The sequence below is a fragment of the Cupressus sempervirens genome, chromosome 10, assembly GCF_028749045.1.
Source record: "Cupressus sempervirens isolate cs-2001-9-10 chromosome 10, ASM2874904v1, whole genome shotgun sequence".
Classification (NCBI taxonomy): domain Eukaryota; kingdom Viridiplantae; phylum Streptophyta; class Pinopsida; order Cupressales; family Cupressaceae; genus Cupressus; species Cupressus sempervirens.
The window spans coordinates 525,905,455-525,977,543 of NC_143127.1; the positions used below are offsets into that span (position 1 = coordinate 525,905,455).

General features: G+C 33.9%; 1 protein-coding gene across 1 annotated transcript; it reads right to left on the reverse strand.

Annotated features, from left to right (window-relative positions):
* Positions 1 to 35,834: 35,834 nt before the first annotated feature.
* On the reverse strand, positions 35,835 to 37,687 carry LHCB5 (light harvesting complex of photosystem II 5). Its single transcript, XM_089807153.1, has 5 exons — positions 37,451 to 37,687; positions 37,217 to 37,301; positions 36,970 to 37,141; positions 36,511 to 36,645; positions 35,835 to 36,242 (listed from the first exon to the last, which is right to left on the reverse strand). Exons 1-5 carry the CDS (start codon positions 37,668 to 37,670, stop codon positions 35,988 to 35,990), a joined length of 867 nt encoding a protein of 288 aa, XP_089663279.1. The 5' UTR covers positions 37,671 to 37,687; the 3' UTR covers positions 35,835 to 35,987.
* Positions 37,688 to 72,089: the final 34,402 nt, after the last annotated feature.

A 72,089-nucleotide genomic window follows, 5' to 3' on the forward strand; every position in this document is an offset into this window, starting at 1 on the left:
TGTGCATAGATCACTCAAGGCTCATTCTCCACCCTTTATTTGGTCTTTTAATCTCCACCATCCATTTTTCTTTAAAAGGAGCCTCTCTCCTCACTCTCTCGTTTGTTGTTCACTTATGCTATTGTTATGTTGTAGGTTTTCTTGGTGATTTTTTATGGTTTCTAGCACTCATCTTGCACGCACTTGGTTTACTTGCAATGTAGCTTCATGGCATTCTTAGCATAGTTTCCTTTAAGCTCTAGCATATATCACATAGCTTAATTAGAAGCATGCTTTTTAATATTTCCATTCTTGTTAGCTTTAGCTTGTATTTTCATTTATTATCTTAGCTCTTGAATCCCTCATTTAGGTTGCATTTTCATTTCATCTCATCTTTGACTCTTGGATATTATCATACTTTCTCTTGTCTTGGAATCTCTTATTCTATGGTCCACCTTGCAAGGGTTGCATACTAGGTTCATTTGAGAGCCACTCTCATACCTATTGCATGTCATATATAGGGAGCTCCAAGTTTCCATTCAAACTTCCTAATCTAGTGGATTCCTTGGATTGAATGTCTTAGAGAAGTGTACCCTATTTTTGGTATACACCATGACCTTTTGAAGTCTTGACATTTCCCTTATGGAAAACCAATAGAATCAAGTAAAAAGAGGAAAGCAAATAAAGCTCAAAGCAAACTATGGCCCTTAAATCATTACAATAGTATATGGGTTTGGAGCATATCAAATACCCACATCATAGGGGAAGCCTCTATTATATCCCATCAATAGGTTACATCTTTGTAGGTTCTATACACATCTCTTAGAGTATACCCATGTTTAAGTATAAAAGATACCAAAAAAATTAAAAAGAGAAGAAGTTACCTTTGTAAAAATATTGTAATAAGATGCCTTTGGTGATACAAAAATAGAAATACAAGATGAATAATATTTTCCTATGGTGAAAACCACATCAGCAGTGCCTTGGAAAAAGTACCATGGTGGAAACTAGGCAATTCAATAACATGTTTAGAGATCATTTCTCCATCATCTATCATAACTCCACCTAGTATCTCTTATTATTACATATTATTCTACACAATAACAATCAATTTTCATCACTATCATGGCTTGATATTTGTTTATTATCATTGTCAAAACATATTATCACATGTTGCACCAAGCATGGGTATTCCACAATAAAGTGCCAATTAAATCCTAACTAGAGGCACTTCAATGTTGTGTTTCATAAATTTCTCAAAAAATATTAAATATATAGATTTTTTTTGATAAACTACAAAAAACATAGAAAAAATCTCTAAGATGTACCAAAAATAGTGGAAGTGAACCTTCAAAAACTCAAAGACATTGTAAAAAGTCCTAAAAAAATTATCCAAAAGAACAAAAAAATATTCCAATGAATTTTCTTTGTATATAAACCAAATTCTTCATATTTAATAGGTATTTAATGACATTGAATACAACAAATTTGAGGTTCTATAGAATCAAGTCACAATACTCAATTTAGTCAGCTAGTCCTTAGTCAAACTGACCAAACTGTCTCATAACTTTGTCAAATATCATGTTATTTTAGACAAGCAAAGAAATGGTTGAAACTAGATGGATTAGTCTTAGATAAGGTACCTTTTCACTTGGAATCACATAGCATCAACAATACATCAAAAATTCAATATCCAAAATAGACACATATTCAAAATAATTGTCGCTTGTTAGGTTAGTCTTATTATGTCTTGATTTTTATATATCATGTTACTATGTATCTTTAGGATGTCCACAAGTGATTTAGAGGTGTTTTTATGGTTCATGACTTGTTTTATTTTTGTTGTCTATGGAGTGTTTGTCCTAAAGTCTTAACAGAGTATTTTTGGTGTATTTGGTAAGACAATTCACTTCTATATACACTATCCAAATGTAAAAATAAATACAAAGAGTACTATAGTCATGAATTTTTGCATATAAATCAGCCTTAAATTCTTAAACTAGATGAATTGAGCCACATTATTGTCCATTTAATGCACCTTTTACAACACATGAGGATAGTCTTACATAGATCTTTCATATCTTGGTCAGATGGTGTCCATTTTTTCTATAATAAAAGTGGCCCAGTGATGAAAAATAAAATAGATCATATCAACTAAAATTCAAGCATGGTAATTATAACTCTCTATTTATTATAATCCAATAATTTCAATCATGTATTTATCCTCATTTTTTCATCTCCTGATTCTCATCTTTGAGAAAATTTATTTGTGTTGAATTTGTCTCTGTTAGTTCTAACAAATCATACTAAAATAGTATTATCATATAATTTTTTTTGCATTTTATATAGACATATTATAACAATAAAGCACTACATTCTTCATAAACATATTAGAACATATAACATAAATTATTGGTAGATATCATAAAGCTTTCATCCATAATAAAAAGTACATACATAAATACATACACATGTAAGCATATCATAAAGAATTTTGCATCTCACAACACAACATTTCATAACCATCAACGCAAAAATAAAAGAATAGCACATATGAATGAACATCATAGAATTTAAGCATTGTGTTGGGTGCGCACAAAGAGGAGAGCTTGAAAGCTTGTAAAATATATGAAAAAAGTGTCTATGTAAATTCAAAAGGTACTACCTCCATTCTATGGTCCATGAGGCCTAGGAGGTACTGAAGTAGAAGTCCCTACCCTAGTCTTTCCATGAGGAATACATGTAACTAATGGTTATTTTCTCTGATTCTATGCTATATGGAATTACTTCCTTAATATATTTGCATACACTAATTGATGAGAGAGAGTGTAACTAGGTAACCTCCGAGAAACTAGAAAAAATTGATCACATGCTCGCTCTATTAATCAATCTGTGCATATCTTGAGCCTATCACCTAGCCTTTGTTCCTTCTTGTAGGAATCTTTTCATAAACTACTATAAAGTCAAATCATTTACACTATCAATAAAGGCCCTCATCTCATCCTGTACAACTTAATCTCTAGCCACTTTAGTTTATATCTCTATTCTTGTGATCTCCCTCTTTGTATCTATATCCCCCTACATCATCTCAATCCTCCTCTTAATAGTAGTCACCCTCCTAGGATAAATATGAATCTAAGGCTATTAGGGTTGATACTATCAATGTCAAATTGATCTCTACCTGATTAAACCTTCACTTTTGCAGGTCTTATATAGGATCATCAAAATACCCCATCACGACATCCACTAGTCCCTCATCATCTCTTCCTATGGATACATACATGATTCTCTCATCATCATATTTTTGAACAACTTCTATATCCTCATCAAAAGAGGAATTATTCTTACTTCTTCTATCTCTGAACTCCTCTAATTACTTGTCACATCCATATCTATGTCACCACCTCTACCCACTAGCTTTCTACTTGAAGGAATAAATGGGTCAACTGACTCCACCACCACCACAATTATCTCTATCTCTGGAATCTCCACCATTTTCATAACCTCCACCTCCTCTATGTTGTGATGTGGAGCCTAATCAAAATTTGATGCTAACTTCTCTCACTTTATTTAATATGGTTTCCCCCCAGATTATTACTATGGGGGTTTGGGGTAGCACCACCAAGATGGAGCCAAAGGGATAATGTACCTTGTGGGTCTTGGGTAAGAGCCCTCGGCTACTATTTTTCTATTGGATGACTTATTATAGCCCTAATTTTGTAAGTGAAAAAAGCTTATATAAAATGGCTTAGGGTTAGGTATTTCATAATGCATGATGATATTGTAGCTTCTTGTAGTTGTATTGAGTTGTAAGGGATTGCAGATTATAATCATTAGATAATAATAATATTGGATTTGTTGTTGGTGGATGTATCCTAGGGATTGGGTGAACCGCATCAAATCTTTGTGTCTTGTGTTATCTTCTATGTGATTTATTATTTTTTGATATTGGTTATATTTGCATATTTTTGTTATTTATGTTTGCAATTATTCCTAACACTCTACCACCAATATCACCTCCACCCCTACCACCTACATCACTTCCTTTTTTACCTCTAGTGTCACAACTTTCTCTCCCTACTCATCTACTACATCTTTTGGATATTTATATCTATGGTTATTTGTAACACTCTACCACCAACATCACCTCCACCCTTACCACCTGCATCACCTCCTCTTCTACCACTAGTGTCACCACTTTCTCTCCCTACTCATCATGTTACTATGTATCTTTAGGATGCCAACAAGTGATTTAAAGACATTTCTATGGTTCATGATTGATTTTATTTTTTTTGTTTGTGGAATGTTTGTCCTAAAGTCTTAAAAGATTATTTATGGTATCTTTGGTAAGAAAATTCACTTTCTATATACACTATCCAAATGTAAATATTAATGCAAAGAGTATTAGAGTCATGATGTTTTGCATATAAATTAACCTTAAATTCTTGAACTAGATGAATTGAGCCACATTATGTGCCTTTTACAATGCATGAGGATAGTCTTACCTAGATCTTTCATATCTTGATCAAATGTTGTCCATTTTTTCCATAATAAAAGTGGCCCAATAATGAAAAGTAAAATAGCTCATATCAATTGAAATTCAAGCATGGTAATTATAACTCTCTATTTATTATAATCTAAGAATTTAAATCATGTGTTTATCCTCATTCTTTCATCTTGTTACTGTCATGTTTGATAAAATTTGTCTATATTGAATTTGTCTTTGCCAATTCTAATAAATCATAATAAAATAGTATTATCATATAAAAAGAAAACATTGCATTCTATGTAGACATAATAAAAAAATAAAAAAATTCATTCTTCATAAACATATTAGAACATATAACATAAATTACTATAGATATCATAAAGCATTCATCCATAATGAAAAGTACATATATACATAAATGCATATAAAAACCACATAAATACATACACATGGAATCATATCATAAAGAATTTTGTATGGAATCGTTTCATATCATAATTTCATAACCATCAACATAAAAATAAAAGAATAGCACATATGAATCAACATTGTAGAATTTAAGCATTGTGTTGTGTGTGCACAAAGAGGAGAGCTTGAAATCTCATAAAATATATGAAAAATTGTCTATATAAATTCAACAAGTACTACCTCCATTCTATGGTCCATGAGGCCTAGGAGGTACTGAAGTAGAAGTCCCTACCCTAGTCTTTCTATGAGGAATACATGTAGCTGATGGTGATGTTCTTTGATTCTATGCTATAAGGAATTACTTCCTTAAGATATTTGCATATATTAATTGATGAGAGAGAGTGTAGCTACATAACCTGTTAGAATCTGGAACAACCTGATCACATGCTCACTTTATTAACTAATCTCTAAATATCTTGAGACTATCACCTAGCCTGTATTCCTTCTTGTAGGAGTCTTTCCATCAACCACTATAAATTCAAATCATTTACACTATCAATAAAGGCCATCATTTGATCATGTACAACTTAATATTTGGCTACTTTGGTCTATATCTTTATTCTCATGATCTCCCTCTCTGTCTCTATATCCCCCTACATCATCTCAATCCTCCTCTTAATAGTAGTCACCCGCCTAGCATAAATATGACTCTAAGGCTATTTGGGTTGATATTATCAATGTCAAATTGATCTCTACCTAATGAAACCTTCATCCTTGTAGGTCTTATATAGGCTCATCAAAATACCCCATCACGACATCCAATAGTCCCTCATCATCTCCTCCCATGGATACATACATGATTCTCTCATCATCATATTTTTGAACAACCTCCCAATCCTCATCAAAAGAGGAATCATTCTCACTTCTTCTATACCTAAAATCCTCTAATTACTTGTCACATCCATATCTATGTCACCACCCGTACCCACTAGCTTGCTACATGAAGGAATAAATGGGCCAATTGACTCCACCACCACCACAATCATCTCTAACTCTACAATCTCTACCATTTCCATGACCTCCATCTCCTCTAAGTTGTGATGTGGAGCCTAATAGAATCAAAGATAAACTTATCTCACTTTATTTGGTGTGGTTTCCCCCCAAATTATTACTATAGGGGTTTGGGGGTAGATGGAGTCAAGGGGAAGCATCCCTTGCAAGTCTTGGATAGGAGACCCAACTACTATTTTTCTATTGGATGACTTATCATATCCCTAATTTTGTGAGTGAAAAAATCTTGAATAAAATCACTTAGGGTTAGGGATTTCATAATGAACGATGATATTGTAGCTTCTTGCGATGGTGTTGAGTTGTAAGGGATTGCAGATTATAATCACTGGATAATAATAATATTGGATTTATTTTTGGTTGACATAGCCTAGGGATTGGGTGAACCATATTAAATCTTTGTGCCTTCTGTTCTCTTCTGTGTGATTTTTTTTTATTGGTTATATTTGCATGCAATTATTGTTTATGTCTATAGTTATTCCTAACACTCTACCACCAACATCACCTCCACCCCTACCACTCGCATCACCTCCTCTTCTACCATTAATATCACCACTTTGTCTCCCTACTCATCTACCACCTGTCTATCTACAAAATCCATTTCTTCCCCTATCTATCACCATTATCAACTCATCTCCCATGTCTCCTACAATGAAGTATCACTCATCAATCAATCTCCAAAGGAATTAGTACAATTGGATCCAAAGAATGAGAAGGAATGTGTATGGCCCACCAAATATCATCCTTGATTATGGTACCAATGTATTCTCTTTCTTATCTCCATTCCCATTTCAACATAAATAACCCATAAAACTCAATCATTTTGGCTGTCCTAGGAATAATTGGTCTCCAACTTCTAACATCAATGACACATCCAACAATTTGAGGTAATCCAATTGACACAACTTGTGTCTATCTATATTGTCTAAGTACTCTACGTGGTTGTTGTATCTCTATAATCCTAGAGTATTGAATAGATTAACCTTTTAAGTACCTCTCTTGTCTACATAATGTGACATTTTCATCCTTTTTCATCCTGAATGGAGCATCCAATGTAAGATCTCTAGGCTTATGCTCTAAGAATATCCAAACTCATGTCTTTAATATCTGGCATGTTTCATCTTCTTATGAGAGACAACCTAATAATAGTATACATACATTTTTATCTCACTATATCACTAGTCTATCAAAAATTGGATGAAATACATCTATGTGCTTGAAATCCCACACTTGTAAAAGTGTGACCCTACATCCAAAGCTTTGAGCTCTCTGATAAGAATCACATGTGATTGATGATAATGCATTACCAATGCATAAGTTCCCCATGCATATACCCTTCCCTAAATCCACATATCTAAAAAATCTCTCCCCAATTGATAGGAAATGCATGACCCCTCCTATTTGGGCACAAAACCCATACTACAACTCTACATAACAATAGAAAATATATGGATCATATCCCACCATATCAACCCATATAATTTCATATCTCCTATAACTTAACTCCTCTGTGGTGCAATAAAAAAGATCACACAAGGATTCTCTCCATGTCCCAATAGAGTACACAACTCTCTCCCCCTAAATTAGGATGTGAAATACCTATACACATTCTCCAAAGTGATCATATACTCTCCCTTAGGTAAGTGGAATAAATATGTCTTTGAATGATATATCTTTCAAAGAGCAGTAACTATATCTCTATTTTCCCTACTATTAGACATAAATGTAATGTTCAATAGTCATAAACTATCCAACTGTTCTGGCTCCTCATTAGCCATTCTATCTCTCTAAGCTAAAATAACACAATGATTCTCCCAAATAATAAGGATATCATCCCTAATTTGAAAAGTATAGTCCAATCATCTAGTCAAACCATTTTCATATAGGAATCACACTAACAATATTGTTTAAGTCTCTATTATTTGAAAAAAAAAACATTTTTCATGTAAGATATGTAAGAATTTGGTATAACTATAATACCATGAAGAATTTGCCTTAGGGAAAAATAACACCAAGATCAATAAGCACAAGACTAGCACAATATGGACCAAATAATGTATGATCATAACAATATGAGAAATAATAACTAATTATCTTTGGATATCAGATTATTCAATAATTGATAATTGATGTTGTATTGATGTTCAAGTACACTACAAGTGCTTGTATATAAAGGCCTTTAGAATGCTTCTAGAATGTCTAGGAGTTAGCAAAATGATAAGCCTCACAACTAAGCACATGTCCACCAAGAGTGGATTATCCTCCATTGAGCACATGAGTTAGTGTGATGATGAAAAAATAAGCCTCAATACGTGTGTCACATAAAACTATGTTGTAGACACCATGTACTTAATTAGAGTGTGAACAACTGTGTTGTCTACATGACAAATTAGTTGATTATGCAAACTCCACTGTTGTAGAAACCATGTGCTAAAATAGAGTTTCTAACTGTTGTGTTGTCTAGAAGACAACTCATATGAGTACACATACTCCTAGGTGTCTAACCTAATAAATAATAAAATAATGCATTTATCCTAAGTAAACTTAAGTAAAGTGTAAACAATAATTATTTACACTAACACCTCCCCTTAAGTGCACCTTAGGGGAATGCACTTAAGCTCACAAAAACTATGATGAAATGCATAATGGGTCTTGTCTACTAGGCCATGTTAAGTACCCAAGTACAAATGCTATGTTGTACACACAATACATGCAATATAATGCAATCTCTCTGAAAACGGAGAAAGAGGGAAAACCTCACGGGAAAAACCCTCCTCCAAAAAGAGAGATAAGTACAATAAAGAAAGATGTGTGTATGGATGGAGTAATCAAGACCCCCCCATTATGACATGCATCATGCATATACAATAGAGAATCCTTCCATGAAATCCCCCCTTAGTGAAGGATCTCTTGATGATGAGTGCTTAAAGACAAAAGAGAATCCAATGCCTACAAACAACATTTCTCCCTTTAGGAAGAAGAAACACCAAGTATAGGCAAAAATATGCTTCCCACTCTGGATAGGAAGATGGAAGAGGGATCCAGATGTAGTATGGTGTGGATGCAGCCTCTAAAGTCTACTCATATGTGGACAAGTCCTTGATGAGTGTAGATGCCACAAACCAATTGGTGGAAGCCCAAAAGAAGGTGGCAAACAAGGTAACATATCCATGTATGAAAGTGAATCAAACTCCAAAGAAAATGAATCAGCCTAATAGGAAGATATGAGAAGAGAAGCAATTTAGCCTCTCGTCAATGATGAATGCACACCCATGAAAGAAGCTCCTTGATGACTGAAGAAGTTGCACTGTGAAAGTTGAATGAAGTTCCTCCTTGTAGGAAGAAGTGGTACCATAGGTGTAATAGAGAATGCTCCCGAACTCATAGGAAGAATCTTTAAAAGATATGATGTCTAAGGAAATTGGAATACAATCTCCAAAGACTGATATGACTCCTCTATAGTGAAATAGTACTCCTCCAACTACTGTAAAGAAATGTCCACAATCAAGTCAGTCTCGAAAGAAAGATCAAGTGGTTGAGGGTCAAAGTGTTCCCTCACAATAAGTGAAGAAGAAGTCTCCTCAATAAAGAGAAGATTGATGTCATCAATGATGTCTCCCACATCTTCAATGTAAGAGTCCACAAACAACCTTGTAATGTCTGGAAGCAAGTCATCTCATGAAGTTAAAGTAGGAAGACATGTTATTTCCTGCTGCACTGAATGAGGAGCATCTATGGCTGGAACTGGATCAGTAGAAGCAATAGGACCATCAAGAGGCGGGATCTCATTTGGAGTTGAAGTTACCATAACTGGAATGACTAGAGGTAGAATGTCCTCTAGAAATGGAGGGATTGTATGATCTCCATATGATTTCCAAAGAGCCATCCAAATGTCATAAGGATCACTAACCTTCCTAATGACGCCAAAGCAGTCAGAACTGATACTGAAAAAATGACATCTAAAATTATTTTAACAGGTGTACGATCATCAAAGGGTAGTTCTTTGGAACATAGATAAGGAAATACTTCCTTATGCTCTCTTCTTAGATGATCAATTATCAAGGCACTCCATTTCTAATAGTTCCTTTTTGTCAACCTCATTCTAACACCGAATTTACATGTGAAACAAAAACTCCATGAGATCAATAAATGTATGCACCCCCCAAAATGCAAAAATAATCAATCAACCCCCCTAATATATGATTTGGCACTTTATACTTAGTGTGATCATAATAGCCACTTTCCAATTTAGGCCTAAGTGGACTTCTGATTTTGCTATTTACAACCTCCTTTTGTAGTTCAAATCTAGAATTTTACAATGTAGCTTAGAAATACAACAATTTTGAAGTTTGAACAAAACATTACATTGCAAAAAAAGGACCTATTTCTGAATGTGGTATTTCTATCCACACAAGCCTATAATCTAATTATAGATCTAGAAAGTAGATGAAAAAATTATGCACTTTCAAAAAAAAAAACCTAAAAATGTGTCCAAATGAGCTCGTACTAAGCCTTTGAAGTTGCAAAAAATGGGATTTGTGATTTGCAGAAAAATTCAAGAACAAAGATCTCAAACATCTTGCACCAATGTGTAGATCACAAAATTCTATCGCAAAACAAAAAAAAATTGCTCAAAAAAAGGAGTCTATATGAGGGAGATATCACTGTTTGAAAATCACCTCTGTAATTATTTTTCCTAAATCGCCACCGTCGCACCTCCAAAAATCAAATGCTCTTGATTTAACCTCAGATGTCTGATTTTGATGAAAGATAAATTGATATGGGGGTTCTTGACTTTTGAATATGAGGCCAATATCTGATTGCAAATTTGAAAAATCAATTGCACAGATCTGAAGAGATCATACCAATTTAGCAAATTAGGCCTTCAGGTTCTGGTTTGCAAAATTTTTTTGCCTCAATCTTGACTATTGCCCAATATAGGAAAATTTATAGTCAAAATTCATCAAATTGACACTCTGGACACAATGGAAAGGTTCTCTTTGGCTCTAGATGCTCCCAATAGCTACAGATACTCTAGATTTGAATCAAGGTCCTTAGAGAGGTGAAGCAAGAATGGTCTTCAATGGCTATGAAATGACGTCTCTATGGATCTAATACCATGTAAAAATTTGGTATAGCTTTGATACCATGTAAGAATTTGGTATAGCTATAATAACATGAAGAATTTGCCTTAGGAAAAAATGATGCCAAGATCAAGATGCACAGACTAGCACAATATGCACCAAATAATGTATGATCATAACAATATGAGAAAGAATAACTGATTATCTTTGGATATCAGATTATTTAATAATTGATAATTGATGTTGTATTGATGTTCAAGTACACTAAAAGTGTTTGTATGTAGAGGCCTCTAGAATGCTTCTGGAATGTCTAGGAGTTAGCAAAATGATAAGCCTCACAACTAAGCACATGCCCACCATGAGTGGATTATCCTCCATTGAGCACAAGAGTTAGTGTGATGATGAAAGGATAATCCTACATAGGTGTGTCATGTAAAATTATGTTGTAGACACCATGTGCTTAATTAGAGTGTGAACAACTGTGTTGTCTACATGACAACTCAGTTGATTATGCAAACTCCAATGTTGTAGACACCATGTGCTAAAATAGAGTTGCTAACTCTTGTATTTCTACAAGACAACTCATATGAGTACACATACTCCTAGGTGTCTAACCTAATAAATAATAATAAAATGCATTTATCCTAAGTAAACTTAAGTAAAGTGTAAATAATAATTATTTACACTAACAAGATAAAATGAAATACAATTCATCTATTATTACTTACCAACTATTTAACACATTCATTTAAGTAAAATTACAATTACATTCATTTAAAATTTTACTTATAATAGACAAATACATCAATTGCACACAAGTGTTTCAATTGCACATTATATATGCTATCCTACTTTCTTCTTGTGTGGCATTCACACGCTATGCACACATCACCCTATCTAACCATTTCTAGCTCAATTAAGTACTCATCTATCCAAATGATAAAACCTAAGTAAAACAATTGCACTTTTTGAGCATGCTTCTCTAATATGTATTTGTGGCTTGGTTATAAACCAAGCTCTTCTAAACCTATCTTTTTATTGTGTTGATCCAATACCTTGAGTGTGTTGACCACACCTGATATGTGCATCACTTGACCTATATTTTTTTCTAACTTATACTATGAAAAAATATGAAAATGAGAAACAATTAAAAAAAAAAAGTTCAAAACATATTGGAGTTGGGGCATCAATCAGATGTTTATAGGTCTTGACCTACTTGCTAATGTGTGTGACATCCTAATACCCTATCATCACTATGAAATTATCTAGAAGTAACTCCTTCAACTCCTAGTTCTCCAAAGCTCCCATAATAAACCCTAAAATCACCCCCAAATCTTACTTATACCCTCCCATGTCTATCTCAATGGATGTGCACCCTTTGAAATTCTATTGGACATGATGATTTCCACCTTCTTGTCCATATCTTATGTGTGTGACCTTCATTTTCTTATCTATGGGTTGCATTGTGATTATGGTCATGATGTCAACTAAATGAGCCTTTCATTGCATTTTTGCTCATTTCCTTAAAGAGGCACCCTGACACCTAGTTACAAACATTTATTCATAGGGGCACACTATGACATTATCTTATCAAAAATGTCATTGAAATAATATCTCAAAAGCATTATATAAAAGAGGATGAAATGTAGACACTTAAAAATGTCTTATTGCTCTAAATGCAATGACATTACTAATATTCCTCTTGATTTTATTTTATAATTTTAAATATTCAATAAATTGTATCTTTCTACCTTATTCTAAGGTCAAAACCATCATTTATCTTTATTTATAATTAAGTAATTTTAATTAATTACCTAGTTATTTCATCACCAAACAATCTACACAATAAGTAAGTAATTAAAGATTATTTAATTATTCCCTATCTCATTGCAATTAATTAAATAACTATGTTTAATTAATATCCCCCCTTCAAACTATTATTACATTCACATAATAATTTAATCGATTTCCCCTCTCATGATTAAATAAATTATATTTATTTATATACAACTAACAATTCCTCTCATAAATAAATAACTAGTTATCTATTTATTCATAGATCTACATCTGCATACAAATAATTTATTATTTATTTAAATTATATTTATCCTCACAAATCTTAATGTACACTCACTATGAGTTAGCTTCTTAATCACTACTCTTGACTCCACAATTCTATCTTCTAACTAATTAATTAACTTAGTCACCTATTCCACCTCATTCAGTCAATCCTCCAAACAAGGAAATCAATTTGAGTTGAAATCTCAATCCCTTGAGTTAACTTTTCCACCTCATTCAATCTATCTTTTTAACTAAGAAGTTAATTGAGTTGAACTTCTACTCACTTTAAGTTAACTCTAAAATCATGGTAAATTAACCCATCAACCAAGGAATCTTGAGTTAGATTCTTGAAAATTATTTTAAATACAGAGTTTTATATTTGATTTTGGTAACTAGACATGTGCTTTAAATTTTATGCTAGCATAATCTTTATCTCAAATTTGAGAGCCCATATTGTACAAGAAGGAAAACAACAAGGAATGATTTCACGTTGTTTGCATTATTCATTTGAATTTATTTTTGATATGGTTTCATAATTTTTCTTATCGTTTATCTTGCATCCTTTCTCTATTTATTGGCAATGCTAATTGCTTTGGCATTGTCACTTGGTGGTTGAGATTTAAGGTGTTATTTTAGGTTTATATTGATCCCCAATACCTAATTATGGTCATATAACTCACATCATGCATGACATATATTGATAAGGTTTAGTTTCAAGGAAAATTGTATAGGGTTCAAGGAATTTTAAGTGGTTTGGAAGAATCAACAAGATGAGAAGGAAATTTGATCATAGATGCATCCAAATCTTGAATTTACCAAGACAGGACCTGAGAGAGAAGTAAATTTTGTGGTTTGAGGAAAAAATAGAGGAGGATGGATAGAAATTGGATCCTTTTTTGACGTTTTCACAAGTTAGAGGGGGAAAAGTAAAGGAGGGTGCATATAGATTAACTCATAATTCAATGTTACTAATGAGAGAGGGAAATTGAATTAGATGTGAATTAAATATAATCATACAGTACTATATAATATAATTTCATAATAAAAATACACTAAGGAGGGTGCTATGCAAATGTTAAATTATAGAGCACAAAGGTGCCTACAATTTAAGATGATACAATCTATAGTTTAGAGTATTTTTTAGGTGAAGCATCCTAAGGAACCAGCCTTCTATCAAGGTCCATCTCCATTACTGGTTTCCCACAACCTGGAGGTGTTACCATGTTTCACTAGGAACCTATTACAATTATGTTAATTCCTTAACAATTAAGTCATTATCTAGTCTTTTTAGCAAGGAGGATATTAAGAAATCAAACACATTCATCATTATCTTGTATAGAAAAATAACAAAATTACTAAAAACAAAGATAGAAAAATAACAAAATTACTAAAAACAAAGATTGCAAGCCTGACTATCCCATAAGATATTTAGCCTTGTGGATTATAAAAGTTATCTTTCTTCAACAAGGTTTATAGTTTGAATGTAGCTAATTATTCATTGAAAGTACTTAATTTTTATTGAATATATATTTTTTAATTGTCTTATTTTCTTCTTATTTTTTGGAACATCTTTAATTTACAAACACATTGTTTTATCAAAAATTCATATTTAGGAAGTATGTCATAATAATTCTTAATTCATAAAATTATTTTCTTGATGATATAATAAATTCTAATTTTAATTCTTATTAATGGATTACTAAATTTGTAAACCTGTTTTGTCAAAAGATATATTTACTAAAGAAGAATATTTCTACTGAAATAATTTCAAGCAATATAATTTGATTCACCAAATAGATCATTTATGGTAGATAAATAATGAATGAGAATGAGAAATCAGAATATTTTTTAAGTTTAAAATAAGGAAAGGTTTCTAGAAATGGAGTTTCTTGAATGGATATTCCACACACAATTTGAGAGTAAGTCCCCTTATTACTTGCACTAATTGGTTAATAAGACAAAAAACATCAAACTCTTATTGTTAGCATTTTTCTATTTAAAGTTCTTACATGAAAGGAATACAAAATTAAGATTGAAGGAGTGGGGACAACATCGAGAGAAGTAAACACATAATGAGGTTTGTACATAAAGAAAATGGAAGAAGTAATAAAGGATGGGTAAATCACTTTCCACTTTCATTAATTGTATATTTTCAGAGGGAGGGTGCCCCACTAGGTTCAAGAGGAGACTTAAACACTAAGAGGGATGATGATCCTTTGCTAAAATATGTGATTGATAAAAATTTAAATTATTTACTAATGTGATCAGAGTGATTAATTAGACAAGTTACAAAAAACTAGAAATAAGAAACTAATACGAGCAAACAATGAGCTAAAAAGTACAAAAATGAAAACTAGGGTACAAATTTAATTTGTAGGTGAAATTTGAGCTAAAAATGTAGAGTACATAATATCACTTATTATCAACCTAGGGATAAAACTATAATGACATTTAGTACCTAGGGATAGAACACCAATGAGATTTTGTAACTAACAACTTTGACTAAAACTTTTTGGGTATTTTTTATTGTGTCTAATCATTCTAATCCCAATCTTGTGGCTCTATAGCCTATTTTCCATATAGAAAATGAAGGAAAAGGTTTCTAAAGGGGTACATGTTGAAACTTATTCTAAACTTAGGGATAGAGCTATAATGGCATTTTCTGCCTAGGAGTAGAACACAAATGTCAATTTGTACTAGACAACTTTGATAAATTTTTTTTGGTCATTTCTAACTATGTCCAATCTTTCTTATCCCTATCTAAAGGCTCTATAACCTATTTATATCTTGATCAAACCATTTTTTGGAATTAACCTTGAAAATGGAAAGAAATTTCATAGAGAAAAGTATGTAGGAATAATAATGCCCTCACAAATGCATAGATATATGAATGCCACTCATAGATCTTGAATGTTTATATACATGAAAATGACTTGAAATAAAGGAGAGAGAACAAGAATGAAGGGAAGATATTATTGCTTGGTTGATAATTTCTTTAGTTGGCCATCATGGGAGAGAAACTTGGTTCAATTGGATAATATAACATTTGACTTAAGTAAATTTAAAGAATTGGAGACTTGATTATGATCTTGGATGCTTGCCTTCAAATTTTGAATTTAAATTTTGAATTTCTCTTGATTGCTTGAGAATATTGATAGTATAGACACATAATATTGAGTTTCCATCTATGTACAACAACTTCACTAATCTTATTCTATATATATAATTAACATCTTTCTATTATTTGCAACCTCCATCAAATTCATAATTGCTCCTCAATTTCTATAATTAAACAATTTTAATTATTTATTAGGTTTAATTAATTATCATCATATTTCTTCTATAAATGAATTAAGTAATTATCATTATTTAATTAATTCCTTTATCTTGTTATGTTCATTAAATAATTATATTATTTGAATTATATTTCTTCAATTTTTGCTTATGTTTATGTAATGATTATCATTAAAATTAAATTTTCTCTTTAAAATTAAATAAATGTTTTGTTTAATTTCCTATTTTTCTAACTATTTATTCTGATAAATAAATATATTTTATTTATTTATTATTGGACTCATGTACAATTAAGTAGAAATTTAAATTTAGTTAATTGAAATTATTCTCATACTTCTGACTAATACTAACTGCTGGTCAGACTGCCTAATCAAGTTTGTTAATTGATCAATCATCTTTTCTCATTATTCATTCTATTTTACTAATCATTCCATCAATTTAGTTTTTATTACAATCATCTCCCCAATCTAACCAGTCAACTATCAATTCAATTTGAGTTAACTCATCATCAATTGAGTTAACATATCAATCACTTCATTCACACCCCACTTCATTGTCCAAATCTATTGACTTGTCTAATCAATCAAATAAGTCAACTCTTTAATTAGTCCAAGTATAACTTCTAAATCAATTTCAATAAATTCTCATAGACATCCATTCTAATTGGAGTCTAAAGATCTATAAATGAGATGCCTTTCTAATCATTTCACAACCACATATTTTAAATCCTTATGCTTTCAACTTTGAGTGAGAAAAATAGCCAAGAGCCCAGATCTATAAATGAGATGCCTTTCTAATCATTTCACAACCACATATTTTAAATCCTTATGCTTTCAACTTTGAGTGAGAAAAATAGCCAAGAGCCCACAAATTTGTAATAAGAGAAAATAAAACAAGAGAGGATCATAAATGCAAAAATATTAGAGGCAAAAACTAATGAAAGGCTTTGACTTCTAATTGCAAGGATATGAGAGGAATACAAAGTATGACTCCCAATAAAAAATTAATATGTTCATTATAGAGATAAGAAATTATAAGAAAATATTAATAAAAAATTTAGACTCTAATTATAGTCTCATTCAGTTTTACAATTTTACCAGTCAATTATGTTGAATGGATATAGTGAATACCTAGCATGAATCTTAAAAATATGTACTAGGATTATAATGACAACATAGCAACACTATGACAAATGTGACTTATGATCAACAACCACATATCAAGAACACTATAATTGCATCATATTAATAGTTTAACTATGTCTATTTTTTTCACTTGCATACGATGATTAGGTCAATTGTATTTTCTTGACACTATTTTAAATAGGGCTAAATGATATAGACATAATAAGCACACATGTGGAGTATGATTATTTGACAAAAAAATTGACTTTGTTAACATTTGTGCATATTCATTAACTTTTTCAAGCCACACATTTCTACTAGTTTGATAAAAATCAAAGAATAATACAAATAGTAACTATCCTAATGTCAAAAGGCTTTATTAAATGTTTTCAACCCATTTCTTGGTGTTTTATCAGCTCTCACAACCTTGTCACTTTCCTAGAACATGAAAGTCTTCTTGAGAGTCTTATTTTTTCTTTTGCTAGAAACAACTCAAAGAGAATCTCTCCATGAATGAAATAATATCCTAGGACACATATGCAAGGGATTTTGGTTGGGGGGGCGGAGGAGGATGTCTCCCTTCCCTCGTATTGAAATAAGATAATCTTTATAGGTGAAATGAGTGGCCTCTATTTTATTTATTTTTACTAGATCCATGGTGGCTTTCCCAATCAAATAATAGAAGTGAGACATCAAAGTCTCTAATGGATAAAATTGGATCCTTAGGAAATCACCCATATATCTTCTTGAGCTCAGTTAGGTGTAAGAACTTCATGCTTTTACCCCACATATTATTTACATACTAGTCATAAGGATTTTCTAGTTTGAGGTCTTCCTCTAGTCGTGATCAATTCCCCAATTACGTCTCTCTATTTAAAAAAGGTTTTTAATCTAGACAAAGTGTGCAAGCCCACCAAAGACAAATGACATACAATTAGCCGAATCAAGTCCAAAATTCAGATGTTCACTAATTTAAAAAGTATATTAAAACGAATGAATTCTTTTTATATCACCAAAACTAAGTGTAGATTGCTCATACAATTTTATAGCCTCAAAATCAAATGTAGATTACTTGTTTAATTTTAACCAAGGTTCCTTTTAAAGTACTAGAAACCAAATGTGATTTTTTTTTGTCCATGCAAGATCATTTTTAAAGAACTGTATGAAAAATGTGAATTGATTTTGGTTTTAAACATATAAGTGTTTCTTCCTTACCACAAGCTGAAAATCTTACCTTAGTATAAAAAACCTAGAGATCTAGAATTTTCAATTCTTATGATCAAGGATTTCATGTTAATTAGCATGAAGATAACTATACTTATCAAAATATTTGTATACCTTTTGTAGAAAAAACATTGAAGTTTTCTTGACACTCAATATTCATTTCTAAATCTTTTGCTACTGCCCTATGTGCATAATCTTGATTAATTCTAACTAATTCTTTCATCTTTCCCTATTTGGTTGGTTGAACTACTTTCACTTTTCTATGATTTAGATAGTTGATTGTGTCACTTCAAGAGTAGATGTGGCTTTCAATATAACAAATATAGTCAATCAATATGTCAGATGTCACTACTGAAACATAATTTTTTTTCTTTACTTTTTTACCCATGTTAAGTCAAATTACACAAACATAAAACAAATGAATTGTCAAAAATAGGATTTCAATAATGATAATCTAGTTGTAGGACATGGAATATTGTAGGGTAGTAAAAAATGCCTCAAATAACCTAATATTAGAAGAAAATTAAAAAAAAAAAACCCAAAAAGAACAATAAGTGACATTAATAATGCAATAAATGTTAGCCCCAACTAATAATGTTGATAATGTATATGTAAGAGTCATATCAATTGTTATGTTGTCATTAATGTCAAGCCTTAATTGTGTAATCACCTAAAAATGGTCATCTAGACTATTAGCCCCCTTCTCAGCATTTTGGCTAAATTAATTTAATTATTTACCTAGACCAAATTGCTAATAATCAATTTATTTGATTATAACCTATAGTTTGACTATGCTATCCTAAGTTCATTATTTGATTAAAAGAACATGTCCTCTTTTAATTAAATAAAAGACCCCATTCTTCTAACCCACTTAAAGTGCACACATAAAGTCCTTTTTCTATTTTGCAATTAAAAGAAAAGGCTTTGTGACTTTTGTCTTATATGACAAGTCAACTTATATTCTATTGGTTGATTTGTGTGTGCACATGGATCACTCCTATTTTTGAATTCAACCGTTGATCATCCACCATCTTCATCTTGATCTCCACCGTCCATACATCTTTAAAAGGGAGAGAGCTTTCCCCCTCAATGGATCCTCATTTTGAATATTGTTATGCTGCAGGTTTTCTAACAGGTTTCTTTGGAGCTTTGTGGAGAACTTCTATTTCTTGTCTACATTCTCTCATACCATAGCATTTTAGCTTAGATTCATGTTGCATGTTAGTTTAGCTTCTATTTTGCAATAATCTATCTCACATAGCTTATTAATGGTATTGTAACACTCTCATCCATGCTTAGAATAGCTGGATTTTTCATATTCATTCTAGTTTAATCTTTAGTTGCATTGCGTTCTTGAGGAACTCCTTGGGACATTTGCATTCTTGCATCTTGTCTTTGGAACCTCCCATTGCATGGTTTACTAGCAAGAAGAGTATTCCTAAGGCTCAACTGAGAGCCCTTGAACTTGAAATACACTCTCTTGCACTCCGTGGATAGGGAGCTCTAAGCCGGCATCCAAGCATTCCAACTCATGAAATCTTTTGGATAGAAGGGTTTAGAGTGGGACACTTTCGAGTGTACATTTTTATGCTGATCTTTATCTACTTTGTGTGCTGTCTATGATGATTTCTTTGCCAGGTGTTCCCTCCCTAATAGTCTTTCAAGGATGTCATTGACTAGAAGACTGGGGGCATGGGACATATTTTCTTGATTTCTGCTTGTGGGTATACTTTTGTTTGTCTATAGTGTTGTAAGCATTCATGCTTGTCCTATTCAACACTTTGACTTATAAATGTATCATCCTTGATTGTTTTTGCAAGACCGCACTCAGGGTTTATCCCGGCGCTTATGCCTTGATACAGGTGTAATCTTGCTAAATTAAACTTAGGGAATCTAATCGTGTAGTTATCTTGACTTACATGTCTCTGATGCTTAGATTGGATTTCCACATACCTATCTCATATTGATCATATTCATATCCTCATAGTTATACTAGTGATGGTTGTATGATCTCATGATGTCCCTAATAAATGCTCAATGATGAAATTAAGAGTCTAAATGTTATGCACTTCTTGCTGGTAAACCACTTTGCATGTTAGCTTGCATTTTAGGTTCATTTTCTAGCTTAGTCTTGCATTCTTGCATATGGGGAGAGCTCTCTCTTCATCTTTTTGTGGACATATCAACTAACTCCTTTCATATATTTCTTTATTTTCTTCTTGTTCATGTCTTTTCACCTTCTTAATCTTTCACTTCATCTCTTTTCTATCTTATCATCACATTATATAAAGTTTTGACCTCTTAAATAATTTTGACGTCCTAGATTCATTTTCGGGATCGAAATCCAAATTCGAGTTCATCTTGATGGTCAAAATTGTCTTTTAAAATTCTACTTTCTTCTAAGCAGTTAGCTGACCTTTTGAGGTCTAATCTCCGAATCATCACTGGGGCATCTTCATTTATTCATGACTTCATCATTTCCATACTTCATATCTACTTCAATTCACTATTTCATGTCTAAAATCACCTTTCTACTCATTTCGACCTTATTTTTATGCTATATCCTTCAAGGTCAACTCTAGTCAAACTGGGGCATTTTATCAATTTTTTTATATAGTCATTCTTGGGTTCTAATAATCTATTTGTCATCTTGGACATTGCTATATTCTAATTTTCTCATTTCTAGCCAATTTTTGCATCCCCTTACCTCATTTCAATTTCGATCCCGAGGGGGCAGAAATACTCTATCACTGCTTAGGAGCATTTGTTTGATCTTCTCACTTGCTCTCACTCTATCCGCTTTTCTAGGTGTTAACATTCTTCTTGAATTCTAACATTGTTCTCTTCCTAGTGTTCAGTACTACCACTATCAGGCTGTACATTTAGGACTTGCTATCTTTTTCTACATTTTGTTCTTCAAAATCAGATATCTATATCTATCACCGCCTACTTGGCTTTCTATTTTCTTTGACATAATGTGTTCCCAGATCGATCACGCATTAGTCAAAGAGGGGCAAATGTAATCACCTAAAAATGGTCATCTAGACTATTAGCCCCCTTCTCAGCATTTTGGCTAAATTAATTTAATTATTTACCTAGACCAAATTGCTAATAATCAATTTATTTGATTATAACCTATAGTTTGACTATGCTATCCTAAGTTCATTATTTGATTAAAAGAACATGTCCTCTTTTAATTAAATAAAAGACCCCATTCTTCTAACCCACTTAAAGTGCACACATAAAGTCCTTTTTCTATTTTGCAATTAAAAGAAAAGGCTTTGTGACTTTTGTCTTATATGACAAGTCAACTTATATTCTATTGGTTGATTTGTGTGTGCACATGGATCACTCCTATTTTTGAATTCAACCGTTGATCATCCACCATCTTCATCTTGATCTCCACCGTCCATACATCTTTAAAAGGGAGAGAGCTTTCCCCCTCAATGGATCCTCATTTTGAATATTGTTATGCTGCAGGTTTTCTAACAGGTTTCTTTGGAGCTTTGTGGAGAACTTCTATTTCTTGTCTACATTCTCTCATACCATAGCATTTTAGCTTAGATTCATGTTGCATGTTAGTTTAGCTTCTATTTTGCAATAATCTATCTCACATAGCTTATTAATGGTATTGTAACACTCTCATCCATGCTTAGAATAGCTGCATTTTTCATATTCATTCTAGTTTAATCTTTAGTTGCATTGCGTTCTTGAGGAACTCCTTGGGACATTTGCATTCTTGCATCTTGTCTTTGGAACCTCCCATTGCATGGTTTACTAGCAAGAAGAGTATTCCTAAGGCTCAACTGAGAGCCCTTGAACTTGAAATACACTCTCTTGCACTCCGTGGATAGGGAGCTCTAAGTCGGCATCCAAGCATTCCAACTCATGGAATCGTTTGGATAGAAGGGTTTAGAGTGGGACACTTTCGAGTGTACAAATTGGTTAGCCATTATGCTAATTCACTAGAGTGCCATATCATTTGATTGATGAGGATTTTAAGAAGTATGATGATGCAAGTGTTGATAAGTGTATGGTATTCCATGGGCACTTGAATGAGTTAGACTCTGACAGTATAATATTGATTTGATTGCTTGACATGATCTTAAGCAAGATGTATAAGCAAGACAATTTAGTCAGTGAATGAAGTAATATAGTATTAACCGAGACACTATAGTTGTCATTGAACACCTAAAAAGAAGTGAAAGAACATAGTGTTAATTGAGTAATTTTAGTATTGATTGAATCAAGTATTGACTGAGTTAAGTATTGACTGAGTCAAGTATTGACTGAACAAGTTGTAATGTTCATCAAGCATGCATATGAAGGAAAAGTTTAGAAAAGATTAATATGAGGTTGATATTTGGTGAAAATTAAGAATGTTCAAGAACTTTTGAGGATAAAGACAAAGTTATTTATGAGATCAATGACTAAATAAATTCAAAGAAGATCTAATGGAGAAGATTTATCAATTTGAAAATGGAGCACAAAGTTCAAGGTGGAAGTCTATTTCCCAAGTGTCTAGATCCAATGAGTTTGAATTTGATGGAGATCTGTGATTGTGATTGAGCTAAAAAATAGAAGATTCTAGAATGATAGAAGTTTTTGATTTAAAGGGATGAACAAGATGTTTTTTTTCCAGATTGTTGCTAATTGTTGTTGATGTGAATAGTGGTGATTGAAGTGAAAGAAGAAAGATAAGGTGAATTGAGAAGAACTATATTGAGAAGATCAAGCAGAGTAAGTGATAAGTGGAAGTGTAAAGTGTGTGAATCAGACAAAAAGGGACCAAAAGAAAGAGATTGAGCAAAGTAGAGATCTAAACAAGGTGTAGTGCTAAACCCTAAAAAATCATTTCACTACTACTTTCTTAACATTGTAGTAGAAAAATATCTTAACTAAGTGGATCTAACAATATTTTGAAATGCTATATGGTAACATTCAATAGTAATGTTTGCAAGTCCTTTAGAGCATACCACTCTTTAGAAATGTCAAGGAGTGATAAGGTTTAGATGATCTTTGGTGTAAATACTCTAATAAAGGAACATTAAAAATGTTTATGTAACCTTTAACAAGGTTGACTCCTAGCAGATCTCACTTCAGAAGAGCGAAAAATATTTGGGTTGTTAGTTACCAAGTGGCTTTTCCCTTTCCAAGGTTTTCACGTTAAATACTTGTGTCAAATGTGTGAATGCTCATTGTGTTGCATGTTTATTTCAAGTTAATTGTTTAATGTTGCAACTCAATATAAGCTAGATGATTACTTGATATATTAAGGAACAAAAAATTGATAGTTTGGTGCAAAGTTTTTACAATTTTGAGTTGTGATGTTAGATCTGATTACCAAGTTATTAATTTGAAAGTTTGAGAAGTGTGAATTAGTACAAAAGTATATAAGGCCTATAGGATAACTGGTTATAACTGATTTAACAAACTCCCCCACCAATTATCTAATAATAAATCATATATAAGTGTGGCACATCAATCTATTAGGTATGTCATTTTTGAAACTAATGAATACATTGCTTCTTTAGTACAATTCTAGCAAATAAAGAAAGTGTCTCGATCATTTATGTAACATGGGTGCATCAAAAGAACCTATAACTCCACAAGTATTGAAAATTTAGAATTTTAAAAGCATTTTATGCTTCACATCGGTTCACTAATATAGATTAGGGGACAAATTGAAGGTTTGGAGCTTGTAACAACATAGTTAGATAACCACAAAGCCTAAATATTGTAATAAATCCCTAAACATCAAGAGAGAAAGGCTCATTAAATATTGAAATCAATTCAAACAATATAGTATGAAAACCAAATTTATATCCATTGTTCTCCTTTTTCTTAATGCAAATTGTGTGCTCTTAGTTTGTACTCACTTGTGTTAAGATTAAAGAAACAAATATAAAAATTATATGCATATATATATAATATTAGAAAATAATAAAGCACACACAAGAGAACACAAGACATAAAGATTTAATGTGGTACACCCGATCGTTGGGCTACATCCACCAATAACGAGTCCAATATCCTTATTATCCAGAGATTATAACCTAATTACAATATATGATCCCTTCCAGATCACTACTACCACAAGATCAAGCTACTAAATCATCACACATAATAAAATCCCTAACCCTAAGCCATTATATACAAGACTTTTTATGCTTACTAAATTAGGGCTAGAATAAATCATTCAATAGAAAAATATTAACTCATGATGTCTTTCACAATGATAGATTCACTTTTGGCTTTGGGGATATTGCCCCTCAACCCTTCCCTATATCACGACCCTACAAGAGGCATTGCCCCTTGAACCTGCCCCAGGACCCCATAAGGGGCATTGCCTCTTGACCCGTAGCATGGGGGCACTACCTCCAAACCCTCATAAGACAAACTAGGGAGAAACTCCACCAAATGAAGTGGAAAGAAATAACCTCTAAGTCTGATTAGACTCCACATAATAGCAATTTAGATAACATAAGATTTCAAATCATGCAATTATAAATTATGAGAATTTGATCTCATTATATAGAAATTCTAGATATTAATTGGGATTTTGTGGTTAAGGAAACAATTAAAATAGATTGAGGAGTTAAATTCAAGTAATTGGGGAGTTAAACTCGAATGATAGAATAGTGTAGTGAGATTTATTGGAAGTCAAGTGGGTGCATGAAAAAATTGGTTGACTGGTAAACTCATTTGATTGTGAGAAAATTGAAATTGATTAGAGAGTTAACCAAATATATGAGAAATATTACTAAATTGATTAATTAGTCAAAGACATAGATTGATCAAATAATAAATACATTAAATAGTCAAAAAAAACTTAGACAAAGACTTAGTATTATCTAGAACTAGAAGAACAACTCCAATTAAATAAATTAGGAATCTCATTTAATTGCAAATGTGGAATATAAATAAATAAGATTTATTTATTTATGAGAAGAGTGAATTAGTAAAAGAAATAAATTGGCATTCATTTAATTTAGGAGAAAATTATTAATTAATTAATTACAATTATTGCATAAATGTGATAATAATTAATAGTATTAATTAAAGGACATAATTATTTAATTAGTTATAAAGATAAGAGACTAATTAGATAATAATAATTATTTAATTAATTTGTAGAAGAAAAATTAATAAAAATTAGTTAGATGTCTGATAAAGTAATAATTGATTATAAAACTCTTAATTTTGGAATTGGGGAATTTATGAATTGGAAAATTGAATTAGGAAGAATGAAAAATTAATTTAAATAAATATTATTTAATCAAATAAGATAAAATTAATTAAAAAAATTATGTGCAAGCATGGAAATTTTAGGCATATATAGTAGTGTTGGTGTATTTATACGCTTATAATGATATTGTATCTCTTGTAATAAAATAATGATGTTATCATGTTTGATTTACTAGTGCATTTCCATTTATATTTTACATAGCAAGTGATCTTGACCTCAAATCAATGAATTTAGTATCCTCCAATATAGAGGTGATCATAATTTAGTCTTACATTAGATTCATAACCCCAATTTTAGTATTTTCCCTTAGTTTATAATCTTTTACACAATTTGATTGCACTCTTGTGCATATACACAATTCTCTCACTCATATGGTCAATTATGTTGCACATAAGTGTTACTCCCATATATGATCTTGAGGGAGAAAAAAGAGTGAAGAAGTAAATATGCTAGTAAGTGAGAATAGTAATCGAGTTACTATATTGCCCGAGCAATGAAGGAGGAGCAAAATGAGTTTTATCGTAATCCTCGAGCTTAGTACTTATTGAGTGTTTCTATATACACTGAGCATAAGACATCACTGAGACAAATAGAGATAACCGAGAAGAGATACAACCAAGTGATAATATCAAGTTTAGAAGTATTTACTGACTGAAATAAAGGACATATAAATGTTTGGATTTGCACATTAAATAATGTGAAACAATTGAGCAGGGAACATGATTCCCACCAATTGAGACAAAGATTTGAAAGGATTCCTTGAAGAAAGTGATTTGATTGTTGTTCGATTTTTAGGCAGGAAAAGGCCAATTAAAAAGAAAAAAGAAAAGTACATAACACATTTTATTCTAGATCATTGAGTTTGATCAATGATATGTTCTAGAGAGTTCCCAAACCCTAATTAGGTTAGAGATTGAAGAGGCAAAATAAAACTATAAAATGACCTATAAGGAACCATTTTAAATTTGTTGATGAAGTGAGAAAGAGGGGTACTATTGCTACCACTATTGAAAAAAAGTTTATGACAAATAGAAGTTTTGAGTATATCAGAGGTCAAAAATTCAAATAGTGTAAAGAGGAATTGAAGATCAATCACAAGAGGTGATAAACCAATGAGCAGAAGTGAGATCTAATCAAGCAAAGTAAGTTTCTATCATACAGATCATTTGTTGCTACTCTCTAATCATTGTAGTAGCTCAAAATCCTTGAAGAAGGGAGACTTAACAGTCTTATGTAAAATCTCTTAATCGAGTACATACTTAGGATAGTGTTGTAAAATCCTTAAAGAAAGTAGACTTAACAATCTTATGTAAAATCTCTTAATGGAGTACACACTTAGGATAATTTTGTAAAATCCTTGACGAAGATAGATCTTAGCAGATCTAATTATATACTCCTAATTACAAATTAAGTTACCAAAAGTGACAAAGACATTGTATCCCTAACAAGGCACCCTCTTATTGTAGTAGTGATAGATTTGTGGGTATCATCCCCACCACAATTTTCCATCTAACCAAGGGTTTTTGTGTGACCAAATATTTATATTATGTATTATGATTTCATGTTTATTGTTTATATGGTTGATGCAAATTATAGATATAGCTATTTTATTTGCAAAGTATTGTGGTTATTGTTATGAGCTTACCAAATTGTGAAAAGGATAAGGGCATCACTAAAATTATTTAAGGATAGAAATTTTAAAGGATACTAATTCACCCCCTTCTCAGCATCCTACCTTTCCTACTATTCCAACAATAAGTTCAATTGTACTACGTATTTAGCTTTTGCAGTCCTTCCCATTCATGATAGTTTAGTGTTGCTTGGGTTTTTGCATCAGATAGTTAGGATTTCAGATACCCTTTATGCAAGTGATGTTTTTAATTTATTTAAAATTTGTATATGACTATGTTACATTTGTATTTCATTTTATGCATCAAACAAAACATGGTTTACTTGACTTTCAAGGACAAATCTAGTCTCATCAATTGGTAACTATGGCAATGGCTTGGTTTAGTCTTGTGAATCTCAATGATTGATTGATCAATTTCTTGCAAGGAGCCTCATGGATTGCAAGCATTTGATTACATGGTTGTGCTTCAATTTGTCATGGAATCCTTGGAAGTGTCACAAGATTCCTCGTGTGTGAATGAGTATTGATCACCATTTTTTTGTTTGTGTGGTTATTATTTAATGCATGCGATTTGATATTATTTTAAAAATATATACCATGGATTTTTTTACCCTTAGTTCTTGAGGGTTCCTTTGTGGGGTGTTATACCCATTGCAAGGGTTTGGAAGCAATGCCTCCAAAGGCCACATTTTATGTATAATTTAATCTTATAAATCTTGATTGTTTCTAAGGTCATGAATCTGATGTTGGATAATTTTTTTCTTTTCTTTCCCTAGAAGGAAATCATATTTTATAGGCACAATGTATCATGACTACAAATTATGATGTATTTTTATAACCTGATTATTGATGAGCTATCTTCAAGTCTCCATTAGTGATACTCATTTGAGAATCTTTGTTTCTATGTGTTCAAGTTGATGAAAGATCAACTCCACAACTCCCAAGAGTCACTTGCATGAAAACACTTGTCACAGAAAGAGAGGAGCAAAAGCTATGGAGACAAGAATTCCAAGATCCATAGATGAGACATTCTTGATGAGAAAAAAGAGAAATTGCTATTAATTAAAAGTGAATCAATCAATAAATTATAAAGAGAGATCAATCCTTATAAAAGGAGATCCAAAAACCCTAAAAGGTAAAACCTAGGTTGCATTATAATAATTAATAAATTAGTAAATTAATATTTGCCTAGAGTTTAGCTTAAGTAAAATAGAGTTAATTAGAATTACTCTAACATCCCCCCCTACCCCCCCAAGATAAACTTAGGGAGTAGCTAAAATCCTAGAAACTACTACTGAAAGTAGATTTGGGTCTTGACAATAAAGGCCTGATGAGGTATCCAAGTACAACCAAATCTCTGTAAAGAGGAGATAAAAAAAATTACATGGGAAAAACCCTACTCCAAGAAGAGATGGAAAAATGTTGAAAGAACTAGTAAAGGATAGAAGAAGCCTCCAAACTAGATAATGCCTCAGAAAATAGTAACAAAGGGATGATCATGTAGAAAACCACTAAAGCATGTAGAAGCTACAAAAAATTAGTCAAAAAGTAATAGCTAACCTGAAGAACACCCATTGAAATAGAACCTAACTAGGTAGAGAAAACTATAATCTGCATGAGTTCTCTAAGACGACACTACTCAAATTAGGAGGCACACAAAGGAAAACAATTGAACTCAAAGATATAAATGACATAAAACACTATAGCCTAAAGACTCGATCAATCAAAAATGGAAGGATGTAATCAAACTAGGAACAAAGAGAAGAGTGTCTATATGAAAAATGATCTATCTCACCAAGATGCATAGGTATCCAGCCATTGCATCTGCCTAGTACATAGGAATAAATACTGAATACATAGCTCACTCCATTGAACCAATGAAGCATAAGAACTAACAAAAGAACCCAACCCCCCCGCCCCCCCAATGTAGACAAGGGTAAGGTGATAGACAACTAGAAAAGTGGGCCAAAAGAACTACATGTCAAGGAACCATAATCAAGATGCACAAAAGAATACATATGTGTATATTGAGGTGATCAATCTTAGACATGTCATGAGGTTAATGCCATGGAAGGAATACTCATTGGACAAAGGACAATGACAAACAAAGGTAAAACATCAACCCCCATGTCACTTTAATAAGAGTAGTGCATGTACAATAAGGCACACAATATGGTAAATCCCAAGAAAATAGTAATCTATACAAGTGTCCTCTGATGACACTAATTGAATCAGAAGGCAAAACAAGGAAAAACAAATGAAACAAAAATATAGATGGAATATGACACTTTATCTCAACGCATTTGCAAGAATGCATACAATAGATGTCTACAAAGATCAGAAGAGACATAAGGGTGATACAAAAGATAGTACAACCAATGAAAAATCATCTGAACCAATAAAATTGATCCCCAGACCTGAAATAACAAGGATATCTACCAGAATGCAAAAATGCAAAAAAACTAAATAGAATGTGTTTGGAGCATAATATAAAAAAAATTAGCATCACTATAAAGAGATCTAAAAGACCTTTTCAATGGCATAAAGACTTGAAAAATTGAAGATCAGAAGCTCAAGATATGTCTCCCAAAGTGCAAAAAAGAACTCTTGACTTTGGTAGGGAAAAAAGCCATAAAAATGCATCAAAACTAAAAATTACTTGTATTACTATAAAGGTCTCGGAGCCAACTTTTCGACGATATCTTGTTTGTGTAAAATGAAGTCAGTGTGCTTGAGATATGAGAAAACACACAAAGGTGGGTCCAAATAGAGCCAAAAGGGGAACTAGGAACGTTGATGCAGTGCTAATGTCAGTAAGTGATGATCCCAAATTTGATGGTCAAATGACCATCAAGGCAAAAAGAAGAAGAGAAAGGACCTAGTAGTTGGAAAAAACATATCCAATATACTAGAAAAGTGAAGAGCCAGTGAAAATGACATGCTCTGGTGCCAAAAAATAATTTGATGGCCATATAACTTTGCATGTGTATGAAAAAATTCCACCATTTGCATTCAAAGAAAAATCTTCGGTAAACCCCAAAAAATTGCATGTGCATGTGAGAAATACCACCAATAAGCGATCTAAACCACCGATGGAAAATCCTTGAGAATACTCTAGAAATAAGCTATAGAAACCACCATTTAGCAAACCACCTAGGCCATAAAAAACACCAATGTCCAAAACATTTCAAACCCACCACAAGGGTGGAAAATACTGGATGAGGTGGCTATCCTGCGTGGAGGGAGCGAGGTCTACCAAAAAAAAGTGGGCATCACCAAAACAATATACTAGGCATGGGAGTCAAGGTGGAGGTTCATATCCATGAACCAAGCACTAAGTTGGAAAAAGATTTTCACAAGTCAAAAATTTGTGGGTTGCATGAGTGCATGGAAAGGTCGAGTTGACCTGCATAGTAATTAATGCCTCCAAAAATGCAATCCAAGCACCAATAAAAAGGGCAAAGCACATCCCAAGGAGATCGATCCAGTCACCAAAATTGTAGGTCTCCAAAACAAAATGGTAGGTAAAGGGCATGTTACAATGCATCCATATGCAAAAAATGTATTGTCCATCAAAAATTGCATCCCATACCAAGTCTCAAAGTGCATGCATGGGTGCAGAACACAAAGTCTAGCCAATGGATATAGGACAACTTATATGCACCAGTATCAAGTGTTAAATAGTGGAGGAACTTATATTTTCATTGAAAAGGGGTGCATATAAGTTGAAATTTGCTCCCCCATATTAAATTCTCACCACGTGGTTAGAGAAGAAAGGCAATCCCAACAAAAAAAAATGTTGTTGATAGATGGGTCTGCCTAAAAACAAGGGATGACAGGGTAATGTGGAGTACAACCTAGGCAAAAAGAACCAATCTTCACACCAGTGCCATGATTGGTTAGAAGTAGCACATTGACTTGGAAACAACGCCTTGGCTTCCTCAACATGACCTTCATTCACAGAGTTGCGCATCGGGTCCACTCTAAAAAAAGTCTCCTTTGTCTAGGCCCAAAAAGGTGCCTTTCCAAGAAATTGTGCCTTGCCTTAAATTTTGCAGGCCAAACCAAAGGCGTGGGGGCTGGAGTGAAATGCACTAGAGAAAGGGCCAAAGAGCGAAGAGTTTATGTGGCAAGAAATCGTGCCATGTTGACTGTAGAAAGGCCTGCAACACCCAATAAAATCATAGGGCCCAAAAAAAGATGTCCAACACTATTCTCCAAAGTGAGCGCCTAAAATCATGTGATCCCCAAAATCATAGGCACTAATGTCAGTGACGAGTGGTTTGAGACCAAAAAGGATGTTGGACCGAAGGTATGAAGGCTTCGTACACTGAAGTCAGCACTCATAGTGACACATGCACATCTAAAAAATGGGAGTCATAGGAGAAGCAAGGAGTGTGGAGCCTAAGTGTCAAGGTGGAAGTGCCTTATTGCACTTTGAACAATGTGCCTCCCCTCCAAAGAAAGAACATGGTCTCTCCCAAAAAAACCTTCTTCCTTGTTGATTAAAAAAATCTCTACCATGCGTACAAAGCATGCCCACCTTGAAATTTTTTTGATAAAAAATATCAATAAGGAATTTGATATATTTTTTTAATAAAAAATATATATCGCTGCCTCATTTTGTGTGTCCAGGTCAATATAACCTAGATGCAAAATTTTTTTGCCTCAGAAGTCAATGTCATCCAAATTGGATGTATTTATATAGATCTGTTTTCAAGTTCTCTTATCTCAACGGTGATGTCTATTTGGGCTCAAAGTGCCTCAAAAAAAGTGACCCCTAGATCCAATTCAAAACACCTCTAGAAACTAAAAGCCATCAAACAATTGCAACTAAACATCTCATGAAGAGAACAAGGGCATGTAGATCTAGAGCTCTTATACCATATGTTGAAATTGATGAAAGATCAACCCCACAACTCCCAATAATCACTTGTATGCAAACCCCTATCATAGAAAGAGATGAACAAAAGCTATGGAGGTTGGAATTCCCAAATCCACATATGAGACATTATTAAACAGTAAAAAGAGAAATTGCTATTAATCAAAAGTGAATCAATGAGTAAATTACAAAGAGAGGTCAATCCTTATAAAAAAGGATATCCAAAAAGCCCTAAAAAGTAAAACCTAGGTTGCACTATAATAATTATTAAAAGACTTAATTATTATATTCCTAAAATTAACTTAAGTAAATTAGAGTTAATTAGAAAATATCTAATTACTCTAGCAACATGTATATTGTAATATGTAGTTAATTTATAAATAATATGTTGGGCAAGTTTTAGAGTGGAAGGATGTTGTCTTGAAAGGGATTTTCCTAAAATCATTGAGATATGTATGGATGATATTTATCTTCATCTCTTTTAAGTTTTTGTAACTATTGTATAACTTTTGAATTTTTACATAACACTCCTCTCAAGGTTGGCATAGGAAGTTCTTCCACCATCTTAACTTTCTTACATTGATTTATTATAGAGTTATCATTTTGAGGATGACATATCAAACATGTTTATACTACAAAGAGGAGGGATGTATTAGTTCATTTTTGTTATTTTGTTAAAAATCACAATATGCAGGTTGGGCGAAATTGATCAATGATTACATGACGGATTAACTAATGTATTTCTCTATGAAGTATCAATTTCATAAATGCTTGTATTTAGTAAACAATTTAATGCATACTCAATTAGTGTGGTCAAGATATAATACTTTTAAAATATACACACAACACTCAAGAGTATAATCATCATCCTCAATTTTATGAGGACTATGGAAATATGGACTAAGTATAGGTGAATGATGCATTGTGTATGTTCAATATTAGGATGATAAATGACAATCCCAAAACTAAAATTTCTTAAGAGGTGACATAATTTATAATGCAATTTGGTATCTTTTTCACCCAATTTGATAAAATCACATGTTCAAATTAGTTGTTTTTATAATAATCCCTATGAACCTTCAAAATATGTCAATGTTTTCATTATACTTTGAGAGGTTTGTGGACAAATGGTTCATGTGAGGAAGGAGTGACACAATAAAAAAAATGTAGGATATACTTCTAACACATCATACTAAATATCACTAGGAATGATGATGAATTCTCTTCAATTCATTTTCCAACACATTTATTTCTAGACCACTTTTTGAGAGAAAAGATGTTTCAAGGATAATTTATATATCGGTCCATCATATGAGCATAAACAACTATTAAAGGCTACTAGGAGGATTGTATTGAAGAACACACATTCATTACAAAGAGATTGGACAAGACTCACAATAGATTTGATAAATGATTTCAATGTTGATTTTGATATTATTCCTACCATGATTGGTGATAATACTTGTATGATTAATGAAGGGTGTTGTGTAGTGAACTCACATCCTTTACCAACAATTAGGAAAAGAGATTATTGACGTCTTAGTGAGATCATCATTAGTGATTACTAAAATTAAAAGTGATTAGATGCTAGAATCACTCGTACATTTGAAACTAAACCTTCACAAAAGGAACAAACTTCCAAGGACAAAAAATTCAACCACAATATTTTCTCTTTATGTATAGACTATCAAGGAATATACTACCAAGTTGAGGATTTTACATAAGAAAGGATATGACATGGATGGTCCTAAGAAAGAAAGAAAAGTGAAAGGTTAATGTTAAGGAGATAACAAGAAGACACGGAAATAATCACAAGTGAAGAGATCGTAAAATTGAGGATGTAGAAATATAAGAAACAAAATAGGGGTCGTAGTTCAAGAAAGTCATAAAACTTTAGATTACATTTCATCGTCTTACAATAAAAAAGACTTTCTCATTCACCAACAAATTCACCAAAAAATAAAGTGTTAATTCTCACTCTCCATTACTAATATTAAATGTGAATGCTCCATCATATTTGTACCCTCAAAAACAAAAAATAATAATGATATTTCAAATTTTATTAATAACACCCCTAGATTGTGTAAATGGGTTGAAAGTAAATTAAAATTTCCACCTTCAACATAGTTGAAAGATACTATTGGGAAGGAAGAAGACACAAATAATTGATCCTAGTTTTGATACAATGCCCAAGCTATTTTAAATTGATCTTCAACATAAAAGCTAAAAATGTGTATAGGTTGATGATTTATTCATTTTTTCGAATATCAAGTTATAGAGATGACAAAGTCTATTAATTTGAAAAAGGATTCAGATGTCACAAAATTTGATTTCAATGGTAACAATATTAACATAGAACCTCCTTTAGTAGAGGGGGGACTTTCCTAGCAAAAAAAAATCTATTAATATTTTGGTCAATAGATTAAGGGAAAAGGAGAAAGGAAAAGGGTTATTAGAACAAGTATGGATTTAACTCTATCTATAAGATCAATTGATGATATGCCTTCTCAATCTCTATATGTTTCAATTATGCTCCTATGAAAAATTTGTCTAAAAGAGTTAGTTTAGATATTGTGGGGTCATTTAAAACAAATTCTATTAAACATCAAAATAAGTGAAGTTAATTTGAAGTTATGTTTCATAACCACACGTCTTTTATAACATAAGGACAATATCACACAAAGTCTCAACTAAGAATAACAATTTTCCACCAAAGGATTGAACAATGTAAGACATTTATTTTGTACTCTTTTTTATATAGAATAATCATGTGCGCAAAAAAAAGTTATGAGACCATGAAAAATTTACTTTTCAATCAATTATTACCACTTCCTACCAAATCAAGCTTTATGAAGGCTTCAAGTTTATAGTGCAAGACTTGGGACTTATAATTCATAGCATAGAAAGGATCAAGGTTTAGGATTAGATTCAAAATTCACAATCCACAAGAGATTGAAGACTGTAACACTATAAGGGTTCATATTTTAAGTTTCATGATTCAATATTAAGCAATTCCTCTAAGGTTAAATTTATTGTATTTATTGTTTAAGGTTGAATATTTATAAATTAATTCTTAATAAGTAATACTCATAATTGAATATTTAATAATTTGTAAATAAGTTTGATTTCAAAGTTTAGTTAATTAATAAAAAATGATATGAAGAATTATTCAATCATTAATTTTTTTAATCAATTATATAATATTAAAAAAATTTAAATTGTACAATTATCAAATTATTTTATAATTATAAAAGATCACTCACTTGAATGGTAAGTAAATAAAATGGTAATGCAACCTTAGTAGCTATTAGCTTAGGCAACTCCTAAATAACTTTCTAGAAAGAAAACCAAAAACAATGCTAGGCACTTATATTTCATACAATTCCAACTGGAGAAAGCAAAGTGTAATCCTCTTTCATTAGCACATCACATATAGGAAGAGGATGAAGTGGAAACACAGGATAAGGAAGGAGGGGAATAAGAGAGGGTGGGTTTCTACAAGGAAGGGGCGCGCTCTCCTCCGATGATGGTGAGGAGGTTGTTGCCAAAAGGATCACTCAAATGGGCAGCCAGATTCTCCACTGGCCCCTGCCCTGTGACGTATGCCTGCACGAAGAAGCCGAGCATGGAGAACATCGCCAGCCTCCCATTCTTTATCTCCTTCACCTTCAGCAATGCAAACTGATCTGGATCATCCGCCAACCCCAGCGGATCGAATGGCCCCCCCGGGTGAAGCTTGTCCTCCAGCCCCTGTTTCCATCAATCTTATGAGAAAACATCTTGCTGTTTATGTATGCAAGTTTGAACAACATCAACATCAACTAAACCAAAATTTGATTTGATAATATCTACTTCATCGGAATTCATACTAATTAATAGTTCTTCTTAGAAAAAGACTGCGGAATTCCACATGACCCACTAAACAAATTATAACTTAGAATGTAATGTATAAGAAGGTTATCACAACCAAATAGCTTTCCAACTCTCTGGATTAAAAATTGAAAATAATTGAACTGACCAGCCCATTTGTAGCGCGGTAGTATTCAGCTCCACCAACAAGGATCACTTCTGCAATGACAGCAATCACTAAATTGATGGGAATGTTGGCACCAAAATAGCTTAGTGTGCCTCCATCGAGAAGAAGAGCCCCAGTCTGCAAACACCAGTTATATATAGGAGATGAGCTTTCCATACACTCTTTTCCTCGAGAGTACTTCAAAAGCTCATGAACATTAGATGAAAAGAAAAAGCTTTTCTACAGCACTCAGTTTAGAAAACCAATTAAACAATCGGGATTTTATACGCCCTTTTCCTGAACCATGGAGCTGAAACCAGAAGTGCTTCAAAAGCTCATGAAAATCAAATGAAGTAAGTAATATTTTCCATGGCAGTCAGTCTACAAAGCTTAGATGTGAGATGTGCACAAGAGTGTGGAAGTAGAGAATCCAAGCTAAATTAAAGAGAGGGGAGGAGAGACCTTGAACCAGACAGCTTCAGGACCACAGTAGGCACCGAACTTGTTAAAGGCCTCAGGGATGATGAACCCAGCAGCTCCCAGCATTGCCCATCTGGCATGGATCAGCTCATATGCTTGGTACTTGTCAAAGTCCTCCGGTTTCTTGCTCAATCCGAAGGGATCGTATCCGTAACTGCATAAAAAAAACCATTGAGTTTCCAAACCCTAAGGGGCTGAAATACAAAGCTCCAAACCCTAAGGTGCTTACTCTCCAGGAACTTCTCCGTTGAGATACTCGGGAATATCAGCTCTGTCAAGCAGACCTTCGGGCAGAAAGATCCTCCTGTCTGGTCCTGCCAATGTATATAGAATTACACCATTAATAAATTACCCACTGGCACTAGGGCCAATGGGGGTGATTACAAATACAAAAAACAGGGCAAATGGAAAAATGGAGTTTAAATTGCCCAAATCAGAGAGAATTGAAATGCAAATGACTTACCATACCACTTGGCGAGCTCATCGGTGGCGGGAGGAGGTGCAGACTTGAATTTAGAGGGGGGAGGAGGAGGAGCGGGCTTCTTCTTTCCGAGGCCAAACAGAGAAACGACTCGCAGTGGAGAGGAAATGGATTTTGTTGATTTGAGGGATGAGGAGATGTTGAGAGGGTTGCCGACGAACTCAGGTCTTGCAAGAGCCGCGCCGCCAGCAATGGACGCCATTGGAGATACCTTCAATTGAGTTCTCTTCCTCTGACCCTGCGCGACTTAGATAACCCCAAATCCAAATCTTAGCCCATTCTGGTGGCTCGCTTCCTGCCACCTCATATTACATTTCAGATCATCGATTGGTGGGGAAACTTTTCGCCTTATCCAATCACACCCCCATTCATTAATACATAAGTACACATCATCAGGATTACATAAGTATAAATTGTCTCATTAAACAGTATTTTAAAAATATTTACATCAATCTTGTTTTTATCTTTACAAAGCATTGGCACTAGAACAATCTTCTTTATTGTTTGCATTCCTTTTTTTTTTTCCTTAAATGTGCGTAGGAATTTCGACTCTTAAAATTTGGTTGTGATTTCTTTGTTCCTAAGCCAACTTAGGAAATTCTCACTAATGGTACTTAGTCTTATAAGTGATAATCGAGTGGGCATCATTATTAATATTCATTAAAAATAACATATTCTCATTCATATTAATTGTCTCTAGAGTAAAAATGAAAGCTTTTCTAAGAGGATTTTGCATTCTTGAAAGAGGATGGGCTTTTTTGTTGCTTTGTTGACTTGAAAAGACTTTCGACATTGTTTCTAGTAACAAGTTTTGGCTTAAAATGAGAGAATTAGGGACCCCTATGAATCTAGAGCTATTGTTTATAGAATGTATGAAGAGGTGAAAGTCAAAATCAGAACTTCATATGGCATTTAAAGTGTTTTAAAAGTGATATAGGAGTCAAACATGGATGTCCTCTTTTACCTAATCTATTTGACCTATATATCGACAAACTTGAAGAATGGTTAGACATGCAAAATGGTGAGGGTATCTAGTTAGGTACATTTTAAATAAGGTTGCTCCTGTATGTGAATGTTCTCGTTTTGGTTGTCAAATCTGCTTGTGGTTTGCAAGAACATTTACTCTCGCTCGAGTATTTATGCAAAATGGTAGGCATGCAAGTCAACATCAGTAAGACAAAAGTTGTGATATTTTTGTAAAAATAGAAAATAACATTAGCATAAGTTTTGTTTTGAGGGCAACATTCTTGAGGAAGTTGTAGAATAAAAAATACCTTGGGATTGACTTCAAGAAAATCTAAGCTGTGAAGGTTGTAGAAAGAAAAGAGTTTTAGGATGATGGAAGACACTCTATGCACTTCAAAATAGGTGTCGTGATGTAGAGGTTTACGATTGGAAAACTACTTAAACTTTGTTTGGGCTTCATGTGCTATTGGTTGTTCTTTATGGATGTGAATTATGGGCCAACAGTACTTCAACCTTACAATAGAAACAAATCGAGAGGATTCAAAAATGCAATCAAAAGCATTGTTTCATATGATATCATGCTTAGTGAAGTGAGAATTGTACCTATTGAGGCTCTTGCTATGGTTCACCTCATTAAATATCTTAAAAGAATTGAAAAAATGTTTGTAAGTAGATGACCTAAAGTGTTCTTAAATGATATTTTTTTCAAATGTAAAAAGACAGGGATACAAAAAATATCAAGTGGATGAAAAAATGGAATATCCATTTCAATATGTGCGTCGTAAACAATAAAGAAATAAAAGTCTTTGTTATGGAGAAATTCTATAAGAGAAATTGGGGAAATGGACTTGGAAGGAAAAAGACTTATTACATCAGTGAGTTCAACCCCACATGTGATCAACTCCAAAAGGTATACATAGAGGCCAACATTTCTTGGATAGCTAAACTTGTATTACACAGCTCAGAACCAACTCTCGCTAGCTTCAATGTGAGACAAGACAATGGAAGAGGGAAAAAAAAGTCTTGAGAAGAGAGATTTTACATGTTTTACAATTTTGGGAAGCTAAAAACCAAATAACACTTTATTTTAGAATATGATTCATACAAGAACAATAGGCTCAAATTTGCATATATTAAATCTGACAGCTTTTGCTACAACTTATTTACCAAGGAGAACATTGAGAAGTTGGGTGGTCTCATCATCAACTTGCACAAAAAAAGGAACCGAATTACTAAATTTGGTTTGGTGGGAAGGTTGTCCTATAGCCTATGTTCAGCCTCATGGATGTCAAAATTTCATCTATTTATCTTGTGCTTTCTATTGTATTAATTATATTTAGAAATACTTTTAGTGTTTTTTTGTAATAAGAGGATTTAGGAATCTTGATATCAAAATTAACAAGAGATGCAAAGTGTCATGTTCCCCAATAGTATAATAGTGTAATACATTTAGATTTAAGATTTGGTGAAATTAGAAGTTGGATACAACTTTTAAGATTTTTTAAAATTAGGAAATTGAATTTATTTGAAATAAAATATTATGAAAAAAAAATGGGTAAGAAGTATCATTGATAACTTCATTTAAAAATCACTCAAAATATTTTAATTATGAGAAAATCTATGAAACTAAATTTGATAGGTTATATATAAATCATGAGCATAACATATGTTGATAAATAGTAGACATTTTCCATGACAAGTCAATTTGTGATATTGCTACCAAGATTCAACTGTGATGTTTTCCAGTTTAACTCATTAACCCATGTTTTGAGAGTAGTGGTTCAAATGAATGCATTTCTATGAGAATGAATGGAACCATTATCACTTATTACATCTAAGTGATGCTCACAGAGTTAAAGAACACATGATTGATGTTGTCAATCACATATTTAGGTATACATGATAAGAAATAAAAAGTAATTCGTCTACCTAATCAAAAAAATTAACAGTAAAAAGTACTCAATAATTTGATCTTTGTTGTTTCTGTAAATGCTCCATGTGGAGCAAATGCTATAATTTTTCAAACATGAATACCCAACACAAGCAACAAGATATTATTTTCTCCACATTTATTGGGGCTTGCGGAAAGAAAGGAATGGCAAAATCTTTAGAGATACCAACACCCCCTCCTGGGTCATTGGTAAAGGAATTATCAGAAATATAAAGGAGAATTTTATATCACATTGTGGCCCCTCTACAAATCTCAACTTGGAGCATCCTAGTCAAATCTGCATAGTTAAAAAGGATAATTTGAGGGAGAATGCTATCTGGTTATCTCCTCCCAATGGTTGGATTAAGGTTAATTTTGATGGGGCTTCCAAAGGGATCCCTAGCAAGGCTAGCTATGGGGGGGTCATAAGGGATTGTAAATGCAATGTCATTTGAGCTTAGGCTATTCCTCTTGCTATTACTTCTAGCCATAAAGTTGAGATGGCAAGGGCACGTTATATGATCAAGCTGGCTAAGGATACTAGTTGTAGGAGCCTTTGGCTAGAAGGGGACACTAGAAATATTGTCAATATCCTTAATAATAAACATGACCCTGCCTAGAATATTTCTAACCTTCTTTGTGAAAGTAAAGAAGACCTTTTTTTTTTTTTTTTCAAAAAGCATTCATTTCTCATCACTAGCATGAGACAAATACATTGGCTGATTGGATGGCCAACCTGATAGTTCAAAGCAATGATATCGTCATGTGGACTGACCATTTAAGCATGGGAGATGATTTAATAGCTAAATGTAATTATGAAGGAAGCATATCTCGAGAAGGGAAAATCAATATTTGATATGCTTGCAGCCTCCACTTATCATTTCTTCAATGCTTCTATTTATTGTTTTAAATAGAATGGTTTTTGTGCATGCATGTTTATCAGTACTTCACATGGATTGTGGGTTTCATTTGGGCTTTGAAGACATAATACACTGATAATTTCTTAGAGTTTTTCTTTGAGCTATTTTAGTCTCATTCTGTAGAGCAGTGTTGTTTCTGTGAAAATGGGTAGAGAAGCGAAAAAGTTGGAATCCAAGAAGCGCCACTAATGGAAAAAGAAGAAGGAAGTTTGACATCAGCTAGAGAAAGGGAAGGTGACCAGTTACATTAAAATATTTCATGGTTAAACACCTCATGTGATGGACAATTTCTACAAAGCTTGGGATGGTGACAAGGTTACGCTCTATGGTAGACAATTTACCCTTAATGCTAATTTTAATGCTGAGGTTATGAGGCTATCAAATGAAGGTATTAGATTTTTCAAGCACAAAAAAGCTTCAAAAGAGGTGGTAAAGTGCTTTCCCAAAAATAACCAAGAGGATGTGAGACTGGTGAAGAAGGTTGGTAACTTCTATGATCTTGCTCAAATTAAGGAAATCGGGTAGGAGGTTCTCACCCATGCATGGTTGTATTTAATTCTAGATGGTAGGGTTTCTAGGGTTCATTAATACCACTTTTTTTTTTGAAATCATTTCTGTTATAAGAAAATAATCTTCTTCCCTTACTACTTGGCTAATTCTCTCTAACTAGGCTTAAATCCCATAAGAATAAAGATTCTAGACCTATCATCCATGAGGGTCTCATCCTGCTTATCATTGAGTTTTTTTGAGATAGTACCCCCACTCACTCTATTTCTACTATCAAATGGAAAAGAGAAGTGGAAGACACACTCAGCAACAAGGAAAATGTTGGTGACTCTTCGAGGAAAAACAAAAGTAGCAGCAAGTGGGCTCTAGCGATGGAAATAGACACTGATTAGAGCTCTGAAGATTTGGAGGTTGTTGATGCTCCCTTGGATGATGGCATGACCCAGAAGTGATAGTTTCTCTTCTGAGAACAAGGATTTTTCTCTCAACCTAGATGATATCTTGGCCCATGATTCTCTGCTTTCTTCCCCTAGTACTATCAGCAAGTGAGGTAAGAACTCTTTCAATAAGGGTAAATTTATGGATAATGTCCCTTCCTTGAAGTGTAAAAGAATAAAAAGAAACAATTCTAGTCTTGAGAACAAGGATGCTATCATCAAAGAGGATAGTGGAAAGATGGTGAATAAGAAGGTCTTGTATGAAAAAAAATTGGAAGGTGACCAGTACTAATGATAAAGGTGGGTTAATCAACCTGACTACTTAGACACTTGACTTGGAGCATGCTAAGATCTCCCCTGTTAATACTACCCTTTCCCTTGGTCCAGAGGCCGCTATTGTTTCTCTGGCTAAATGTGGTCATGGTGATGTTGATCTTGGTACATATAATGAGCCAAAGACCAAAACCTAGGACTATAAGGAAAAGCCTCTACAAATTGATGATTCTGAGAATGCCTAGGATTTAAGGGGAAATGTTTAAGTTCAAGAATATCTGAATAAAGCCAAAGAAAAGCTAATCTTGGGTTGGAAATGGAGAACTAGATGTACAATGAAATTTAAAAACTTCACTTATCTATTTCTTCCTTGTAGAAAAATTCCCTTTTTTTACAACTGAAGCTAGATGGGGAAGGTAAGAAGCGGAGGGAGATGGATTCTCTAGTTGGGAGCATCCCAAAAAAACTCTAGGAGTGCAAAGCTTCCCTTAAAAAATTGATTAAGGATAGTGAGATGGGTATGCAAGATGTTACTTCGTGCATCCTAGTTGTTGCTACCTTTATTGGGAAAGTTTCTCCAAATGAAGCCAATTTGACTGGTTAGGCTCCGCTACTAGTTGGTGGTCTGAGCAGAAGAACTAGACAGAGCACTAAGAAAGCTAACCTGCAGCTTCCTATGAAGAATATTCACGATTCTCTCAAAGAGGTTGTTGTCTTAGGCACTTCTATTATGATTGCTATAAAAGACCTGATCTAAATTTTTTTTCTAGGTTTTTTTGGACTTTTGGTCCTTATTGTTTTTGTTAACTTATGTTGGTTGTTGGTCCCTATAAAACTAGCTTTACTTGGTTTTTGGTCCCTGTAAAACTAGCCTTTGAATTCTACTTTGATATTCTAGGATGTTAGTCCCTGTAAAACTAGCTTTTGACTTTGGTTCCTTTTTTTTTGGGGTTTTGGGTCCCCCTCAAACCTAATTTTACCTAATCAAAACATGAGCAACAAGGTTCTATATGTATCAACATTTTTTTTTTTTCAGTTGTGAGTCAAAATATCTAAATATTAGAAACCATGATACAACATTTTTAATAAGTCTAAGCCAAATATCTTGCACCTAGATGTTCTCCTTATAGATACATGACTTATAATTAGCACAAGTAAATGCAACTATCTGACATGGTTGAGGTATTCTTCCATTTCACTTAGGCCTTCATTTGTTCTTGTGAAATTGATGAGAATGTCATAATCAACATAGAAATATCTCTTGCAATTTTGAATTCCTCAACATTTGGACCTATTTCTATGGTAGAATATTTAATGGTAAATATAAAACATCTCAAGATTGGGAATTAGTAACTAGAAATTTTTTGGTTTCCCCAAGGCCCCAAAATACTTTCATATCAAATCAACTTTATAGGTCAAAAATGTGAGAAAAATTGTAAGGTACATCAAATAAAAAAGAGCATGAACATTATTGTATAGATTAAACCATCTAATGGGAAAATAAAGAACCATTTTTTTAAAACCTTTTGGTTAAGTGGATTGATAAGGGAAAAAATAGAGAAACAAGGTTTGGGGGGAGAAAATGGAGAAATGAGGGGATAGGAATAGCATGGCAAGGGGAACCGTTCTAAGAACTTAGTAGCTCCCATATGGACCCCAAATCAAAATTTCAAAAATTAGATTATCCTCGTTCATATACTATATTGTGGCAAAGATTATCTCTCTAAGTCTATATTTTAAAATCTGATAAGGCACAGTCCTTAAACCCTTTTGAACTAGTTCAAATTGGTTCAATTGGTTCAAATTAGTTCAACGAGTTCAAACTAGTTCATGAGGTTCAAAAAGGATTCACAAGTTGAAGATCGAAAGTTCAAAGTTTAGGTTCGAAAGATTGACTCATCAGTTTAGAGGAATAGTTCCATGGTTCAAATTGGTTTAGTCAAGTTCATGTAGGTACAACTAGGTTTATAATGATTAAAAAAGGTTCACAAGTTCGATGGTATGAAAAATTTGAAAAGATAGTTCAAAAGGGAACAATTTCAATGGTTCAAATCTATGTGCCTCACAAGGTTATTAACTTATATGCCCCATTCTGAGATATTGGGAATTTTTGGATGTAAGGATAACATAAATCATGGCTTCATCAAATAATTCTTGGTCCATAAATGCCACAATGCAATAATCAAAGATATATGGTAGTGATCTAATAAAGAGGGAGTGTGAACAATTCTAATTTTATGATAGTTTGATAGACCTACACATAGTGACACATAACTTTTGACAAATACATAATTTCATAGATCGCTCTGGTGAGAATGTAAAAAAGTTGGGTTGTGAAAACATATCCATAATTGAGAAAGATCCAATGGTGTAATAAAAAAGTTACACCCCCCAAGAGGTGGCTGATTTTTACCATCAAAACTATTTTCAATCTGCCTAGGATAAAGAATATTTCAATTTGGGCTAACATATTTAAATTCCACCATTCCAAATATCATTTGAATATTTTAATTTGTATCCTTATAAAATTCTAAATAAATAGTTTATAAATATATCAAAATATAACTGAGAAATAATCACAAGAGGAGTTTGAAAATAGAGAGTAGAGAGAAAAATAGCTTTCAAGAATTGGTTGTGATAACCAAATGATAATCCGAAAAGGCTTTATATTGGAAAAGACTCGGCATGAAAGGGGGTTTCCAAAATCAACCTTTTTGGTTGGAGACTTTTTGCTATAGATAGATAGGATTTCTTTTGGCTTCTGATTGCAATGTAAAGGGAGGGGGGATGTTTTGTTTTTATGTTGTAATTTGGGTGCAGAGGCAAGGAAATCTCTTTTATCTTTTTGTATGTTTGGAGAACGGGGCTATTAGTATACTAAAACTTTGAGTTTAGATACTTATCTTCTTACCGATATTAATCTTTGAATTACATTTAGTTTTCTCTAAATACAACTCTATCTCATTTATGTGTGAATATGTTAATTACTTGGTCTTTGAAGCCTTGATCATTCATATTCTTAGAAAGAATGGATTTTCCTTTTTCCTCTCTTAATTTATTTTTAGTTTAAAGGTTTGAATAAATGGACTTTGTGTCATTTATCTAGTGTTATTAGTTGTTTTCTTCTTTGTGGCTACTCCATGTTTATGGGTAGATGTTTATGTGCCTTTATTTCTTTTGGTTTGAAAGAATACATGTTTGTAGTGTACATAATTTATTGGAAATATCACATAGGGAGTTGTACCCTTTATAATTCAAAGGAAGATTATCAATCTCGTAATAATCTACAAAACTATTAGCAACAACTACACTTCAATATGGGCACCAAGAATAATTTTGTGTTGATTTTTCTCGAAGTGTGAATCTATTAACTAACACATTTTTGGTGACTTCACCAAGGAAAGGAATCAAAGGCTAGTGTTGAATTTATTTCCTTAGTTATTTTTGATATATTTGTATAGGTAGGCCTGGTGACTTTGTTAATTCATCATGATGCAAGGAAGAGTTGTAAGGTATACACTCAATTTGTGCACTTCTCTAAACCCGTCTATCCAAGGTATCCCATGGATTGGAACACTTGAATGTTGGCTTAGAGTTCCCTATCCATGGAGTGCAAAGGTGGGTGCTTGTGCATATGGGGAGCTCTCAATTGAGCCTTTGAGACACAACCCTTACTAGTAAACCATGTAATGAGAGATTCCTTAGATAAGAGAAAGAGTGAGAATGTCCAAAAGAGATCTCAAACTTGCAATGCAAGAATAATCTATGCTAGAATGAAATGTAAGAGTGCAACTAGATTAAGCAAGATGATCATATTACAACCATTTTAATTAAGCTATGTGAGTTGTGTTACAACAAAGAAATCAAGCTATTAGTTCTAATTTGATGAAGGATGCAAGAATGAGGTAAGAAGAATAGAAGTTCTTCTATCCTCAAGTGCTTCAAGAAACTTATCAAGAATCTTGCAACATAACATTAGCTCAAAATGGGATCCTTAGAAAGGGAGAGAGCTCTCTTTTATAGGTGTATGAACAATTGAGATCAAGATTAAGAAGTGGATGATCAAGGGCAGGGGTTGAGTTTTGGCATGATCCATGTGCTAGATCAAGTCAACCAATGAAATAGAGTTGACTTTTCATGTGAGACAAAAGCTTTTTATTTTAATTTATAAATAGGGAAAAATATTTTATGTGTGTACATTGAGTGAGTTAGGAGAATGGGGTATTTTTTTTAATTAAAAGGGGCATGTTCTTTTAATCAAATATGGTCTTAGGATATTATAGTCAAACTATAGGTTAAAATCAAATAAATTGATTTTTTTAGCAATTTGGCCTAGGCAAATGATTAAATAATTTAGCCAAAGTGCTAAGAAGGGGGGCTAATAGTCTAGATGACCATTTTTAGGTGATTATATTTTCCCTCTTTGAGTAATGTGTGATTGATTTGGGAACACATTACGTTGAAGAATACAAAAGCCACATAGGCAACAATAGATAAAGAGATATGATTTTGAAGAATGAAAATGCAAAATGAGATAGCAAGTCCTAAATGCACATCCTGGTAGTGGTAGTACTGAACACTGGGAGAGAAATGATATTGGGACTCAAGAAGAGTACTTACACCTAAGAAAAGTAGATAGAATGAGAGAAAATTAAGACATCAAGCATATGCTCCTAAGAAATAAATAGTTGTAGCAAGCAAGGATAGAATATTTCTACCTCCTTGGGATTGAAATCAAAATGAGGTAAAGGGAATGAAAAAATGACCAAGATATGATCAAATTGAGATAAAGCAAGATCCATGATGACAAATAAAATATTAAAACCAAAGAGTGACCATAAGGAAGCGATATAATGTCCCAATTTGACTAGAGTTGACCAAGAAGGATAAAGCCTAAAAATTAGGTCAAATCAAGTAGAAAGATGATTTAGAAGAGGAAAATGTGAATCAAAGTGAGTATGGAGTGTAGAAATGATGAAGACATGGAGAAAAAAAGATTCCCTAGTGAATATTTAGAGATTAGACCTCATAAGGTTAGCTAACTACATAAAAGAAGACATGAATTTAAAATGCAATTTTGACTCTCAAGATGAACCCAAATTTTGATTTCAATCCCAAAAACAAATCTAGGATGTTGAAATTAGTAGGGGTGCAATTTTTGTGGCATTCCAAGGAGTTTGAAAAATAAGTCAAAATGAGGTTGGATGACAGTTTGAAAAATAAGTCAAAATGAGGTTGGATGACTATATAAGGTGTCCGCAGGTCATTTTCAATTCATTTGTCTTTTATGATTTTGGAAGGCTCTCCAGTCATTTTGAGAGAGATCATTGATCTAGCAGGTATTCTAACCCATAGGCACCATTTTGAGCATAGCCAATTGCACAAACAACCACTGGAATATGAGGCTCTGGTGAGTCTTCAAATTTTTTCTCACTTTTTGAGCCTTTATATGCATTTTGACATGTTTTTAATGCATTTTTGTGAGTTTTTTGCAAATTATTGTGTGATACTTTAAAGTTATCACATGGTTGTAATCAGATGTATTGCGCGGTACTTCTCCTATGCAAATTGTATCACACTTGATGTAAGGGTTTATCATATCAAGTATACTCAAGTTTCGCATGAAAGAGAAGTATCACCCATATACTATAAGAAGTATTGTACAATACTTAATCATAAAATTGTATTGCCTGCATATTATGAAAAGTATCACATGGTTATTTTTTGAGCACTTTTGTATGTGTAGGAGAAATTTTTGAGTGTGAGATTTTTTTTTTCTATCATTTTGATCTATTTATGATGTCACATGATTTCTTAGGACTGATACTGATGCTTTCCTTGTTTGCTTGACTTGACTATGCAGATTGTTTTTCTAGCATTGGGGATTAAAGCCCCCAAGGTGGTGGTGTTATGCATGGTCTATTGTCTAGAGGTCGATGAGAGAGCTACAATTCAGAGCATGAGGTTTAGTTGGTTGTAAGTATGCCCCATATTTGGGCTAACCATGGTTTGTTGACAATCTTAGCTAAGTGGTGGCATAGTGAGCGTAATACCTTTTATTTTCTCACTAGTGAGACCACCATCACTTTGGAGGATGTATATCACATCCTTTTTGTACCATACTATTAGTGAATAGTTTTTACTTCCTAGTTACTTTGAATTTAAATCAACAAGAAAAATAATTTTCACCACAAATGAGTTTGGAAGAATTGTAAAAACTCTCTATGTTTAAAGGCCCTTCTACAATAATTTGTCAATGCAACTCTTACAATAAATGAATTATAATAATTGTTCTTTTAACCTAAAAGAACTTAAGGGAAATGAAAACATCCTCTCATATCCATAAAAAAATGTTATAGATTTAACTACTAATATTTGATATATATGCCATATGACACATGGCTTAGAATCTTAGAAATATGATCAAGCTCACCAAACCAAAAAAGAAAGGAAAAGGAACTACAACATTGCTAATGAAACAACATCCATATGGAAATGGATTTCACATGAATTTCACCACCAACAAGATAACCGCAAGATTATCAAATAGATGCACCGGAAATAACCAAATGATCACTTCTATTATCATTAACTATATTGTTCAACAACAACTGAAAAGAAAGAACTAAAACTTACTAGCAAAATCTAAAAGAACTAAGTCTGGAGAGCCGAACCTTTAGATCAATTAAAACATTACATATATAGCCATGTAGGGATTTTTGAATTCCCTCAAAAATTGACTCCCTTAAGAAAGTTAAAACGTTTCATAAAAACCAACTGAGTCTTAAAATAAAGAAAACTAAAACTAAGGAAAAAGATGTGGGTGACTCTTTGATTCTCCTTTAGGCTCCATCTATATCAACAATGTTGAAGCAAGGTTCCACACTTTATGCACTGCAAGGAAATTGACCAACTCCTTCCATTGTGCGACACCTAGCTGCTCCAAGAAAAACATCCACATCCTCATGATTCAGTAGATATGATCCATCTGTTTGTCTTGTATCTCCAGGTGATTCATGTAGATAATCACTATGGAGTCTGCCCTAGCAATGATGGTTAGATCTTGAACTAAGACCTCGCTTTTTTCTTTCAGCACCTTAATTTTTGAGAAAAAGGTTGTCTCCACTTCCCTAGGGGGCTTGTCACCTTGATCCTCATTTCCCATAATTTTAAGATTGATGCATTTTATAACATCAATTAGGATTTCTTTTAGGCATCCTATCTCCTTAAGTAGTTTAGCGCATTCTTCTAATCCTTGCTCCATCACTATGTTTCTCAAATCCAAATTAGCTTGGGCAATGAACAAGAAGTCAACTTTGAGCTTGGCTCTTGGATTTTCTTTCACAAATTTATCTATGCCATATTCCTCAATTTCAAAAATGTTGATGATATACTAATCCCATTTGATTTTCTCAGATTCCCAAGCATTCATTTCTGATTCTAAAGCTATTGTGTATTTCTCAGCTCTTACATTGATATTGGAAAAATGAGAGAAATAGATAGACGCTTGAACGTGAACTACATTCTACCATTCACCGTAGGCTTGAGAAATGGAGTAGTCCCTCTTAACCTACTTGATGAAACTCTTATTCAAAGGAGACTCAATGTCAATAAAAGAAATGAAAGTAGACAAGGCTTCTGTATGTGGGCTCTGAAGTTCATGAATGTATTCAACCATTTTTTGCATTGATTTCTTTAACTCTTGTTTGTCCCTATGATATTTACATATCCTTTGGGAAATTTTGGTGGTTCCTACATTCCATATTTTTACACTAGTGGCCCTTGAAGGAAGACCAAGGATATTCTTCTATGTCGCATAATCCTAGGGCTAAACTTCATGTATTCCCTCTTAGCCATTGGCTTCATTAATTCTTCAATCCATTACCTTGTTTCTTCATCAATGTTCAACATAGTTTCAATCTTTGGTCATTTTGTCTAAGGAGTCTTCCCAAGGAATTTGCCTACCATGTCACCCACAGGAAGAGTCATTGGCACTATGCTTTTCTTACTTACTGGTAACTCGAACCAATTAGGGATGGGGGGATTCACTTTCTTAAAGTGTTAGCACCTTCCATTGTTTACACCCTTGTTCCATTTCATTGATTTGGGACTCCCATGTTTCTTCAATATCTTCTCTTACGTTAAGCTCTATCATCACTGGTTTTTCTTGGGTCTCATTCAAGATCTTTGATTGCTCCTACTTCTTCCTACTACAAGAATGGGTCCACTTGACAGATGGTGGAAGGTGAACTGAACCATGAATAAGGTGTTCAGGTTCAACACTTGACTTTGGCTTTCCTACATTGGAAGAAGTAACAACTTCATTAGAACCAAGAACAACCAATGGTAAAATTGAACTAGCATGAACCTCTTAAACATTACAAGCCATTGATCTTGACTGCCTCTTGTTTATGAACCATTGCTCTATTTTGGTTAAGACAGGTAGGGTTCTTGTATGTAAATCATCTTCCTTTGGAAAAGTCTAGTATATTTGTGGTAATGGGTAAGCTTCTACTTTCTCAATGCATGAAGGGTCAACAATTTCCTCATTTCCTTCATTGGTTACCCTTGAGGTGTTAAACTAGAGGTTGAAATCTTTAATCTTCTTTAGCGTTAGTATAGACAATAGCTTCCTTCTAACCTCAAAATCATCTTGACAATCAACCCAGAAATCCTCTAAATGGGGAATGTGAGGAGCAGGAGAACTTAGTTTTGAGTACTTTAGAGAAAACTCTTGACTATCAAAGTTGGACCTAGTAGAGTAAGTTAGCGAGTTCATGGCTTTGATCTCAGATTTAAGCTTGAGAGTGTCTTGAATGGTTTTGCATTTATAACGTGCAAGCTCAACAGGAAAAGTATAACTTGAGCATTTCCTTATTTTACAATTGTTTTCAACCTCCACCAATTGTCTACATACTTTGATTAGCACAAACCAGTCTAGGAAATGTTGGGGTAGCCTCATTGGCTTACCTTCATATCCCCAACCCTAAGATAGGTGAATTTTTGAAATTGGGTAGACAAATTTCCATAAATATCAATTAATTGGGTGGCTTCCTCTGTCAACCTCATTTGTCAACCATTTTGGCAATAAATGTGTCTTGGACTATTTTAAATTCATCATGGTTTCTACTTTTCTGTAAGAAAAAATAATATTCATAAATGGGCATGCTTGGGTTCTAGTCTGAGTGTGGAAGGCCTTTCCATTCTCTTCAACAAGCTAGGATATAGAACAAATAGGAGGTCATGTAGAAACTAGACATTCTAGAAGCTTGAGAGAGTTCCTCTTGTAGCCTAGTAGCTATTATGTCATCCCAATCGATAAACTTGTCTTCCCCCAAAATAGTCTACATGAAAAAGTACATCCAATTCTTCCAATAAAAGGCATGTGGGTTCCCCTTCACCTTGTTCAAGAGTGTAATGACATCCTTAATTTTTGGAATCATGTGTTCTCTGGTCAATGGATGTACTAGGTAGGAACCCCCTCTCTTGGATTTGAAAAGCCATCTTTTTACAATGTTGTCCTTAAATTCAGTGGCATCTGTGGAAAATTGGGCATAGAAAGAAGTGATAGTCTAGTCTTCATAGAAATCACACAAAGGAATACTCAAAGCACCCATGACAACAACCCGACTGACATACACTAGGACCTCACCATTAAAGGTATGAATGCACTTTTCAATCACATCATATTTATCTGTGCATGTCAAGACTAACTTAGGACAAGGGAAGGCTTCTGGGAAGATAGATGCTTGCAACATACCACAATATGAGACCTTCTGAGATATGGAACCTAGTTTGGGGTTTACAAATCTAGCCAATAATTTTCTCATGTCCTCTTTAGCAAGGAATGTGACTTCCATATTGCTAATAATAGACTCCTTAATCTTATCAGGTAGCTTTGGGCAGAAACGGGTGGCCAATACAAGAAAATAACCATAACCAAAGAAGAGTAGAAAGATTACACAACCTTAAAGTAATGCAGAAAGAAATGACACATTAAAGGTGGAAGACTAGAAACTCATTGTGTTGAGTGCATGCAAACTTGTAGAGACAAAAGGCTTTAAGCTATCGTCATGTACATCCATACAGACAAAATTATCTTTTACCAAAAGTAGAAATGGCAGGGGAATGAAAAAAAAGTGGCCTCCATTTAAAACATAAACCTAGACTTGAAGCTTGTGGATGGATGATAAGACAAATGATGCGGCAGGTATTTTAATCATCAAAAGCTCACCTAAGATCCACACATGCCACAACATACCAAAACATCATTACCTTTAACTCCCATTTAATACAAATATTTTTTGTAGATTTAGTAAACATTGCATTGCTATTGAGCTGTCCACCTGGACACATGGCACCAAAAGCATCAATCTGTATGACCAGGTGAACATGAATAGTGAACTACAAAACAATTTAATTTTCAAGTTCAATATTCACAAAATATTGGAAGTCACGCTCATAATGATAGACTAGATACAAAGGAGAAACTATGAACTTGAACCTCAAACAAAGTGTTCAATGTTCAAGTTCAACACCAATGATGAGCGATAGTAACCGTGGGATGATTTGACTTTATTGACTCAACCAAGGGAAACTGATGAACCTACGAACCTTTGGCATCTTGAATTGTGTGTAAGGAGATCATGGCTAAAATGGTTATGATAGATTCCTATGATGCATAAGAGCTATCTCTGGAAGATTTGATGACAAGTGAAGATGTGAAGACATGTAGCAATTGATCATTGAGTATTGTACACTTGAGTTGAATGGTAAAACCCTAATATGATTGTTCTTTGGAAGTTTCCCTAAAAGGGAAAGCACATGATATAAGCATTTTTAGAGTTGTAGATTGGAGAGTGATAAAATGTATTGTTGGTATGGTATGTTGCTATTGGATTGGTCTTTTGTGTCATTGTTCTCTTGAAAGAACTTGCATTGCAAGTGTGTTGTAATTTTCTATGTTGAAGATAATACATTGTGCAGGTTTTGGAGGTGTGGGGTTGTTTTATGGAAAGGTTTTTTCTGACATATCTTTGTGTTTATGTGTTTTCTTTCTCTATTTTTTTTCTATGTCCATGGTTGAGTGCTATATTATTGTTTACATAATGTCAAATCTAAAATTGTAGGGATTTAATAGGAATTTGCATAATACTTTCCTTAAGGGATTAGTGTAGGAAGTTGTTTCCACACTTGAGTTTCCTTACAAGTGGTATTAGCGCTTGATCAACTTTTGATCCTAGTTGTTGGGTAGGGTTTTTTGTGCTAATCTCAAGCTGATTGGGAGTTTTGTGCAAAGAATTCTAAATCTTATTTGCAGATTAAGATGGCAAGTTCATCATATGGAAAAATGGAGGTGGAGAAATTTAATGGCAGTAATTTCAAGTTGTGGAAACTCAATATGGAAGACTTGTTTAAAGATCATGATCTATGGGAGGCAACCTCACTTGATGTGAGACCCATAATAGTATCTCAAGCAGATTGGGATCTCAAGGATAAAAAAGCTAAGGGTCTCATTAGACTCTATCTAGCTAATTCAATTCTCTTGAATGTTCTTGATTAGAAGACCACAAATAGTTTGTGGACATGGCTTGGGTTTGTGTATCAAGCCAAATCTATGGTGAACATGTTTTTCCTAAGGAAGAAGTTATATTTTATAAGAATGGAGGGAGGAGGATCTGTTACAAATCATCTAAATGCTTTTAATTTACTAATTGCATAGTTGGCATCATCTAGTGTCAAGATAGAGGAGGAGGATTTATCTATGACCCTATTATGTTCCTTGCTAGATTCATGGGACCATCTTGTGATGGCTCTTAGAAGCACTTTAGTCACTTTTAGAATGGATGATGTGGTGTCTCCACTATTATTTGAGGAGATGCAGACAAAGTCTTTGGATTTGGCTAAGGAAACTCTTGTTGTTTGCAAGAGATCAATGACAAAGGGAAGAAAAATGACAACAAGTCTGGATAGGGTAGATCCAAATCTCGTGGCAAATCAAAGACTCCTAAAAATTCCAAGGAAAAATGTTGGAATTGTGATAAGTTTAGGAACTTCCATAAAGATTGTAAAGAGCCAAGAAAGAAGAAGAAGGCCCCAAATTTAGGTTTAAAAAAATCTCAAGAAGATGGTGATGCTTTCATTGCAGCCTTGGCATCACATGCATCTAATGATGTGTGGTTGATAGACTTGAGTGCTTCTTTCCACATGACCTCTCATTGAAGTTGGTTGTCAAAGGATGAAGTTTTTGATGGTGGAAAGGTGTATTTGGGTGATGATTCTCACCTAAAGATAGTTGGATAAGGATAGGTCACTATCAGATTCCCTAATGGATGAGCAAAGGGGACCAACGAGGTAATGCATGTCCCTAGTTTGGCATGAAACCTATATCTCTAAGTATGTTGAATGATTGCAATGTCCCCTTTTTAGCATTCATAGCATGATGTTGTCATTAGCCTATTTCCCCACGGTCTCGTAGGCTAACCAGGACATTAAAGGGGCTTAGAGGCCATTTGGCCTAGATAGTTTCAGTTGCTGGTCTTTCTGAGGGGTCTTGAGGCAACTTTGGGCATACTTACTATTTATAGTAAGTCATCTTGGGCATGGGTGGACATCCAGTGGCAATGGTATGTCGATGGTAATTGTTTAAAATCGGCAAGAAGACTTGTTTATCATTGATAAGATTCGTTTTGCATTGATAAAGCTATTTTATAAAGTTAAATTTAAATATTTAACTTTATTAATGCATAGACTATAGTTTGTGGGAAATATTTAAATTAAAAGAGTCCCCTTTATTTTATAACACATTGGAGACATAAGTTACATAAAGGGAGTTATGTTTTATCCCACATTGAGAAAATGAAGGATGGAGCTCTTGTGAGAACACTATAAAAGAAATGGAAGAGCTTCTTTTAAGCATGGTTGGAAATTGGGAAATTTTCTAGAGATTATGTCTCAATAGTTTGAAGGACAAAATCCCTTCAAGATGGAAATCTTGACGCCATTGAAAGATATGGTCTTGAGATTCAACAGGGTAGCAGTCTGAAAAAGCAGATATGAAAAAGCAGAACTGAAAAAGCAGGCTGAAAAAAGCAGTCTGAAAAAGCGAAATCGAAAAAAGCAAGCCGAAAAAGCAGTCCAAAAAAGCAGTTCGAAAAAGAAAATCAGAAAAGCAAAGAAGAAGGGGCAGCATTGAAGAAAATTATTATAGCCATCTACAACCAAGTTCCTTTGTTAATATTTCTTTTTTAGGTGTGATAAGTTTCAGCTGTAGGTGTGCATTATACCAACATTATCATTTTGTAATCCATGTAAATGCCAAAAGTCTTGGCCATATTTCATGAGCATTGTATTAGAAATTTCATTGCAAATTAATAAGATAATAGTTGCTGGTGTCATTTAAGCAATACAATATCATTATTTATCAGCTAGTTAGTTTGCATACCAACTGTTTGTATAAATGCCAGTTGGCTGTAGGTGTTCATTTCTCATGCTTAGATCATATATATGCATTGAATATTGTCAAAATTAGTAGCACACTCATGTTAGGCCATTGTGTAGTCCATTTGGAGTCTTCTAGCATAAGAATCTCATTGATGCAAATTGAAAAAAGTCATTTAAAGCCAGCTGAAAAACTATATCAGTCATCCGTCCCTTGCATGAGAATTCTTTGATGAAATTCCTTGAGCTTTCATCAGCATTTTTTGAGAGCAGATTTAGGGATGGTCATTACAGTGGTATTAGAGCTTGCTTGCAAAGTGTTTGACGAAATGTCAAACAACTAAAGTATAAAGAATTTTGGTGTTTGAAGGAGTTATAACCTATTGGGGTTATTACAGTGGTATTAGAGCTATAAGTCCTGCCATCTTGTGGAGGTCTTATAGGGAATTTGGAATAGCCAGATAGGGAGAAAAATGTTTGACAAAATGAATTCCGGTCCAAATCAGGGGAAGGAAAGATTCTTATAATTATTAGACACCTTAGCACAGGGACAGCGATCAGCAAAGCAAAGAGCACAGGAACCGAGTCAGAGATTTGAGCTTATGATGCAGATGATGGCTTGTCAAATGGGGTTGAATGCTAATGTGGGTGGATGAAATAATCAAAATGGTAATAATCAGGATGGGGCACATAATGGAGGTGAACAAGTTGGGAACAATTTTAGTCATGCACCCCAGCAAACTAGGACAGTGAGTTCGTGGCCCATGATTCGCATATTTCCTCCTAGAGCTCCAGAGTAGCCCATACCAGAGCCCCAGATCACTAATATACAAGACCAACTGAGGAGAGATTGGGAAGCCAGAGGTCCAAATTTTATTGCTGCAATCACCTTTAGGGAGTATATAGATGTGCGGATGAAGCATATGCCACGTGGACATGACAGGAACCAGAGCTATGAGCTACAAAAGAAAGTAGGGAAACTTCAGTTACCATATTATGATGGCTCGGGGAAGTCTACAGCAAGAGCTTGGGTTCAAAAGCTTGACACATACTTTCAATTGAACCTTATTCCTGAGGAAGAAGCCATTAAGTATGCAACAATTCACCTGGATGGGTTAGCACACAAGTGGTGGCATCATGGTATGGTCACTATGGGTCATGCACACATTACCTCATATGTGGAGTTTATAGAGAGATTGATTGAACGCTTTGATAGGCCTAAGGATTATAACTTCCCTATGACAGGAAAAAACTTGTATGAGGAGTTTAACAGACATGCAGATTCGATACAGGGAGACTTTAGCACATCTTCAGGTAATGGTTTATCTGCATCATCTTCACAAGCAGAAGGGGTTAAAGATGTTGTGCAGGTTGAGCCAGTCGCATCAGAAGGTGATATCACGGGCACACCAGATTATGTGATTGACACAGATAGTGATTCCAGTACAGTTGGGCTAGATGAAGTTACAACAATTGAGGATACTGTCATGTTTGAGGATAGTGCAGTTGATCAAAAAGTGAGCATTCAGGACTTTGCAGAAAGTGAGTATCAGGCACAGTTGGATGCTTCTTCACATGAGATAGAGGCTAGTAGCTCTTTACTTGGTTTGGCAAGCCAACTGAAGACAAGGGACAAGAATATTGTCATGGCTTTATCCCATCATGATAGGATACATGGATTGATTGAGAATCACATTTGGATGATTCAACTGCAAGAGAGATAGAAAGGAGTCACAACAGGTTCTTCTTGTGATGACTTACAATAGATCAAGGAAGGCATGGAGTCAATGAAGTTGGCTCTCCAGGATTCTGAGAGACATGTGGACGAGCATTGTCTTGAGGTGAGTTCAGTTCGAGAGTTAGCGCATATAGCAGGGACTCAGTTTCCTTTTACAGTAGGGTCACATGTTGATGATGATATGAGTACGTCTAGAATTCACACTCCGGATTCAGAGACTGTAGACAAGTTTGTGAAGTTATTTGGTATTGTTCACATTACTTAGGTGAGAAGTTTACTTGAATTGCTAGTTGGTTTTCGTTCATGGATTAGATGTTGGGATCCTTATCTTAGTACTTGGGATCGTTTTGACCGGAGATATTTATCATTCTTTGGTAGTAGTATCTGTTGCACCATCATGGACTTGATTAGTAGTTTGCCAGGTGTAGTTCTCATCCATGCCAGCAGCTTCTTTGATGATGGAATTAGTTTTTACACACCTTTGTTGGGCACTGTTCATGTATTCAGTCGACCATTCTTGTTGGAATGGGTTGATGATCTCTCAGATATGACAAAGTTTATAGAAGAGTCCCAGGATCTGATTATTACAGATGACACCCAGGGGGATATTGTGGATAATTTTGAGGACTTAGTCTCCTCAATAGTTTCCTTTGATACAGAGGTTTATGTTGATGCTTCAGTCACTCTGTTTGATGATACAAGTTCAGCAGTTGGACTGCAGAATTTGGATGGCAGTATTACAGACGATAGCTATTATGAGGTTACTCCTTTGGATAGTGTACCAGGGGTAGAGTATAGGAGTTTGACCAGCCAACACAATCATGTTTCTAGTCAGCTGAGAGTTAGTGAGCGAGACATTGCTATCGCTTGCCAGCATTTCGATGACGCTCGTCAGTTGTTAGCAATTTATGGATGGGGTTCTCCTACTAGTGATGAGCAGGGAGGCAGTTATCTTTCCTTGATAGAGATCCACTCTTTATGGGAGGCTATTCGGATTCTGAGACAGAATTATATGCAGTTGGTAGCCGACAGAGATTATCTTATGGTGTGGGGTAGTACATCATATGACACATTATTGGTCAAGGAATATGAGGTGAGTGAGCTTACTTAGCAACTCGAGATGACTTCTGAGTTTCTTGAGAGTACACAGTTGGCTTTCAAGGAGTCACAGCTTCATTTAGCTGAGGTGACCATGGAGTTGGAACGACTTCAATCTTTACTCAATTTTGTATAGTCACTGACCATGGTGTCTAGTGATCTGAGGATGTCCATGGTCGAGGTTGATAGAGGCAATCGAGATGAGGATATATTTATCCACGACACTAGTACTGGCATATTTGGTCTATTTCCATTGGAGGTAGGTTTAGCTCGGTTAGGCACTACAGCTGAGCATTGTGGTATGTTTGACTTGAAGGGCACAAAGACTACTGATTTTGTTGATTCTGCGCCCTTGGCTATATCATCATCTGACTTAGCTGATGATCAGTCACAGTGGGTCATATCACGTTTGCAGGATGAGTCTTTGACTGAGATTTGTTCTTTTTACAGGCATTATACTAAAGGATATGTTCATCGGTTTGCTTTTGATCCATGTGTTGAGGAGTTGGTGGCAAGCAGATTTGGTTTGGGTTCCATTTCTTGCTATTTATCTTGTGATGTCTTTTCACCATTAGCAGTGCATGGGAGTTATGGTTATGAGATAGTGGCCCGTAATCTACAGAGTTGTGTTAACTGCAGTAGATGTATAGTGTGTGGATTCTTTGTATTTGGTGCAGTTTCATGTGGGAGTGGTCACCATTGTTGCAGAGTTGGATTGTACATTCCATATAGACCAGTGGGATGCGTTGATGGTATTTACTGTGTTGGCAGTTTGGGTTATCTACTCTACTTGGGTTCTGATATTTCGAGAGCTTGTTTCTCATGGGTTCCTAACTTTGGAGTTTGGGTGAGTTGTATTTGCCAATTTGATTATGGATTCCTCTTGGTTAATTTTCAGAGGTTGTTGCAGGAGCCTATGTTGACTAACAATAGTATAGTTCATGACTACATTTGGGATCCAGGTGGATTGATTGGGTTGTTGTTCGGCCATTGCTTGGGGACAAGCAATTTTGGGAAGGGCGGATTGTAATGTCCCCTTTTTAGCATTCATAGCATGATGTTGTCGTTAGCCTATTTCCCCACGATCTCGTAGGCTAACCAGGACATTAAAGGGGCTTAGAGGCCATTTGGCCTAGATAGTTTCAATTGCAGGTCTTTTTGAGGGGTTTTGAGGCAACTTTGGGCATACTTACTATTTATAGTAAGTCATCTTGGGCATGGGTGGACATCCAGTGGCAACGGTATGTCGATGATAATTGTTTAAAATTGGCAAGAAGACTTGTTTATCATTGATAAGATTTTTTTTGCATTGATAAAGCTATTTTATAAAGTTAAATTTAAATATTTAACTTTATTAATGCATAGACTATAGTTTGTGGGAAATATTTAAATTAAAAGAGTCCCCTTTATTTTATAACACATTGGAGACATAAGTTACATAAAGAGAGTTATGTTTTATCCCACATTGAGAAAATGAAGGATGGAACTCTTGTGAGAACACTATAAAAGAAATGGAAGAGCTTCTTTTAAGCATGGTTGGAAATATCAAAGAAATTGGGAAATTTTCTAGAGATTATGTCTCAATAGTTTGAAGGACAAAATCCCTTCAAGCTGGAAATCTTGACGCCATTGAAAGATATGGTCTTGAGATTCAACAAGGTAGCGGTCTGAAAAAATAGATATGAAAAAGCAGTCCGAAAAAGCAAGCCGAAAAAGCAGTCTGAAAAAGCGAAACTGAAAAAGCAGGCCAAAAAAAATAGTTCGAAAAAGCGGAACCAAAAAAAGAAAGCAGAAAAAGCAGTCCAAAAAAGCAGTTCGAAAAAGCAAAGCAGAAGGGGTAGCATTGAAGAAAATTATTACAGCCATCTACAACCAGGTTCCTTTGTTAATATTTCTTTTTTAGGTGTGATAAGTTTCAGCTGTAGGTGTGCATTATACCAGCATTATCATTTTGTAATCCATGTAAATGCCAAAAGTCTTGGCCATATTTCATGAGCATTGTATTAGAAATTTCATATGCAAATTAATAAGATAATAGTTGCTGGTGTCGTTTAAGCAATACAATATCATTATTTATCAGCTAGTTAGTTTGCATACCAATTGTTTGTATAAATGCCAGTTGGTTGTAGGTGTTCATTTCTCATGCTTAGATCATATATATGCACTGAATATTGTCAAAATTAGTAGCACACTCATGTTAGGCCATTATGTAGTCCATTTGGAATCTTCTAGCATAAGAATCTCATTGATGCAAATTGAAAAAAGTTGCATGAGAATTGTTTGATGAAATTCCTTGAGCTTTCATCATCATTTTTTGAGAGCAGATTTGGGGAGGGTCATTACAGTGGTATCAGAGCTTGCCTGCAAAGTGTTTGACAAAATGTCAAACAACTAAAGTATAAAGAATTTTGGTGCTTGAAGGAGTTATAACCTATTGGGGTTATTACAATGATGTAGGTGTGCAAGTTGTTTTTCCTAAAGATGGATCCAAGATGATGAGAGGAGCTATGGTGCTTGCTAAGGGTACTAGGAGAGGTACTCTATTTTAGCTTGATGCATGCATTTCTTAGTGCAATAGTTCTTCTATTTCAAAGAAGAGAGCATCTATCACATCATCCCTACCATTTGAACAAGCAATAAAGAAGAGTATGGTTATTGGTTTCGGTGGTAGTGTAACATGTGTACCTAAGGGTGCAAACACTTTGGAAGACAAGCTTCCTACAGAAAAGATAATGTTGTGGCATATGAGATTTGGCCACATTAGTGAGAAGCGTCTCATAACCCTGAAAAACAAGAACCTAATTGAGGGGTTAAATGATTGTAATCTTGAGTTTGGCTTCTACAAACATTGTGTCTATGGTAAATACTTGGCCAAAGAAAGAGATCAAAATAATACAACAATGGACTACCTAATCTAGGATTGTAAATCCCGAGTGTTTCTAACCCAACTCATTTGGACTTATTTAGTTTATCAACCAGGGACGTAAACTTGAAATGGTGTCTACAAAGTATATGCTTCAAACTTCTCTCAACTTAAGAATTATTCTATGAAAAATCAGATGATTATGCTACAAGAAATCTATGCTAAAGCGAAGAATCAAATCTATTATAACAAAGCATGACAATACAGCTGAGAACTATGTCAACTGCCTATGCTGCAGGAACAATCCACTAGTTTTTCTATCAATGGTTGTAGGAATAGTAGAGTCTACTCTAGTTCTACAAACTGAAGGTAAATCCTATGCTAATTAATTAATTCACTTCCTATGTGGGCCCCCACAGAGAAGTGAAGTAGAACTACTCAAAGATGGAAACCTGAAATGATCTTTTTATTCATAACAGTAAACATACATATTGATAAATAGCAATATTACATTCAGTATTCAAAGCTTAGAAAACTTCTTCCTTCTACTAAAAACTACTAATTAATTCCCTTCTTCTAGAACACAGACTTCTAGTTATTTAAGCACAAACTAGGAACATTATTCCTAGATTTTAGACTTCATCAACTACTAAAACAATGGACAACATTGAATATTACAAGAGATGTATTAACTTTGGTGCCAAATGGAACTTGAATTTAGGAGCTCATGACCCCTGGATTTCTTGCTTTCCTAAAAATGGGTACTAACCATTATGAATGAAACAATTGGTGATGTAGAAGGTCATTAATGAAATTTACCACCATTTGCTCGAGCTACTGACTCCACTTAGCTAAGTTGACTTTACCTTTAAATCTACAAAATATTAGTGGCTCCAAAGTAATAACATACATCAAGACTAATTCAAAATATGTCATCTAAGTTAGTTTACCCTATGTCACATTGCTATAGGAGAACTACCCAACCTAGCTAAGGAAGAAAAACATCATTCTCACTATTTTGTAATCAAATAACTTATCATTTCATAGCATATTCATTTTAGTCCTAGAAAGTAATTATGCACACATTTGTCTAAAATTATCATAAACATCATGTTCTTAAACATCAAAGTTTTTAGAAAGTTTGAAAATTCAACTAAAAATGAAATATAAAATAGACCATATTCTAGTCTCATCATTCCTCCCAACTGAAACTTTGACTCGTCCTCAAGGAAACATAATTTTTTTGACCCTTGTAGCCATCCTAAAATCTAAGGGAACACTCTATCCTTTACCTCCTGTAGCGTAGTTCCAATAAAAGCCTTTACTCTTCCTGTACCCTTCCCATCTGCAGAGCTCTTCTATCATATCAAATTTCTCTAAATCTTGCTTATTAACAATCAATGGGGACAATAACAGTGGAGGCTAAAAAGTTAAAGGGATCCAATAAATTTTCCTTTCTTCCCCTAACTTAATGTACCAAGGTGCTTGTCAAGTAGCCATGATAAGATTCAATGGAGAATGAGGTTCCTTCTTCTGTAGGTCTTCACTCAATCCTATCCAGCACCATTGATTTCCCTGCTTTGTTGTAGGAAGATTTATTTTTGCCATAGCTTTATATTCTTGATAGGTTACCTCCCTTAAAGGAGAAATAATCTAGTTTCTAGATTTTGATTGAGCAACTTTCAACCAATCATAGTACATTATTCTGGCATTCTTGGCTTTAGGCCTAAGAAAAAGTGGAATCTCGTACTCTAATTCTTTGTACTACTGAGCTTTATTTTCTTTGCTAACTTCATTTTGGATCCAAGACATCAATGCCTTGAGTTGAATATCACCCACATAAATTAGAAGGTTTCAATCTTTGTTTTTAGGGACTACTAAATTATGTAAAAAGAGTTCACAGAGTAAATTTTTAATGGCTACAAGGGCATTATGAAAAGATTGGAAGAATTCTTGAGGAGTATTCAATGTTAAACTTTTACCTTGCATCACACAAGTCATCTAATAATTGACAAAATTTTCTTTCAAAAAGAGAGCATAAATAGGAGAAGGAGAGTGACAAGACACTGATTCAGGAATCATGGTAGTGACTTTTCTAAGTTTGCCACTTGATTGTTCAATCTTTGCATCCTTTTCAATCAAATTTTAAGTTTGACTAAAAATGGATTTTTCAAAGCTCTCTCTCTATTTTCCATTCTTCCCTCTCCTAAATTAACTGATTAGATAGTTGTGAACTAATGCTTAATAATGAAATAATTGAACTAGGATGGTAAGTAACATGTGATGGAGGTGAAGGACCAAGAGGAACAACTTGCTTGGCTGCAGAGGCTAAAGCATCAAGTCCTTATGAAAGAAGTTATTTAGCAATAGTATTAAATATTTTTAAATTTATTCCAATATCTTTTTCATAAAATTATCTTCTCTAAAGAACAGGAGGAGAGTCTGCAACTTTGACAAATTCACTGTCGTCATTGTTTGAGTCTATGGAAATGATGGGTGGCTAGACAGAAGATGTTCCTGCTACTGCCAGTACATGTTCTACACTTTCTTCATTTGAACCATCTTCAATGATGATCTTATCCTTATCAAAAGAAGAGGATTTCTCTTTTTCTATATTACATTTTCAAACACAGGGGATTCAAAAGACACATCCTCATCAAGTTTTACAGACAATTGGCTCCTTCGAGTTCTATGCCCGAGGGGTACTTCTGCTACCTTTGAAGTTGTAAGAAGTTATAAAGATGTTTCCTATACATTCTCTTTCTACTTCTTATAAACCCTAGGAACTACAAGAGAGCTAGTATTTGGGGAAAATTTAATTTTCCTTTTATCCTTATCAGATGTTGGACCCAACCCGGAGGTAGAAGCTATGGGAGTGGAAATTGGGGTTCTCTGTGACCTCTTGGGTTTGGATGAGGAAGAGCCTGGTGTTGGGTTTACAAGATTTTCTTGAGGTTCTCTTTTCTCTTCAACTTTCTCTACAGGTTGCCTAACAGAGTTTTGCACTTTATTTGAAACAAAATCATCCCAAGATATCCCAAGTTGTTCCTTGAGGGATTTTTCTATGATGAGCTTAATAAAGCAGTGGTGTAAAACATCTTTCAAGGTTCCTTTTTGCACTACATCAGCTCTTTTTAAGAAAATGTGATACATAAAATGAGGAACATTCAAAGGGAAATCATCATGTCTTAGGCAACTCAAAAATGTGAAATGTGTGGCATGCAAGTATGAATGTCTCCCCTCACAAGTAAAATATCTCACAATATAGATAGCACATTGATTAAACAATTTTGGTAAAGATGTGCAAATTGTATCTTGTTTCCGGTCTATTTGAAGTCATGGGTCTATGTGCATTGTAAATTGAGCTCTGGTCGATGCTACGTTGAATGCATTTGAAAACTCCTCCCCTACTAGAGGCAATTCCATTATCTTAGTTACCATTTTGGGTGAAAATGAAACACTTATTCCTTTGATTGTGGCAAAACTATCCTTCAGCGTCTGCAACCATTCTAAGGTAAGCTCCTCATCCTACGCAGACAATTTGAACATGTAATTTGTCCACCCCCTAGCTTGAAATATAGGTAGGAAAATTGGGTCTCCCAATAATGTTGTATGGTCAATTGGTTCTCTTCTTTTCAAATCACCACCCATTGTTCCTCCGGAGTGATTACAGGAGTAATTTCAAAAATGGAAAAACTTGGAACAAGACGAGAAGACAAGTGATAGTACTTGTTTTAAACAACTGGCATTTTTAGCATTTAAGATCACTTAATTCTACATTAAGTGCCTCAGCTGGAACTCGTACTTACCAATTTGCAAAAATGTGTGACATAAAGGTAATGGTCACATCACATCATTCTTTTTATCATGTGGCAGCATATAAAGAATAACATGAACATTTAATGATCACAAAAAAATGAATGAAATATAATACCCCTCCCCCAACTAAATTATGCAATAGCTCCTGCAATTGCTAGTGACAAAGGTAACGAACACATTAAGAAATTTTTTGAACTTGAGTATGTGTACGAACCTTGTAATTTGTGTTGTCAGGTGATATCATCATGGAAGTTGATGAAGGATGAGGTGGGGTGGAAGATGAGAAAAAGTGGAGTGAGGTGGAATTATTACGGAGAAAATACTTTCATAAAGAAAGTAGTTTATTATGATGAGTGAAATGCTCTTTGAGAGAGGACAACAGATGAGTGAGAAACTCATCTATAGTTGTTGCAGGAATTGTAGGATCAATAGGTGTTTGGAATTGTTGTAGGAACTCTTCACGACTAGACAACTTATGGTAGAGTTTTAAGCAATGCCCATTAACAAGCAGTTTAAAGTGAATGGGATCAATGGTAGAGAGTCGCACTACACTATTCTCAAATACAAAAATGATTTCATACTGTCCAAGCCAATGGGTTTGGAAATTTCTTAGAATTTACTGATAACGAGAATCATATAGCAGGGCCCAGTCTACCATAGAAAATTTCTTGTCACAGATGAGCTTATCATGCCATTTCTTTTGCTACTATTGAATTATCTTAGTAAAATGCAAGGAATATTTGCGGTATTCATCAAGGGCATTCAGCTATAGCAACCTATCTTCTTGAGCCTTTGTAAGATCAAGATCCAATTCCAAAGCAATTTTTGAAGTCTTGTGCTCAAATTCTATAGGCATGGAAGTAGATTTACCATAAAGTAATTCAAATGGGGCAAATCTAGTGGTGCTCTTCCATGTAGTCCTGTAAGCCCAAATTGCTTGAGGAAGTTGGGTAACCCAGTCACATTTGTGAATAGCAACTGTCTTGGTGAGGATTGCTTCTATCTCTCTATTTGTGATTTCTACCTAACCATTAGCTTGAGGATGGTATGGGGAAGATGTACCATGATGGATCATGTACTTCTTCATGAGTTCTGCAATTACGTTGGATGTGAATTGAGTTCCTTGATTTGTGATAATTTCTCTAGGTACTTGAAATTTGGTGAATATGCGTTCATATAGAAAATCTACTACTTTGTGATCTCTGGCATGTGTCATAGCTTGTGCTTTAACCCATTTAGTTGCATAATCAATACATACTAAGATGTATGATTTGTCATGAGAAGAGGATTCTATTAGACTGACAAAGTCAGTACCCCACTTGCCAAAAGGCATGACAACCACCTATGGCTATAGAGGCATTTCATCAGATTTAGTGGGTCTTCCCATGTGTTGGCATCAATCACATCACCTTGTATACTTTGCTGCATCTTTGTGGGGAGTAGGCTAGTAGTATCTAGTTGTTAAAATCTTATAGGTTGTTCTCTTTGTTATAAAATGACCCCTACATGGTTCATCATGAAATGCCTACAGGATGTCATAGGTTTCATCTTCCCTCACACGCTAGTGAGTTACTTGATCTAGTCTAGTGTAGATCATCAACCCAGCTATCCATAAGAAATTGAAACTCTTTTCCACCAAGAGAGGAGATTGCTTGGGTGACAAATGTGGTGGTGTTCTTCCTGTAGCAAGGTAATTTGCTATATCTATGAACCATGAGTTATAACTTTCTATTGAAAATAGATGCTCATTAGGGAAGCTATCACCTATGGCTACAAGATCATCAGGTACTTGAAGTTGTGATAGAAAATTTGCTACTACATTGGTTCAACCTGGTTTATCTATTATCTTCACATTAAACTTCTATATGAGGAGTAGCCAACATGCTAATCTACTAGAAATACTAGGTTTGTTCATCAAATATTTTATGGTAGAGTGATCAGTGTAGACAAAAACACCATAGCTTGTGATATAATGCCAAAATTTATTAAGTTCATATACAAAAACAAGCAATTCTTTTTCAGTGACAGTATAATTCAGCTCAGCACCCTGCAAATTCTTACTAATATAGTAAATGGCATGCTCAATAGTACCTTATTTTTGGCCCACAATTGCTCCTAAAGTAGTATGAGATGCATCAGTGTGAATATGAAAAGGTAGCTTCCAATTAGGTCATCTAAGAATAGGTGTTGTAGTCAAAACATTATTTAATTGTTGGAATGTTGCCTCAGAGTCTTTTGTCCACTCAAATTCAGCTATCTTCTTGAGTAAGTTGTACAAGGGGGTAGCAAGCTTTCTGAAGTTTTTGATGAACCTCCTATAGTAACTAGCATGTCCAAGAAAGATTCTAACATCTATTTTCTTGGTTGGCATTGGTAGATTAGTAATTACAACAATCTTTGTAGGGTCCACTTGAATTCCACAAGAGGAAAGGTAGTGGCCAAGAAAAACTCCTTCCATCATGAAATAACACTTGTCACTATTAAGAGAAAGGTTGTATTCTTGACACCTTTTTAATACCTTCTCCAAGTTGGCATGAGATTGTTCAAATGTGTCACCATAAGTGGTGAAATCATCCATATAGATTTCAACACAATTAGCATCTATGTCAGAAAATATGCTAAGTACAACTCATTGAAAAGTTGTAGGACATTACATAATCCAAATGGTAGTAAGACAGAGTAAGAAAATGTTCCCCATAGTCAGGTGAACGTTGTCTTATCTTTATCTTTTAGAGAGATTTGGATTTGATTATATCCACTGAAACCATCTAAAAATGAAAAATATCTCCTTTCTACTAGGTTATCTAGTACTTGATCAATAAATGGTAGAGGAAAGTGATCCTTTTTAGTGGCTTTATTAAGCTTCATGTAGTCTACACATACTCTCCATTTTCATTCCTTCTTTGGAATAATAACTAGAGGTGACACCCATTGGCTATCAGAAATAAAATAGATAAATCCAGCACTAAGATGTTTTTGTAACTCTACTTTGACTATACCTTTTAATGTTGGGTTTACTCTCCTCTAGGGTTGTCTCACTAGCTTACATTCTAAGTTAATAAATATTCTATGTGTACAAAGACTAAGATCTAAGCCCTTCATGTTAGTAAAGTCCCATGCAAAGGCTTGTTGACTATCTTGCAATAGTTTAATGAGACTTGTCATCTAAGATGCAGTAAGGTTATTATTGACATTCAACTCTTTTCTTGTAGCAATCTCAGCTCTCTTTATCTTTTTTGTCTTTAAAACCTCTACTATTGATGGAGATTTAATTTCATGGGGTAATAATATATGAAAGTAATTAGGTGCTATAGGACATTGAGATGCATCACATTTAGCCAATACAATTTGTAAGGATCCAATAGGGTTTGTAGAAGCGAACTTCTCAGAATCATACTGATTGGAAAGGATTATAGCTAGTACATCATCTTCTTCCTAGGATACAAAAAATGGGTTTCTCTCAAGCATCATAAGCTATTGAACATAATTGACTTTTGAAGGATCATCACCAAGGTCTAGCCAAGAAATTTGGTCAAGATCTAGTTGTGGTTGTGCAGAAGAGTACAAACTTAACTTTTTAGTCTTGGCACCATCTAATATTATCATTTTTCCTACTCGACATGCAATGCATGCATCTGCAGTGGTTAACCAAGGTCTTCCTAAGATTAATGGATATCCTCCAAGGGTGCCTCTAAGTGACAACACAACAAAGTATAAAGGTAAATCTAGGGAATCAAAGGTTACAATGATATCTTCTATCATACCATTAGGCTTGACAGTTGAGTTATCTGCTAACTAAAGTATTGTAGGAGTGTCCCTTAATCCAATAATGCTAAGTCTTAACAAGACTTCTTTAGTCATGAAATTAATTGACGCTCCCAGATCAATCAAAACATTATGAATTTGGATGCCATTTATGTGTATGGTAACCACAAGACTTCCTGGGTTAGAATACTTTGTAATGTCCCATTTCAGGACCATTAAATTTTAAACCTGGCTATGCATATATTTTATATTTTTCTTCTTGATTGCGAATGATTTCCCTTTTTTTAATATTTTTCTTTATATTCTCCTTACTTGTCCCCTATATCTCAATACTAAATTTCTTTATGTATATATAGTTTTCACTTCTAGGAGTCATGTCTTTCCATTATATTATTATAATAATATTAGAGTAATATTATATTTGAAATATAATTATATTAATAATTAGATTATAATATAATATATAATACTATAGTGTTTCTATTATTATATATAATATATAATATAATATTATTATATAATACTTTATAGTGTTTCTATATTTAGTCATCATAATATCATCATTTATTTATAATTATATTAGATTATCATTTCATTCATTTTGTTGATTATTGAATATTATATTTATTATCATATGTACTAAGGGATTTATATAGAATAGGTTATATAAATTTTCTATAATTGATTATAATTATAATTATATTTTATGTTATATTTTAATATTTAGTTTTATTAGTGATATTACTTATTAATATTTTCTTATAATATTTATTAAAAATGGGGACATGACAAGTCCACCCCTCTCAAATTTGCCTGTCCTCAAGCAACTGATGTGATTCATAGCTCAAATTCATTCTTTTCCCTACACATGAGTTAAAATACTTGCAAACTAAACATGTTAGTATATAATAGCATGTACAAGAACATATAAATGAAGACACAAAGTAGACTCATTAATACATGAATATGCAATGCAAACACAAGGTAGACACGAATGCATGAAGACACGAAGCAAACACATTGATGCATGAAGACAACATGTAGACACATAGTATACATGTTAGGATCTATCTTACAAATTGAAATAAGAAAAAATAAGGAAATGTTTTACCACCTTGATTGTGAATGTTGTGCTCCTTTCACCTATCTTGAAATCAAAAGTTAGATTGGAAATGCATATTTTCTATAGCTCCTTCTATAATAGGGGGTATAACTCCATAGTGGATGGTAGATTTACTATGGCTCTGAATTTGGACATGCTCAGCTTGGGGCTCCCTCAAACGTTAGTCCATATTGGGATTCATTTTGCCCCAACGCGACTGATTTACTCCTCCCTCTGTGCACACTCCCTACCCACTAGGAACATGCTTAATTTTGACATGAATGGAAAATTTATTATGGCTCTGAGCTTAGACACACTTAGCTTGGGGCTCCCTCAAATTTTTAATCCATATTGAGATTCCATTGCCCCAACATGACTGATTTACTCCTCACCCTGTGCACACTCCCTATCCCTTATGTAATAGATTGCAAATATTTTGAATAATGTATCCTTGGAAAGGAATAGAAAATAGTCATATGGTGAATATGTATTTATACTCAATTATATTCTTTGTATATTTCATAACAATATTATAAATTATCATAATATTTGAAAAAGTAATTTCACTCTTGAGTGACCACATTGGTCTCCATGAATATAGTATCATTCATGTAATAACCCTTTCTTTAGAACATATATGTAATGGTTGAAATTATCATTACACCTATTATAAATTTATAATAACTATTGCTATAAATGAAATAATTTTTTTAATGAGACATATCTTATGTGTAGTCCTTCAACATACCTTTTCCACACTCTCATCAATGATATTGATGAAATATGTCTATCCACCATTCATATGTAAACCATACCTATTGCCACTTTAGTGGTAAAGAATTGTCTTCCAATGCCACTAACTATTGCTATTGGTGTGGCAATATGGCATCTATTCTGGAAGTAGATGATTATAAAGGACACATATTTATTCAATTTGAGCCAACTCCAAGACATGGAGAGCTAGATGTCACACAAAGGACACTAGATTACATTTTGTGATTCACTCTCTTGGATGTTCCCTACTTGTTTTTTAGCCAGCAAACTTTTGGCTATCTACGAATCTGCTCTTTTATAAATATGCAAGTGTTGTTGATATTAAAGCTTTTCCACATTTCTAGTGGACTGCATTATCTTCAAAGTATGCTTCACAAATTGAATGGAAGAAGCATGTAAAATGATCAGGTATTTCTTGTAAGGTTCTTTGTTATTTTAGTTTGAAACTTTATTTGTAGGGGGTGCATATGCACTACCAAGTGTATCAAATAAGATAAGATGTGCTTTGTCTATGGAGAGATAGTTTACTTCCAAAAAAAACATATTTAATTCAACACTAGTAAACTTGTATTGGGCATTGCTACTGATTGAGTGTGTTGCCCATTCCCATCTCATTAATCAATAGCTTGGGGTAATTGCTTGTTTATATGTTTAACCTGACAGCTCCGTACACCAATGTGTTTAATCCTTTGGTAATCACACTTTCGGCTTAATTACCATTGTCAGTTTCTTTTAATAACAATGTACCCACAATAATGGAGTCGCTTGTCTGTACCATATGCTTGTAAAATGTTTTCACCACTTCCAATGCAAAATTTGGATTGGATTAATTACCAAGTCTCCAGTTTCCCAATCATGGATCGTTAGTGCAGAAAAATGTTCTTATTATATTGCCAATGTTTGCTACTGTATTTTATCACCTCACGGCTTCTTAAGCCTTAACCCCGCAATAGTGTATGTTTAATATGGTTGACTTTGGCTCACGGGTG

Bases quoted from the DNA above. Each gene is read 5' to 3' on its own strand.
- LHCB5 (XM_089807153.1), bottom strand. From the start codon at position 37,670: ATGGCGTCCATTGCTGGCGGCGCGGCTCTTGCAAGACCTGAGTTCGTC. The intron at 37,302-37,450 runs GTAAGTCATTTG...ATACATTGGCAG, and splicing joins TGAGCTCGCCAAGTGGTATG to GACCAGACAGGAGGATCTTT. The intron at 36,646-36,969 runs GTCTCTCCTCCC...TGGTGTTTGCAG, and splicing joins CTGAAGCTGTCTGGTTCAAG to ACTGGGGCTCTTCTTCTCGA.